This window comes from Oryctolagus cuniculus, chromosome 13 (assembly GCF_051225735.1).
Source record: "Oryctolagus cuniculus isolate XC-2025 breed Fujian yellow rabbit chromosome 13, ASM5122573v1, whole genome shotgun sequence".
Taxonomy (NCBI): domain Eukaryota; kingdom Metazoa; phylum Chordata; class Mammalia; order Lagomorpha; family Leporidae; genus Oryctolagus; species Oryctolagus cuniculus.
In genome coordinates, this window is record NC_142879.1 from 22106533 (window position 1) to 22176845 (window position 70313).

The 70313-nt window shown below is 49.8% G+C and overlaps 3 protein-coding genes and 1 long non-coding RNA gene across 4 annotated transcripts in view; 1 reads left to right on the forward strand and 3 right to left on the reverse strand.

Moving 5' to 3' along the window:
* FCAMR (Fc alpha and mu receptor) overlaps positions 1-3634 on the reverse strand; it is a 14078-nt gene extending 10444 nt beyond the window's left edge. Inside the window, exons 1-2 of the mRNA XM_008268491.5 lie at positions 3185-3634; positions 565-625 (exon numbers count right to left, since the gene is read on the reverse strand). Coding sequence (XP_008266713.4) covers positions 565-625; positions 3185-3223 — 100 coding nt within the window. The 5' untranslated portion in view covers positions 3224-3634. The remainder of the gene's footprint in view (positions 1-564; positions 626-3184) is intronic.
* Positions 3635-16716: 13082 nt separating this feature from the next.
* C13H1orf116 (chromosome 13 C1orf116 homolog) lies at positions 16717-52739 on the reverse strand. Its single transcript, XM_051821289.3, has 4 exons — positions 52591-52739; positions 47455-47610; positions 44940-45117; positions 16717-43747 (listed from the first exon to the last, which is right to left on the reverse strand). The coding sequence occupies exons 2-4, from the start codon at positions 47527-47529 to the stop codon at positions 42246-42248; spliced, it is 1755 nt and encodes a 584-aa protein (XP_051677249.3). The 5' UTR covers positions 47530-47610; positions 52591-52739; the 3' UTR covers positions 16717-42245.
* Positions 52740-52900: 161 nt separating this feature from the next.
* LOC149122516 (uncharacterized) lies at positions 52901-58702 on the forward strand. Its single transcript, XR_016218847.1, has 3 exons — positions 52901-53154; positions 55811-56002; positions 58479-58702. It is a non-coding gene; the product is annotated as an uncharacterized LOC149122516 (long non-coding RNA).
* A 7604-nt stretch (positions 58703-66306) lies between these two features.
* The window catches only part of YOD1 (YOD1 deubiquitinase), a 7038-nt gene continuing 3031 nt past the window's right edge, over positions 66307-70313 (reverse strand). The window contains exon 2 of the mRNA XM_002717546.6: positions 66307-70313. This exon is cut by the window's right edge and continues 1678 nt beyond it. The gene's annotated coding sequence lies outside the window, so the exon portion shown is untranslated.

Sequence of the window (70313 nt, forward strand, 5' to 3'; positions counted from 1 at the left end):
GTGGGGCCATTGTCCCCTGAGTCTGATCCGCACCCCACCAGCCAGCCAGGACATTTAGGGCAGAGCCCCTGTCTTCCCTGTGTCTGTTGCCATGGCCTGACCTGTGGCGCACCTGTCATAAGTGAGCGACTGCAACTTTTGCTTATGCACAAGTTTCCATGTACACTTGGAGCTCTTCATGTCCCTAGTGCCAAGTGTTTGCAGACGTCTCAGTGGGAATGGAGCTCTGATCCCGCTGCTCTCTGCACACTCTGGAAACCTTATCTAGAAAATGCATGTCCTCAACTTAAATGGAGGAGAGCAGAGGCACGGAGAACCGCGAAACTGAATATTCTAGAAATCGTCAGATCAGACATGCTTCCTTCTGTGTGAGCTCTTACTGCCTTCATTCCTCCAGGGCCCAGATGTGACCACTGTGTAAGGCCTGGGAGCCCAGGAGAGGACGCCACGGCAGTGCTCACACTGTGCAGAACGCCACGGCAGTGGCTGCCAAGAGTCTCTGGAGCCTGGAAGTCTCGTGTCTGATTTTGCAAGCTCTGAATCTGGGCTTTGTTTGGGACTCACCTTGTAGCAGGTACAGAATGAGGAGGAGGGGCTTTTTCCATCCTGCTCTCCGGTTGGCAACCTGCAAAGAACACTAGAGATGAGCAGAGGCCTGAGAGCAGGCGAGTGCGAAGCTGGGGCGGGCGGCGGTGGGACCTGGGGCCCGCACCTGCTCACTCTGAGAGCCCAGTGCACTCGGTTCAGGGGCCGGGCTGGGAGGGTCTGAGAGCGAGACCAGAGCTCCCTGCCTGAGAAAGCAGCACCCCGTCCTCACACCCCTGAGCGTGCACACTGGGCCTGGCTCACGGCCACCAGGCTTCAAATTTCCCTTGCGCTTGAGGTTTCTGTGTGTACAGCAGGTGAAAGCCCCTCCGTGGGCTTGCAGGGCAGGCACCCACTGGCTCTCAATTTGCGGAGTGGAGCGACCACACCTTTGAAGTTCAAACCTCAGTGGGCGCTGTGGGACCTTGGAGAAGTTACCTTGTTTCCTCTCCAGGGGAGGGAGAGAGCTGGGTTTGTTTGTGCCAGCTGGCAGAGCTGGGTAGTGAAGAGGCGTCTCCTGCCCCTTCCCTCCCCACCCCTTCCTCTTTGCAGAGGGGAATCGGTTCCTTGGCGGGGAGCTTTCTCTCTCACAGCTCCTGTGTCCCCCATCAGTTACAAGGAGTGCAAGATTAACTCTCAGGCTGGGCAGCCATCTTCCTGCCCTGCGGGCCACTTCTGCTGCTTCTCACAGCTTCTAGAAAGCTCTGTGTGCTCCAGTCCACACTGGCCCTGGTCTGTCCCTGCGGCCCAGGGACCTGTTCGGGGGCAGAATTTGTGCCTCCCTCTCCCCCCGCAGGATCTCGCACACTATGAGTGTGCAATGCACGCAAGAACCCCCTGCGTTTTCAGTGAGCTCACTGCTGGTCACTCCACAATGGCCTCTTCCACTGGCTGATTAAGGAACTGCGATTGTACATTACCCTTCTCTTGTGTTCCCCGTAGCATAGTCACGGACACTTTTTGTTTGATTAAAAATCTGCTTTTGATTCTGTTTACTGCCTGGAGTAACCTGTAGCTAACCAGTTCCAGTTCCTTTTGCTACCCTAATTAGGAGGATACTTCCGAAAGTTCATGGGGGAAAAAATGTAACCAGAAGATATGCTTACTTGGGTGCAAAAAACAGCTGGCGATGCACGAGTAGTTTTTCATAACATGCACTTTCCACAGCTTTTTGAAGGCTCCTTATATGTGTGGACTTTGAATTTTTTTTGCACCAAAATAAATTTATCTTTTAATTCAATTTTCCAGCAACTTTCTGAAGTCACTGATATTACCAACAGGCCGCTCACAGGCGATGGTTTGGCCCCTGGGCAAGGAAACCCCTTGTCCTTGAACTAGATTAAGCCACTCACCAGTCTGGGCTGTAGGCTGTGCAGGAGGGAAGCCAGAAGGGGAGAGAGGAATGGGGAAAGAAGGGAGAAGGAAGAGAGAGCAGAGGGGAGAGAACAGTGAGGGGTGCATGGGTTGGCCTTGCAGCCACGAGTTGCCAGCTCCGCCTGGCACTGCCCAGCCACCTCCACTAAGGCCCCTGGCTGCCCAGTCCAGCTAGCGCCCCAGGAGGGGTCAGCTTGGGAAAAGCCCACCAGCTCCCAGCGGCCCTGACCGCCCTCTATCTCGACACCGCCATGGCTGCCTCAGTCCTTCCCCTGACGCCAGAGCTCCTGGCTTCCTGCTGCCGCCTGGAAGCCCTCCCAGGGTGTGCCTCACCTAATCCACAATTCGATCGATGTTCCCCGAGTTCAAGCTAATGCTGGGGCCGGCAGCTAGGTTCCCCCGGGCTAATTTTCCCCCAGCGCCAACTGTTGACGCAGCACACGTCGGGGTCAAAGTCTCCAGGCCACACCATCCCGCTTCCCTGAAGCCCAATGGTGCAGCAATCTCTTGGCTTCGGGAGCAAAAACGGCCTCCAAGAGGCAATGAGGAAGCTCGGAGTGTGAGATAAAATGTCTCCAGAGAAATTATCAGCCTTGATTGGAGTTGGACGGATAACATTCAACGGCATGCCTCCAAATGCCCGCGCTGACAGTGACCTTCAGAAATCCTTTATCTGGGGGGCCAGGGAGTCCCAGTTCAGTAGCTGGGACCACAGACCTCCATTGCCGTGCACTGCATCTTAAGGGCTGAGGCCACCCTGGGGGGACCCTGTTGGCCCTCCGGTCATGCAGGGAGGTGTGTGTTCAGTCCAGGCTGTTGCATGGCTTCCCACCCGTGTCCCTTGTGCCCCTCGGAGCTCCACTCCCCTCCCACCTCCCTGACCGCTCTTCCCCATTCTTTGAGCAGCAGACCAAAAGGAGACGGTGTGGTGTAGAGTGGAGAGCCCCAAGTCGGGCTCTGTGGTCCTGGCCACCCTCCCTTCCTCTCCACTGCAAAGGAAGCCCTTGGCCTGAGTGAGCGCCATGTTTCTTCTCTCTAATGTCTGTTCGCTCTCGGTTTCGTAGAGCTCCTAAGGACCTGTGCATTCCTGCGCAGGTGAGAGGGGCCTGAACTCCGTTATCCTTTCCTGGCTCGCTGGGAATGAGCTCCCGAGCTCTGGGAAGGGCCCAGGGCATGCCTGGCTGCTGCTGCAAACCCACCTTCAGGAAGAAAAGCTTCATCTCACCTTGGGCTCTCTGGACTTTGGTGGGGCTTCTCCATCCATCCCGCTGGGAATGAGAGCCTGCTGGACTTTTCTTTTTACCCCTCGGGGAGGCTGGTATTTGAATGTCTTTTAGTTGCTCTTCGTTAAATCCAGAGAGGAGGAGGTGGTGTGGCGTGTTGGAAAGCAGCTGGAGCGGAGGCTGGGAGGCGCAGGTGCAAGGTGTAGCTCTGCTACTCACCTCCCTGCTACTTGCACCAAGTCCCTTCTGTCTGGGTCTTAGGACCTACAGGAGGGAGCCAGTCTTGGGCCCCTGTTGCTCTCACCGTCACTGTCACTGTCACTGTCACTTACTCTTGCAGCACTTCCCCAGGGATGGCAACAGTAGTTCCAAGGAAAACACACCAACCCCCATGCCGTCTCCTCTCCCGTCTCCTCCAGAACAGGGTCCAGGACTTTTAAAGATGCCCCAGCTTTGCTGGCCCCTCCAGGCACCGTCCAGATGGTGATGCAACAGCTTGGGCAGCAGAGAAGGAAAACTTCAAAATTCAGGAGAGGAATTCCCCTGCCACCCGCCTGGCAGCCGGTGCCCTGCGGCTGACCTGGCCCCTCCACCTCGCATAGAGAAGCATTTTGGGCAGCTTGGGCCCCGACTCCAGTTCGACGGCGGCGAGACCCAATGGTTGCTAACTCTCGGCCCATCCAGAGCGCCCTGCAGTGTCTCCATGCAAGGAGAACGCCAACAAGGGTGGCACGACACGCAGAAAACCCCCCTGTATTCCCTTGTGGAAAGTCATTTCTGGGTGGGTTTTCTTTCCTTGGAAAAGCTATCACCTTCCTACCTCTGCTGACCTTGGCCTGACTTTGAGAGGGCCGGCACAGCCCACGCCTTCAATAACTAAGGGGCTAAGGGAGTGGGGGTGCTGCAGGCTGCAGTCTGATCAGGGCCCCTAGTAGATATTATGGCACTTTTGGGCCAATCAGAGGGGGCACCACTTCCTGCAGAACAAATTCTGTTGGCTGGTTTTTGTGCAGTTTGAACAACCGCAGATGGCAGCGTATATGTTGGATGCAGCCCCTGTGCAGGTTTTCAGACAAGCTGGGGGAGGAACTGAGTCCCTGAAAGCAGTAGGAGAGGAAGAGAGACAACTCGATGGCAGGCGTGGAGTATGGCTGGGGCAGGCACTCTTGTGCTACATGTGTGCTGGCGGCCACGTGCACAGCTCTAAGTGCCACCACCCCAGGACTTGGTCAGGGACTCTGGTCCTGGCCTCCAGCCCCTCACCCCCTCCCATGTAGGGTAGAAGACTTCTACAATGTGAATGGCATCCCCTTAGATGTGGCACCTTGATCAGTGCACAACCTGAAGCACTGCACAGGGTGGTCCTGCCTTCAGAAGTGGACCTCAGAATGGAATGATCTGGCCATGGGTGGTGGATGGGTGCCTGATGCCTGGCTGGCTTCTCCTCTGCCAGCTCCTCGGGAGGCGGGGTAGCATCATGTTTCATTGTATGCACTCTGGAGTCAGACTCCCCTGCTCCCCCACCAAGTTCTTATCCCAGTTTTACTTTTAATTGGGAAAATAGTAGGGGCAAGGTTACTTATTATCCCTAAACTCTGTTTTCCTAATCTGTTAAACAGGAAATAATAGCACCTACCTCATAAAGTTATTATGTGGACTACATGTGATAATTCATGTAACTTCAAGTCCCCAGCATGCAGGAAACACGCAGGAAACATTAGCTGATTGTACAGAAGCGCCCTTACAGACACACGGAGCCAGGCCCTGGAACCGTCACACACTCAGCAAGCGTCCTTAGAGGGCTTCATTTCTTCAGAGACCTACTACTCTCTACCTCCCTTCCTTCTTTTCTTTCTTCCTCCCTCCATTTTTTATTTTTAAAGATTCATTCATTTACTTGAAAGGCAAAGCAACAGAGAAAGACAGAGAGATAGAATCTTCCATCTGCTGGTTCACTTCCTAAATGGCTGCCACAGCCGAGTCTGGACCAGACCAAAACCCAGTGCCAATAACTCCATCCGGGTCTCCCACATAGGTGGCAGTGGCCCAAGCAGTTGGGCCGTCTGCTGCTGTTGTCCCAGGCACATCAGCAGGGACCCCACCCGGGTTGGGAATGGGGCACTTGGGACTCAAACCAGCGCTCTGCCATGGGACACCGGCGACTCAAGAGGCAATCCCTCTGTCTCCCTCTTTCTTTCCTGCCTCCCCCGACCCTTCCTTCCTCTTTTTCTTTTCATAATGTTGACATTTGAAAGATTAAAAGCAGAACAATTTGTATAATGTCATTTCTGGATTACATTTGTTTTTAGGGCCAGATGTGTTCATTTTCCATAATTGTATAGAAGAGGCCACCTTTTGGCCTCTTTGAGAGTCTTTCTCTACTTCTGAAGACTTTGATTGCTGAGGACCTAAGAGTGCGATGAGCTGCCACACACTGGGTAGTTTCCGGAGCACTGACTCCCAGCCACAGTCCCGCAAGCTTGAAGCTTTCTGGGGAGAGAGGGTTGCATGCTGATTGCTTGTCTTGGGGATGTAACTGACTTTTCTCGTCCGGCACAAAGTTCCACAGGTTGTGACACTGTGACCTTCCAACTTCAGGATCCTCACTCCAGAATCAAGACAAGTAGTATTTTGGCCAAATGTCCACTCGAGGAAGAACTTTATCCACACCCCACCCCTACCTTGCTTCCAGTGCCCTTACCCCAGTTTTCACAAGGGATGTTTTTGCTAAACACATACATGAGAGTAACAGTAAGCAAAACAGAAAGGTAACCAAAGCAAGGAAGGCTATTCATGCAATAAAGCAATCCAGATTGATAGCCTCTTCTGCAAAACATGATCCCTAACGCATGAAGAGGAACAATGGCCAGAGCAGCTCCTGCACCCACGGGGCTCCCCCAACTCTCCCCTTCCTTGGTAGCCAAGCCTTGCATTTCTCTGCATGGCGGTCAAGCTTCCTGCTCACCATACCCACTGTGCAAGCTTTTTTTTTTTTTTTAATCTTTGTTAGATGCTGGATTGGCACAAGTTCCCCTCCTGCTCAGGTCACAGCATTAAATATTCAGAAAAACGTTGTCTAAAAACACCTGCATTGCTACCAATCCTTGATCACTTGGAAATTCATAAAGGAAGGTGAACTATGAGACTTGTCACTTCTCCAAATGACAACGGAAGAAAGTGTTTGCATAGCACAAATAATCATTTTATCACAGCAGTTAGCAGGCTTTTATAACCGAAGCCATCATTTAGCTGATAGCGAAGCCTGTGATCCAGTGACACTCAGCTCTCAACCTGGCAGGCGCTCCAAAGGCAGTTAGAGCGATGATGACTGTTTAAGTTCATGCTCAGGCTGCTGGTGCAAGCAGAGCGAGGACTCCCAGGCCTTCATTTCAGACGAGGCAACAGTGCCTACTAGCTTAGCTGCAGCTCATGCCAAGCTGCTGGTGTGGATAGTAGTGGGAAAACATGCCTGAAGCTCTGAGCGCGATCTTCTGGAGCAACGAGCCTGGAGACTGAAACGAATGTGTTTCCTACTGGTTGGGGTTACTTGGTTCAGAGTCTGTTTGCCATGAACATGACCCTGTGATAATAAATCACTGACCGTTATTGGATGGAAAGTCCCAATAGTTACTGTCCCACCACAGAGAATGTTCTGGAAGAATGGTGCTGTATGAGGGTTCTCGTCATGGTGCTGCTGCTGGCTGGGTGGGTATTTGGTGGCCTTGGTGGGTGGGAGACCCGCTGTTTGTTGGGCCCACACGTAGCCTCCATCCCTCTCTCTCTCATCCTTCTCTGGGTGTTCATTGTGCCAGCACCAAGATGGCCGATGACTGAACTAGGCTGATGTCAGTGGCCTAGCCGTTCTGTCTGCTTGCTAGGGTAGTGTTTTTTCCATGGTGGATTCCCTCTGGTGGGCGTTTGCCTCTGTTGCAAAGATCTCACACTTCATGCCCACTCCCTTGTCCATCCACGCATCTCAACCTGTGGGGAGCAACCCGGACTAGACTGAGTTACTGGAATTAAAACTTATTCTATGCATCTGCTCTCCCACAATATGGCGCTGGGAGAGAAGTAAACAGCTTCCGCACAGCTGCCTCCAGTTCAACCAATTAACTGTAGGACTTGCTCCTGATTGGAGAGCAGCGTACTCGGCGTGTGGGCAGCCGAGTTGGGATTGGCGGAGGAGGACTATAAAGGGGGAGAGAGACGGCATGCACCAGGAACATCTATGGGGAACATCTAAGGGGAACATCTGGCTGAGGGAACACCTGTGCAGCCCCCGAGAAGAGCCGGCCGGCAGTGTGCCGCTCCCCTGCGGAAGTGGGGAAAGCGGCCAGGGGGAACCGCCCTTCCACGGAGGTGGAAGGGATAGTAGCCAACCCGGGAAGAACCAGCAGCAAACCCGGGGAGGGCCGAGCAGACGAAAGAACAGCGCAGGGTCCTGTGTCGTTCCTCCACGAAGACGGGGAGCGACATAATGGTGCCGTGACTCGGATATGAAGCCTAGGCAGGGCTTAGTGTCGTTCCTCCACGAAGAGGGGGAGCGACATCAACCCTGATCTTTCAATTGTTCTCCGTTCAGACCTCTGGATGTATTCCAGCATCAGGTCATTTTCCTTTTGGTGCAAAGCAGGTGACCAGTGCACTCTTCAGAACTCTGACCACTGGAAGGAATTTCTCTTGCCACTATTTTTCAATGCCCACCTTGTATTACACTGACTGTTCCCTTTCAACTTGAAGCCATATACCAAACCAACCCATCTGCAAACCAAGAGTGTTTTTCCCCCTCCTCTGCCATTTGCTTACAAGGTGTGCTTCCATGTAGTGCTTTGGGTGCAGTCGTAGGCATTGGTCTAAAGATCTGGACTTGCTTGTGCCCCTGGGTCCTTGTGCTTGGCCCACATGCACCACGTAGAACTGATGATAAATTGCTACTTGGCTTGCCTGACCCTATGGCTTGGTGGTTGCAATAGCTCTCAGCTCATGATGGGCAGTTCCAGGTGCAAACTCATCTGGAGTCCTGTGTTCAGGACCTGTGTCTCTGCCTGGCAGGAATCACACCAGGAGTTGTTTTTCAAAAGGAATGTGAGTTTCTGCAGCAGATGGTGTGGCCTTGAGAGGAGCCATGGGGCCCGTGTGACTGGGCTGCGAGTCCCTCCCCAGGCTCGCCTAGCTCCGCACGGCAGCTTCTCTCACACCTGTACCTCTACCGGCCCGCAGCAGGGCTGCGCCCGTCTCAGTCTGGACCTGCTTCGGGGCTTTTGCCTGCTCTGCTGGCACTGACAGGTGGGAGCCTTTGATGCCAGAACAGAATTCCCGGGTGTGGAATACGCTGCCCGCAGAATCAAAGGGGTCCATCAGATGTCTTGATTCCTTCACTGTGGTGTGGGAGGTGAGACATGGCTTGTCTTTCACTTGGGATGAGATTCCCTGGACCCCTAAAATTTGCCCCAACAGGCAGTTCCCCTAACCTACGTAGGGTTTGCCTTCCTCCCTCTGAGCCACTTGTGTCCCACCAAGACCTCCTGTAAGCCAGCCTCTTCTTGCCCATGGAGCCTGATTAGCAGAATATCGTCCCACAATGGATCAAGGTGACATTCTTTAGGATGTCTAAATGATCCAGATTCTTTGGGACTAAAATGGGCAGAGGACAGGGACATTAACATGCCCTGGAAGAAAGCCAAAGATGTATGTTGCTGTTCATCCATATGGATGCACATGATTTAATGATCTGTAGTAATATCCAGCATTACCCACCATGCGGTACTATTGTGTATTTACTCTCTTGGCTGGGGTGGGGCTGTTTCAAGGGCTTCACCTGGCCCTATTATGATAGCTCTTTTTTTTTTTTTTTTTTTGACAGGCAGAGTGGACAGTGAGAGAGAGAGAGAGAGAGAGAGAAAGGTCTTCCTTTGCCGTTGGTTCACCCTCCAATGGCCGCCAGAGCCAGCACACTGCGACCAGCGCACCACGATGATCCGATGGCAGGAGCCAGGTACTTATCCTGGTCTCCCATGCAGGTGCAGGGCCCAAGCACCTGGGCCATCCTCCACTGCACTCCTGGGCCACAGCAGAGAGCTGGCCTGGAAGAGGGGCAACCGGGACAGAATTTAGCGCCCCGACTGGGACTAGAACCTGGTGAGCCGGTGCTGCAAGACGGAGGATTAGCCTAGTGAGCTACGGCTCCGGCCATGATAGCTCTTAATCCACAGGTCTCATACCCATTGACCCAATCAATATAGCATTCCCAATTACACGTGCGGAGGCTGGAGAAGTTACCACCGGGTATAAGGGTCTAGAGTCCCTTTCTTCCATGATCAAACCCAGCACACACCCTCCAGGGTTGAGTGATGACTTGGCCCTAATGATCACCCTAGTTACCAAGAGCAGAGATGGTGGGAAGAGTCCTCTGGATTGTCTTCAAGCAAGGTGGACAGCAGGGATTGGGGAGGGAGACAGTAGTTAGCTCTTAATCGGGAGCAGCGGCAATGCTCTACAGGCTTGGAGGGTTTCAGGCCTTGGCTAGGCCTTTATTTATTACCTGGCTCTCCTCTGACCCACTGATCAGAACTGGGGCCATAATGGTGCTTTGGTAACATCTCAAGTTGGATCCTGTGTCCAGTGGTCCTTAGGATATTTGGGATTCCCCTTTCCATGGCACACATCTACATAAGGGACAGTAGGTCCCTTGGCAAAGAACTTACAGGATCGTTACTTGTACATTTGCTGGAGTTGCAGTTCTTTCTCCCAGGGACTTGGCCAAGTCCGAGTCTGAAAGCAGGCGCGGGTCCAGAAAGCAGCTAATGGATCATGGCATTTTATTGGGGCCACTGCCCTCGGCCTCCTTATCGCCCATTCTTGCCTTCAATGGTACAAGCTAAGGAACACCTTTGCTGGTTGAGTATCTGTTTTGTCACTAAGGGACACCGTGTTCTTTTTAATCATCCCCATAACTTCCCGGGGGTCAGATTTCTTTGGCTGTTACTCCAACCCCATTGTTCTTTGGCTTCTGTAGGCAAGTACTGCCACCTAGCTTCTTTGGTTATTGGTATCCTTGAGTCAAATTTTCTACCTACTTCTCCCACCAGCTCTGGCTTGTTGAGAGAGCTCCAGCTGATCCTGGCAGTAATGTCGGCGTCCTTCTTGGTAACCCATTTCTTTTGGGTCTTCTCATGGAGTGGAACCGCCAGGTAGGTCTTCAGATGGAGGATAGACCCACAGTAGCATGCTTACTTCCCTCAGCTATTCATTTCTTCCTCCAGTGGCACTGGTGTTTCAACTCCATCTAGCCTGAGCCATCACATTTTTTATGCTTCTGGGAGCCATCTGAATAGCAAAGCCACATCTCCTCTGGGGTCCTTGCCACAGTTCCAACCCTGTCTCTGTGGAGAGTGGTACCCCTCCTGATTTAAGCAGATTTGACTTCTATTTTTTTATTTTTATTTTTTATTTGACAGGTAGAGTTATAGACAGTAAGAGAGAGACAGAGAGAAAGGTCTTCCTTCTGTTTTTTCACTCCCCTAATGGCCGCTATGGCCGACGCTGCCCCAATCGGAAGCCAGGAGCCAGGTACTTCCTCCCAGTCTCCCATGTGGGTGCAGGGACCCAAGCACTTGGGCCATCCTCCACTGCACTCCCGGGCCACAGCAGAGAGCTGGACTGGAAGAGGAGCAACCGGGACAGAATCTGGCGCCCTGACCGGGACTAGAACCCGGTGTGCCGGCGCCGCAGGTGGAGGATTAGCCAAGTGAGCCACGGCGCTGGCCACAGACTTGACTTCTAAATAAATGATGTTTCTTTGACTATAGCCTTTGAGGTCTACACTGGCAGAATTACTTAGTTTGGGAAACAAGTTATCTTCAGAGAGCATGACCCTTCCTTCGTTTACCTGGCTTTTCTTCTTTTACTACCCAGATGTGAAATGAATATGAAAACTCAAATATATATACAGTACTTTCATATTTTAAAAAATTAAAGGGGCTGGTGCTGTGGTGTAGCGGGTAAAGCCCCTGCCTACAGTGCCGGTATCCCAGTGGGCGCCGGCTCAAATGCTGGCTGCTCCACTTCCGATCTAGCTCTCTGCTACGGCCTGTGAAAGCAGTGGAAGATGGCCCAAGTGCTTGGGCCCTGCACCTGTGTGGGAGACCTGGATGAAGCTCCTGGCTCCTGGCTTCAGATCGGCACAGCTCCGGCCATTGCAGCCACCTGGGGAGTGAACCAGCAGATGGAAGAACTCTCTCTCCTCTCTCCTTCTCTCTGTGTGTAGCTCGGACTTTCAAATAAATAAATCTTGTTAAAAAAAAAAAAATTAAGACCTCCAAGGAGGGAGGGAATTCAACAGGCTGGAGAAGTTGGGAAGGGTTTTTATAGAATCACAAAATCATAAAATCATAAAATGGGCAGTCTTAGTTAGAAGCGGTCTAATTCAAATCTCTACTCAATGCACAATGTCTTTGGAGATTTCTTTAAAATGTGGCCATTCAGCCCCAGCGGGGTGATCTCCAGTGACAGGGGACTCATTCACAGTGAATTCCATTTTCAAATATTTCCTTTATTAAAAATTCATTTTATTTCCTTTTTAAAAGATTTTTTTACTCATTTATTTTTTAATATTTTTTTACTAATTTATTTGAGTAAATACAGAGACAGAGAAAGGTACTATATCTGTTGGTTCACTCCCCAAATGGCTGCAATGGCCAGCGCTCAGCAGATCTGAAGCCAAGAGTCAGGAGCTTCTTCCAGGTCTCCCGTGTAGGTGCAGGGCCCAAGCACTTGGGCCATCTTCCACTGCTTTCCCAGGCCATCGCAGAGAGCTGGATGCCTAGTCCACTACACCACAGTGCCGGCTCCTCAGATTGACACAGAGAAGAGAGACAGAGGGAGACCTTCCACCCACTGGTTCACTTCCCAGATGGTCACAACATCTGGGGCTGGGCGGGACCGAAGCCGGGAACCTTCCTCTGAGCCCCCTACACCGTAGCAGAGACCGAAGCGCTTGGGCCATCTTCTGCTGCTTGCTCAGGAGCATTAGCAGGGGCTGGATCAGAACTGGAACAGCTGGGAAATGAACCGGCACCCATATGGGATGCCAGAGTGGCAGGCCAGCAGCTCTACCCACTGTGCCACAATGCCAGCCTCTCAAGAATAATTTTATATGGTATGCATGAGCATGTGTGTGGGAGTATCTTTTTAAAAAGTTATTTATTGTGGCCAGTGCTGAGGTGTAGCGGGTTAAGCTGCCATCTGCAATGCCAGGATCCCATATGGGCACCGGTTCAAGTCCCAGCTGCTCCACTTCCGATCCCGCTCTCTGCTAGGGCCTGGGAAAGTAGTGGAAGATGGTCCAAGTTATTGGGCCCCTGCATCCACGTGGGAGACCCTGCACCCATGTGGCTCCTAGCTTCAGATCGGCCCAGCTCTGGTTGTTGCAGCCATTTGGGGAGTGAATGAGCAGATGGAAGACCTCTTTGTCTCTCCCTCTCTCTGTCTGTAACTCTGCCTCTCAAGTAAATGAATAAATCTTTAAAAAGATCAAAATAACTTTTTTAAAAAGTTATTTATTTATTTATTCACAAGGGAGAGAGAGAGAGAGAGAGAGATCGCTCTCATGTGCTGAATCACTCAGCAGATGTTTGCAAGGGGCTTAGGCTAGGCAGGAGGTTGTGGCGCCCGCCCTGTAGCAGGGGATGGACAAGGTGACCCGTTATAGTCCTTGAATTCTAAGATGCCCTCTTTCCCTCAGTCTGGTGCAATATTTTGAACCCTGCCCTGGGCTAATTCATGGGCCACCTTCGCTGCCACAGATACTGGAAGAGACTTTAGCTATAGTGCTTTCCCTTTCTCTCTCTTTTTAAAAACATTTTACTTATTTATTTGAAAGTCAGAGTTGCAGAGAGAGAGAGAGGGAGGGAGAGACAGAGAGAGAAAGATCTTCCATCTGCTGGTTCACTCCCAAGATGGCCACAATGGCTGGGGCTAGGCCAAGCCGAAGCCAGGAGCCAGGAGCTTCTTCCGGGTCTCCCATATGAGTGGCAGGGGCCCAATCACTTGGGACATCTGCTGCTGCTCCTCCCAGGCCATTAGCAGGGAGCCAGATCAGAAGTGGCACCCATTTGGAATGCCAGTGTCACAGGCTACATCACAATGCCGGCCCCTCTCCTTTTTTAATTTACTTGGAAACAAGTCTTTTACTTTATTATTGTTACTGTTGCTGTTATTTGAAAGGCAGAAGGGACAAGCAGACAGGCAAATGACAGAGAAACCATCCAGTGGTTCCCTCCCCAAATGTCCACGATAATCAGAACTGCACCAGGCTAAAGCCGGGAGCGGGGAATTCAATCCAGTTCCTCCATGCGAGAGGCAGGGACCCGATTACTTGAGCCATTACCAGCCGCCTCCCAGGGTCCACATTAAATCCGGAACAGAGAGTCAGGACTTGACCCCAACACTCAGTGTTATCTAAGCCAACCCCCGGCCCTGCAGTACTTTTTCTACTGTGGGCAGCTGCTGCCACCTGGTGCCCAAAAGACTCCATGGCTGGAGCGCTCGTGGAGTTGTCTCGGACCGGGATACTTGTGAGAGTTGAAGGAAGCACCTCTAATGGTTGGTACAAAAATCAGGGCTGCCGCAGGCAAAGTGTGGTAGGCCCGAGCCGGTGTGAGGGCAGAGGATGGCGTGGTGGTGTGTGTGTGTGTGGGGGGTTCCCTAGCGGCCACTCCCCCACACCTGCTGCCATCCTGGAGCTTCCTATCCGACCTGCGCTGGACTTCACAGACCTCACACAAGGTTAGCAACACGAAGAATAGAGAATCCCAACCATGCCTACTGCTTTAAAAAAGGTGTGTTTGTTTACTTCACAGGCAGAAAGACAGGGAGAGAGATTTGGTTCACTCGGCAGATGGCCGCCCCAGCCAGCAGTGCAGAACACCGCCCGGGTCTCCCACGTGGGAGTACCTGAGCCATTTCCCAGCGCCTCCCAGGCGCATGCAGTTCAGCAGGGAGCTGAACTGGAGCGGAGGAGCCAGGACTGGAAGCACACCCAGAGAGGGCCCGGCAGTGGCCCAAGCGGCCGCCTGACCTGCTACGCCACAGCACTGACGGCCACCGTGACCTTAGAAATGAAAGGAGGCCTCTTCCTCCACTGCCTATGGGCGCACACGCCTCAGACGTACTTGCAGTTCTATACTGACTTTGAAGATGCTGTCTGATCAATAAAGGAACAAAAAACTTTGAATGATCTGTGGGTGTATGTGTGAGAGTTTGTGTGTATTGTGTGTGTATTGTGTGTGTGTATACTATGTATGTATGTGTGGGTGTATGTATTGTGTATGTATTGTGTGTGTTGTGAGAGTGTGTATGTATGTGTGAATGTGTGTGCTTGTGTTTGGTGGTGGTGACCCACATGGGAGACCTGACTGGGGCTCCAGGTGTCTGCCCTCAGCCTGGCCAAGTCCCGGCTACCGCAGCCGTTTGGGCAGTGAACCAGCAGACGGAAGATCTCTCTCTCTCTCTCTCTCTCTCTCTCTCTCTCTCTCTCTCCCTCTCTCTCTCTCTTTCTTTCTTTCTTTCTTTCTTTCTTTCTTTCTTTCTTTCTTTCTTTCTTTTTTTTGACAGGCAGAGTGGACAGTGAGAGAGAGAGAGAGACAGACAGAAAAGTCTTCTTTACCGTTGGTTCACCCTCCAATGGCCGCCGCAGCTGGCGCGCTGCAGCCAGCGTATCATGCTGATCCGATGGCAGGAGCCAGGGGCTTCTCCTGGTCTCCCATGGGGTGCAGGGCCCAAGCACTTGGGCCATCCTCCACTGCACTCCCTGGCCACAGCAGAGAGCTGGCCTGGAAAAGGGGCAACTGGGACAGAATCTGGCGCCCCGACCAGGACTAGAACCCGGTGTGCCGGCGCGGCAGGTGGAGGATTAGCCTATTGAGCCGCGGCACCGGCCCACTCTGCCTTTCAAACACATCTTTTAATTGATTAATTGAACAATTAAAGAAAATTGAATCATTTTTTAAAACTAACAGAAAATAGGAATGCGTATGTACCATATCCCTGAAGGAATACATTTCTCAGCTGTAAAATCATAGAAGGAAAAGAGCAAAAGAGAAACTCAAGTATTGCTTAAAATCCTCCTTCTACACCACAACAATATCAATAAAGAAACAAGGGTGCAAAAAGACTTGGAAAATATTTCCAGCACATGTGAGAAGCAAAAGGAATAGTATGTATTCTACGAGGGTTCTTAAAAAATTCATGGAAAATGTGTCATGAAAAAGCTATGCATGGATTTCAAATTTTTAATACCAAAATAAATTGATCCTTTAATTCCGTTTTCCATAACCTTTTAAAATACCCTTATATAACAGAAATCTTTATTATTGCAGAATAATAAATGGTTGCTTTACAGAAGCGATTTTTCCGTGTAACCTAGAAATCTTACTCTTTAGGGCTTATGCTAAGGAAATCATTTAATTCAATGTTCTTGCTCCCCTTCTATGAGGAGAGAATGCCTGGGAAGCATGCCCATTAAGACCTGTCTGCATCAAAACCACGTTCTAAAGGTGGCTATGCAGTGACAGGAGCAAATAGCTCTTTAAAAACTAGATTTTCAGGGGTCGGCACTGTGGCAAAGCAGGCTAAGCCTCTGCTTGTGGCTCTGGCATCCCATATGGGCACTGGTTTGTGTCCTGGCTGCTCCTCTTCCGATCCAGCTCTCTGCTATGGCCTGGGAAAGCAATGGAGTTGGCCCAAGTGCTTGGGCCCCTGCACCCACCTGGGAGACCTGGAAGAAGCTCCTGGCTCCTGGTTGCAGCCATTTGGGGAATGAACCAGCGGATGGAAGACCTTTCTGTCTCTCTGTAGCTCTACCTGTCAAATAAATAACTAAAATATCTTTTAAAAACTTAGATTTTCCTTGTGGAAACAATAACACAGCTTCAGCTGTATGTTAAAGACACAATAAATCCAGAGAAGAAAATTAAAATTCGCCCACATAGCACCAAATAAAGATATTCAATTTTTAAAAAAGATTTATTTATTTGAAAGGCAGAGTCACAGGAAGGCAGACACACACACACACACACACACACACACACACAGAAAGAGAGAGAGGTCTTCCATCCTCTGGTTCACTCCCCAAATGGCCACAACGGCCGAAGCTACATGGATCTGAAGCCAGGAGCCAGGAGCTTCTTTCAGTCTCCCACATGGGTACAGGGGTTCAAGGACTTGGGCCATCTTCCACTGCTTTCCCAGGCCACAGCAGAGAGCTGGATCAGAAGTGGAGCAGCTGGGACTCAAACCAGTGCCCATATGAGATACTGGCACTGCAAGTGACGGCTTCATCTGCTACAACACAGCGCTGGCCCCAATATATTCAATTTTAATATCTCTCATAAATATTTTCCCACAAAGTTAGGCCGACCTGTAAATACACAGTTTCATTTGCTAACATATCAAGACTTATTTGTTGATATTATTAATCCTCCTTAACCTCACCTCAGATACTTACAAAGCATTATATCCATAGAGAGACTGTGTGTATTTAACCTGTCCCTTTATTGGTCCACGGCCAACAGGACATTCTATTTCCATAACATAAATAACGTCTCAGTGGATATTCTCATTCATTCGCCTTTGCACACCTTCCAACGATTTTGCCGAATGCACCTGGAAAAGTTGCCACCCCAGATGGACAGTCCCCTCAGGCCGTCTCAGAGTGGGGGACCTCCGGTCTTGGCGGTGACGACGGCCTCTTCTCGTTGAAAGACGTCCGGATGTCCTCCGTGAGGAGTGACTTCCAGGGACCACTGGTCGTGTGGACGTGTTCCTCTGTTGCTCGCCCTTTTGGGTTTCCCCGCCCTGTTTCCGGTAACACCAGATTCGGTTAGCCAGGTCAGCCGGATCACCACGACGCGAGAGAGCAGTGATCCCACAGTGACCTGAGAGGCGGATCTGCGCACTGAGGGGCTTCTCCTGCTGAGGGTGTGAGAGAGGGGGTGGGGGGTGGAGATGGGGTGGGGGAGGCAGAGCACTGGGCTGGCCCGGCCCCCGCTACCCCAGGGCAGGAGGCCGGTGGTGCTCGCTCCCTGTTAGCTCTGCTGAGATGGGCTTCGGGTGAGCGCCTGGACTGTGTGTGTTCCCTGCATGGGGGCGACATCTGACTCCCACCCATGAAGTCGGGGCAGAGGCGAGGCAGGCTGGCTGGCTGCTCTGGATCTAACCCGGGAGAGTTACCGCCCTGAGGTTGGTCTGCACCTCAGACTCCGCCCAGGCAATGGGTGGTCCTGTGGACCAGGGGTGGAGTGGCCTCACCTGGAGGAGAAACAAGTTGAAGCCATTGAAAACCCCATGGAAAAGAACCTCTGACATAGGCAGAATAATCCCACCCCGCCCCTGCCCTCCAGGGCCCAGGCATGTTCACATCCTCCCCCCCAGGACCTGTGAACATCTCCCCTTAACTGGCGAATGGGACTTAGCAGAAGTGACCAAGGTAAGGATCTTGTGATGTGAAGATTACCCTGGCTCATCCAGGGGGCCCTAATGTCTCCAGGGTCCTAGTGAGATGGAAGAGAGGACAGGAGGGCCAGGGACAAAGGTGATTTCCCTAAAACAGTATTTTCTCATATTATTCTATTGTGTGTGATAAAATGTATAATTCATACCCCTGCTATCCTATTGTAATTACAAGGATTTTCTCTTGTTTTCTAATTTTTCCTTTTAAAACACACAATATGCCATTCTTGACTCATGATACTGATGCCTTCCAAGGATATTAATTGTAGATTAAAAAATTATTCATACAGGATTCATTCTTCTAATCCCTGTGTGGTGTCCATTTCCTCCATGTTTCCCTCGTCCTATTTGCTTTACTTTGCTCACCAACTCTCCTTTTGGAAGCTTTCCTGCAATGTCTGGTGGTCCCTGCATGTGTGCACACGTGAGTGTTAACACGGAGGCACAGAAACATTGATTGCACCCAGTTCTCGCAGTGGACTCGCTCCTCAGTGTAGGCTGCCCGTTCACCCCCAGTTCTCGCGGTGGCCGATGTGTCTCGGTCTTGAATTTTTCCGTCATAAATCCCCTCCGTAGAAAGCTGTTTCCTCCCCCTCCTGGGATGGAAGGGAGTCTTTTCACTGCACAGCCTTGCAGTCAATGGTCCCATTCTTCGTCTGCACCTCGCCCCCACCCACGGAGGGTCACATTCCTCTGATTCCTGCGCCTCTCTTGGCCCCTGCAGCCCAAAGCTGGCTTCTCCCAGGCCCGCCTTCTCTGCAGGCTTGGGCTCCCCTGTTCTCTGTCCCGTTGACCCAGCTGCCCCCACCGCTTGCTTTTCAGCTCTCCGCCATCTCCCACATCCCTCATCTGCTGTCTTCTCCTTTTCCTGCGATCTTGTGGATTTTTAAAAAAATATATAAACTCTTTGTCGTCTTGATGAGGTCTGGGGACAAAGTAGAGACAAAATACTGTCATCCACCGCGTTTAAGCCAAGCTCAGTGTTAATACTACCCTGCTCTGCCTGGAGCAGGGGTCCAGAACTCTTGCCTCCAGGCCAGCCATCATCCTTGCCGCCTGTAGGGGGCGCTGTTAGGCTGCAGGAGTCAGATTTCCTAACACGGAGTAGGCGGTGTCCCAAGTCGCAGGATTCCGGACAAATGGTGCTTAGCTGACACTGTTTGTAATTTGTTTTATAATTTGGTGAATAAGTTAATTCACCTCCAATTATTTCCTTCATCTCGGTAAGACTAACCTTTGTTGTGTGAGTCGTTGGGAAGAATTAGGAATACACTCGGGGTATGTTGAAAGTATTGGCCAATGAGTCACTTGCATTTAAACCTACACTGATGAGAAGTTAAATTCCACTTCCTGCTCCAATCATCCAGGGTAATCTAATCTACAAGCAAGTTAGTAACTGGAGAATTAGTTCGGTAAGGTTGCGGGAATGCGTGGACTCACAATGGGAAAGTCTAGAAGTCCCCAGTCCGGGTGTCAGCACCCCCACCCCTCTGAAGCTGCTGCGGAGGGCTCTGCTCTGGGCTTTTCTTGGAGCTTCTGTCGTCAGTCGGCGCGTGGCAGCTTAGCACCAGTCTTTGCCTGTGTGCACATCTGTCTCCTCACCAGGAGCTCTTTTCAGGGGTCACGGGTTGGGGCTGTGTCAGCAGAGGGCCCTCCCCACTCCAGCATGGCCTCATCTTAACGACAACTGCGTCTGCAGAGACCCACTCCTGCTCAAGGCACGAGGGTTAGGATTTCAATATGTGACCTTCAGGGGTGCACAATTCAGCCCAAAACAGAAGGCAACATGGGGGCTCGTAAAGGAACATCCAGCTAAGGGAAAAACGCATGCACTGGAGCCTGACTCTTTGGGTTGCAATGCCAGCTCTGCCTTGTTACAGGACTTGAAGCAAGTTGCCTAACTTCTCTGAACCTGCGTTGTCTCACTTACTCAATGGGAAAAATGCTATTCATCTTGAAAGATGGTCTTGAGGATTAACAAAAACAATGAATGAAGGAATGAATGAATGAGAACATTCCATCCTGCACAGCCCTTAGCAACCAATCACTGTGCAACAATTGTTGCCGTCATTAGTTTTCGGTGTGACTTTGGGAGGGTACCTGAGTGTCTCTCCCCTGTGTAGTTAATGTTCATCGGGACTCTCCAAGTATTTATGATTATGCACGTCACCAGCTAATCTGAGAATGCGTGCACCCCATGTGTGTGCCTACACACACACACACACACACACACACACACTTCCTACCTTATTAATTTAGTGTGTGCATTAAAATACACACATACAAAAGGAACAAAAGAAATGCGATCATTTTCTCCCATTGCCTCCATGGCTCCTCCCGTGAATTCCTGGGGGGGGGGGCTAACTCTGGAGACCACTCTTGCTGAAGTGAGGCCAGAGCCCGTCTCTGTGACCCCTGCTCTTCTTAGAAGGCAACCTATGAGTGGCTGCTAAGTTAGCTCCCTGCAGTCCCTCCAGTCTCTGCTCCATGGGGACCAACGCAGGCAGTCTGGGGCCACGTGCTCTGGGTGAGGTGATAAACTCACAGCCCCCACTTCCAATGCATGACACTTGAGAGGGCAGGAGTCTGACCTGGATCGCGTTTCCCCAAAGTCTCCAGGGTGCTGTTGGGTCCTTGAGTCCTCCTTTTGCTGAGCATTCTCTCCCTGGAGCCCTGAACTCCCTGCCCTGGCGGGGGTGGTGGGCTCATGAGACCTACTGCGCAGCTGTCATGTGGGTGTCGCTGTTTCCCTGGGTGACAGCCACTGTTTCCTGGGTCCCATGTTTTCCTCTTTCTCTTATCAGCTGGTGCACACTGTTAATAACTGACCAGCTAAAGGAAGTTTGATAGGTAAACTTCTCCAGTTTTTGCACTCTTTAAACCATCTCTCTCTCTCTTTTAAAACCCTCTCTCTAAAACTATCACTGTACAACTAACAAGATTGCTCTAATAGAAGTATGTTAAAAACTACAATGAACTAAAGAAAACACACTCTTTTAAAGAAGTAACCTCCATAAATCAGTTTTCAAAGAATCAGCATCAAACAGGCCATACTACCTCATCACAAAAGAATTATATTTCAAAGTCAACAACAAGAACATACCTGCTGTTGGAGATTTTAAGAGACCTTTAAATATCTCAGAGGTTAAAATAGAAATTCACAATGTGGAGAAGAAAAGTATTTAAATTTAATAATAAAAATACTAAATTTCAAAAGTGAAGTGGAAATTCGAGGGGGAATGGGTAAGCTTCAGTTGCTTGCATTAGAAGAGGATTCAGTTTGACTAAAAATCCAGATAGAGACGTTGGAGAAGGAACCACCGAAGAAATCCGAGGGAGGGAGGGAGGAGGATGAAAATGTAAGAAAAGAGCAACACTGATGACATTGAAAACATAAAATAGACCCAGGAAAGCCAACATCACTACAAAGCTTTGACCAGATCCTTCCAACATTGTGAGGAGTGAAAAGGGAGCTGATTGCAAGATCACAAAACAGCACGACATGTCAGGACTAACCCGACGCCCTGGAAGTTGGGTTCTTGGGTTTGAAATGAGCACACTCCCGGGGGAAACTCGTGACAGTTCCCTACACAATATAGAGGCCCGAATGGTTCTACTGACAGAAACTGGGTCATAAAGAAAACTCTGACCCCAACAATGCTACAAGTGAGCTCTCCCATGCATTCAGGAAACAGGCAGACAGCCCAAACTTAATCAGACTCTCTGGAAGACAATATTCCCAAATTAGTTTCATGAGACCAATGGAACCTGGATCCCCAAACTGTGTGAAGACAATACAGAAAGGAAAAATGACAGGTAAGTCTCATTAATACAGGTGAAAAAATTAAATAAAATGTTTCAAGCATAATATGGCTATTTTAAAAAAAATAGTATATGGGTTTATTTCAGGAAGCTATATTGGGAAACATATTAACATAATGTGTACCCTCAAGAGATCTGAAGAGATGATCATCTTGTTGAGTCTAAAAAAAGCATCAGATGACATCAGCATTTATTCATTGTTAATAAAAAACAACATTTTAGTAAACTAGACATAAAAATTCATTTCCTTTACTTGATCAAGGAAACCTATTAAAAATATCTACAGTGCTACCACCACAAATCATGATGGAACATTAAAAACTTTTTAAAAAGCTTTATTTATTTATTTGAAAGAGTTGCAGAGAGGGAGAGGCAGAGGCAAAGGGAGACGGGGAGAGAGAGAGAGAGAGAGAGAGGTCTTCCATCCCCTGATGCTAATCCCAGCCTCTGGTTAACACAGCCCCTGCGTGGCAGTGGTGATGGCTCCAATAGTTGGGTCACTGCCACCCATGGGAGAGATCAGGATGGGGTTCCTGGCTCCTGACTTCAGCCTGACCCAGACCTGACTACTGTGGCCATTTGGGGAGTGAAGCAACAGATAGAAGAACTCTCTCTCTTTCTCTTTCTCTCTCTCTCTCTCCCTGTCTCTGTCACTCTGCCTTTCAAATAAATAAACAATTTTTAAAAAATGATAAATTGGGGCCGGCACTGTGGTGTAGCGAGTTAAGCTGCCACCTGTAGTGCTGGCAGCCCATGTGGGTGTTGGTTGAGTCCCAGCTGCTCCACTTCCGATCCAGCTCTTTGCTGTGGCCTGAGAAAGCAGCAGGGGATGGCCCAAGTCTTTGGGCCCCTGCAATCTCGTGGGAGGCCTGGAAGAAGCTCCTGGCTCCTGGCTTCAGCCTGGCCCAGCCCTGGTCATGTTGGTCATTTGGGGAGTGAACCAGTGCATGGAATATATCTCTGTGTCTCTCGCCTGTCTTTCTCTGTAACTCTGCCTTTCAAATAAACGAGTAACTCTTTTTTTTCATAATATGCATTTTCCATAAACTTTTTGCATACCCTTGGAAGTGGATGCATATCAAGAAAACCAAAGGAAAACTAAACAGAGCATTTGGGATAGTGAGTCCCTTGGGAGGAGTGAGATGTGACCAGTGAGGCCCCCTGCGGCGGGGGGGGGGGAATCCCACAGCTGTCGGGGAAACTGGCAACTTGCTCTCGTTCAAGCTTGGTCAGGGGGTACACGGGGGTTCACCGTCTGACTTTACTGTGCGAATTATCCATCAAAGTGAGTTTCATCTCTGTCCTCTGTCTATCTGGATCCACACATATTCATTTGTGCATATGTTTCCTAACTTCTAAAATCGAGTTCCCCCTGGGGGCTGGTACTGTGGCGTAGTAAGTTAAGCCCCACCTGTGGCTGTATGGGCACCAGTTGGAATCCCAGCTGCTCCACTTCCGATCCAGCTCCCTGCTAGAGCACCTGAGAAGGCAGAGAAGGATGTTCCAGGTGCTTGGGCCCCTGCAGCTGGAGACCCCTGAGCAGGAGACTCAGAAGAAGCTCCTGACTTCAGATCAGCCCAACTCTGGCTGTTGAGGCCATTTGGGGAGGGGTGAACCAGCAGATGCAAGATCTCCCCCTGTGTCTGTAACTCTGCCTCTCAAATAAATAAATAAGAATTGAGCCCCCCCATCTTTAAAAAAAGATTTATTTATTTGTTTGGAAGGCAGAATTATAGAGAAGGAGAGGCAGAGGCAGAGAGAGAGGGAGAGAGAGAGAGGGAGAGAGAGATTGATCCTCCATCTTCCAGGTCACTCCCTAAATAGACGCAAAGGTCAGGGCTGGGCCAGATGGAAGCTAACAGCCAGGAGCTTCTTCCGGGTCTCCCATGTGGGTGCAGGGGCCCAAGCACTTGAACCATTCTCTGCTGCTTTTTCAGGCACATTAGCAGGGAGCTGGATCAGAGCAACCGGCCCCAGGGCCTCTCTTTCTAATTCCCTTTCCTTCGGGTGTCCTGATCTCTGCTTCAGCAGTCATCCCCCCACCCCCTCTTGATTCCCCCAGTGCTGGTGGCTGCTTCCTGTCTGGCCGCCCCTCTACTGCTCTCTCCTGGCTTGGGCGCTGTCGCAGCTCAACTCTTCATTATCATTAGAGAAACCTTTCAGTGTATTCCAACTCCTGATGTTTAGTTCCTGCCCTATTCTTAATGGATACAATAATCCCTGAGATTTATTGACTAACTTTACTTAGTACTTTAAAAATTCCCCGTTCATACCTAAATTATGCATTTATTTACAATTTTCTCCCTCTCTCTCCCTGAGGAAGGATTTTAAGATATCTGGTGATCCTGGTTGTCTATCCATAGGTTAAAACATCAGACTGGGAGCTCCAGTTACACGTATGTGCTCTGCTTCGGGCTAATGGGGTGAATCTTAGAGATTCATTCCTTTGACTAAAGCTCATGGCCTTTCTTACAGTCAGGGAACACTTCAAGGAAAACCCTCGGGGAGAACCAGCAGTTACACTGGGAGACACCCAAGGCCATTTTAGGAAGGCCTGTTCTCTGGGATCGCTCAGTTTCTCAGGGAGTCAGTCCTTGACTGTTTTGCGGAAGTGTGTGTTTGGGGGGGGGGTCTTTGTTTCTGGTTTCTGTTTCATAGCCTGGGGAGGCTGGCACGTGGTCCCATGCATTTTGAACAAGGAGCTGTGGGAAGCAGGTGCTACTCTGGGTGCAGCAGTTGAGCGAATCCCTGTTTTCAAGTCCATGTCGCATTGGGATCCTCATTGCTCCCAGGCATTGCCGGGGCCACATCCCCGAGGTCCCACGGAAAATGGTGGCGCCCCCTGCTCAGCCCCACGCGCCGGCCCAGGTCTCCAGTTCTTGCATCATTAGTGCTGCCCCCTGTTCCCTTTTGAGTATCTGAAGGCATCTCCTACCCTCTGTTGCTCAGAGCTGACACCTTTTAATCCTTTGTTAGTATTTAAAGGGCTCCTTGAAGGGAGAGGAGAAATGTACAGAGGCAGTTTGTCATTTGTCATCGGGAGTCAGGTTACGTTTAAAATTGTGATAAAAAGTACGAATGCTTGTTGAACACTAAGAGTTCAGCACTGTCCTAAGAACTCCGCGTAGTGCTTTGCTCATCAAGAGCTTCTCCCTTTTCCTATTGTACAGATGAGAAGACTGAGGGCCAGACACGGTGAATAGCTCTTCTGAGCTTTCAGGGATAAGCAAGTGCTGGACCAGGATGTGAGTGCTGTCAGTCCGGATCCAGGAGCCATGTCCCTAAGCTTTATGTGACATATGCAGGACAACCATCCAATCCTAAGGGCCTGTGACCAGTGGCGGTAGGTGAAAGAGTGCAAAATCTGTTCCAAACCAAGAGCGAGAATCAGCTAGAATGAAAAACTAAAGAGCAGCCGTGCCGTCGGCGGAGCTTGGAGGACAGACACAGGTGGAACCAGCTGGGAAGTTAATGGGAGCCTTGCTCCTCCCCCAACCCCGCAGCAGCCAGGAAGTGTCAGACAGGCTCTGTGAATGACAGCTGTCACCAAGGATGCTCCCAGAGTCACTTAGCTCACATGGGTCTCATTATTGGGGACAATCAAACTGCAACCTGACAGCGTCCAACCCTGGGTGATGTCCGCACAGCCTAATCCTGTGTCAGAGGCAGCGAGCCCCACAGCGGGTCCCCACTTCCCTACGGCTCTCCTGAGCGCCCCACAACAGGAACCCAGCCCCTTCCTCTCCTACCTCTCTGTAGAGGAAATACGGCCACAACCAGAGACAAAGAAAGAGAAGCAGACCCCTCCTCCCAACACGGACCTTGAAAAGTGGCTGCTCACAATTCACTAGTGAAGCAGCTCTGATCTCGTCTAGGGAGGGAAGAAGTCCTAAGTTCTGCTTCTGTAAACTCCAGTCATAAATCTGTCCTAATAAATCTTCCCTTGGTATCTCTCCTACAAACATACCAGGCCCACCGACCATTGGAAATGTGGTCCTAAGTCACATAGACTGCAATTTAAACCCACAGTACTGTACCAGCTAAGGTCTGATGCTGATGAACCTATAAATAGTGTAAGAAACTTGGGATTGTCGCTCAGTTCTCAGGAAATGATTCCAGCTGAGCCCGCTGGTGTAATAAACGGCTTGATCCTCCACTGGCTCTGGTGCCTGTTTGAACAAAGGGAGTCTTCCCACCTCGGATTTCTGTAACCTCTCGGGGAGCATGCTTCTGCGTTCTCCCGCCCTGCACCAAGTCAGTGAACGTGGTGCTGGTGCACCACAGGTCAGCGCCCTTGGTCCCGGTTGGTTGGGCTTTAATGTAAGTATGCGTGTCCTTAGTTCAGACGCCTGACTCCAACAGATATGGAAAACCCCAATGGAAGCCTTACGGGGAAGAGGAGTCCCTGGGGAGAAAGGAGGTTGGACCCTGGAAGGTGCAAGCGCTGCTTTGCATTTTGTCCTCTCGTTGACCTTCCCACCATCCTTTTGCCTGTCTCTGGGCACGGAGTCTTCTCCATGGCCTGTGCCGGGCTGGTGACTACTTCCACCCACCCCCAAGGAAGTGTCTGCTGCTTTAGTCAACAGACCTTCAGGATATGTGCGTCTTCGCGGAGAGAGAGGGTGGTGTCGTGTCCCTAGCCTGGTGCAGTATAACTCTGCGAAGGCTTGATCCTCCATCGCAGCCTGGACTACATCAGGATTGGGGACCGGAGGGAAGACTGAGGGTGGAAATCTCAGCCCAGCCTGTGGGAGCACTGTTTTCTGGGCTGTAGCTAAAGGAGTCTCAGTGCTCTGACAGCCAGTGATGAGTCCAAGTGAACACAGGCTTTTATGGGTAGCATTATCACGGATAGTGTGATGAATCTTCCATTCAATAGGTTTTATTTATTTATTTACTTGAAAGACAGAATTACATAGAGAGAAGCGGGGGGTGGGGGGGCAGGGAGAGAGAACAAATCTTCTATCTGTTGGTTCACTCCTCAAATGACCACAATGATCAGGGCTGGACCAGGCCAAAGCCAGGAGCCAGGAGCTTCTTCCGGGTCTCCCACGTGGGTGCAGGGGCCCAAGCACTTGGGCCATCATTCATTGCTTTCCCAGGTGCACTAGCAGGGAGCTGGATGGGAAGTGGAGCAGCCGGGACACAAGCCAGTGCCCATACGGGATGCTGGCATTGCAGGTGGTGGCTTAACCTGCTGCACCGCAATGCCAGCCCCAAGGTACTGCATTTTTAACTTTCCTACAAGCCTCCACCTTGGTCTCCTTTCTTCCTTGGCAGCTGCACCCAGCAGGGGTGGTCGTTCCCCATTTCAGTTGGGAAGCTGTGTGGCTTGCGCTGGTGACCAAGCAGGAGTCTGAACCAGTCTCCTGTGGTGCCTCCCGCAGGAAGGGAAGAGCATTGAGCACTGAGCACTGGGGGGCTCTGTTCGATCCTGAATGTGTGGGAAGCTGCAACCACTGGGTCTTCGTGGGTAGAACTAGAGGAACTGGAAACAGAGTCCCATTTCCACATCTGGAACCCACAGCCTACCTATGAGCCCCACCTCTGGGAGCCACCCAGTCCAACCGAGCGAATGCAGCAATGCCCTGGGCCCCGGTTACGTAAGCAGAGGCTGACCTGCTGCCAGCCACCTGGGCAGGAAGGGGTGGAGGAGGGCCCCGTCTCCGCCTGGCCTCCCCAGGGTGAGTGTGGGCCCAAGAATGCGGAGAGGCCACTCCGAGCCAGCCTGGCCAGGCGGGTCTTTGCCTTGGAGCCAGTGCTGAACAGACAAGTTCAAACCAGTTTGCGGCTTAGCTGGCATCTGAGAGCAAGGGGGAGGTTGTGGGGTTTTTCCTGTCCGCACCCCCAAGCAAGCTATCCCACTGAGAAGGAAGAGCAGGAGACAGTGGGTCGGCCGAGGGTGCTCAGGCCGGGAGGCTGCTTCAGTGGCTCTGAGCTGGTCCTGGAAGTCGGCTTCAGGCCCCAGACGCCTCGGGCCCTTCGCTGGGACAGCATCAAGCATTAGTTCTCTGTAACTCCGTTCTGTTCCCCTCCTGAATCCACCCTTGCTCATCCACCCTTTCTTCTACAGCAGGCAGTGGGAGCTTTCAAAACCACAGGTAGCGTCGCGTCACTTCCCTGGCCTAAGACCCCAGAACCACCCACCTTTGCCCCACACTGTGCCTAGAATTCAAATTCCTCAGCCTGGCCGGCAAGGTTCTGCGTGCCATGGTGCAGCCCACCTTGAGCCTCTCCAGCCCCCTGTCCTCACTGCTTGCCCAGCGAAGCTCAAGTTCCTGTTTTCTCGCCTTGGGACATTTGCTCCTGCTGTGTCCACTGCTTGGAATTCCCATCGGCCCCCGCCAAGCCCTCTCTGCTCTCTATGCCTACTCGTTATTCAGATCCATCAGGTGTGAGCTCAGATCTCCTTCAGCAAATCACCCCGACCCTGCCCCCCCCACGTTAGGTCCCCTCTGTGCCCTCAGGGTGCCCGTCCGTCCCCTTCATTGCACCCAGCACAAGTGTGATGAACAACCAGTGTGTCCATGGAGTGGCTGTCTCATCCTTTGCTGGACTAAGTAATCCCTGGGGACAAACACACTTCAGCTCTGCCCACTACAGTACATTCAGTACTGTGAATGAGTGAGTCCCTTAGATTCATAAATATCTGTCGAGGCCCTAATACTCAGATTTAGCAAAAACTTGCTGGGCACCTACTCTGTGTGTCCCTTCATACAAACTCTTAATTGGTGCATGGGATCTCCAAAAACTTCATAAAAAAGTTTGGAGTTCCAGGGCTAAACCAATCAAGTTGACATGACAAGGTTTAGATAAATCCACGTGTGTCAGAAAGCACAAGCCTGGCGTGTAGTGGGTGCTCCATAAATAGCTGTTCAATGGACAAATGCAATAACACAACAAACTTCTGATGAAGACGGTAAATGTTTCCTTTTACAGACCAGAAGCACAAGATGTCTCAGGTTTCAGAGTCAGTAAGGGCTGGACCCTGGCTGTGGACCCAGGCCTGGTTCTAGTCTCAGGAAGAGCCCTTGGTCTGCCTTGCAGAAACAGGCAGTACAGTTCTTAGGAAAAAGAAAGACACACGAGAAATGACCTGAAGACAGAGCTGCTTCTGACTTCATAATGCAGACAGTAAGTGGAATGGGCACTGATGCAGACAGGAGATGGAATTGGAAATGCAAGGAGGGGAGACGCAGGGAGCAGGTAGGGAAGCCACCAGAGGGGCAGAGCAGGAAAGGACACACCGAGAGAGCGAGACAGCAGACACAAGGGCCGCGCCCAGGGCCGCCCACCACCAGGCCATGCAGGAGGAGGAGAAGCCTGCAGACGAGAGCAGGTGCAGGAGCTGAGGGCTCTGGAAGCCAGACAGAGAAGCGAATGGACCTGGAGATCAAGGGAGCAGCAGGGTGCGAACGGAGTCTGGGGGAGATCATCTGGGAGTGTTGGAGGATGAACTGCAGGGGAGAGGAGAGAAGAAGGGAAGGTGGGTGGGGCAGACTGGAGGAAGAGGAAAGATGGAGAGAGAGAGAGAGAGAGAGCACTACAGCATTTGTAGGGCACCCATCAGGCCCTTCTTGAAATCTCATGGAACCTTCTCAACAGCACTGAAAGGTGTGAACCAGTATCGCTGTTCTTGCACATAAAGAAGCTGGAGGCCGGCGCCGCGGCTCACTAGGCTAATCCTCCGCCTTGCGGCGCTGGCACACCGGGTTCTAGTCCCAGTCGGGGCACTGGATTCTGTCCCAGTTGCCCCTCTTCCAGGCCAGCTCTCTGCTGTGGCCCAGGAGTGCAGTGGAGGATGGCCCAAGTACCTGGGCCCTGCACCCCATGGGAGACCAGGAGAAGCACCTGGCTCCTGCCATTGGATCAGCGCGCCAGCAGCGGCGGCCACTGGAGGGTGAACCAAAAAAAGGAAGACCTTTCTCTCTGTCTCTCTCTCTCACTGTCCACTCTGCCTGTCAAAAACTAAATAAAAATAAAAATAAATAAATAAATAAAAAGAAGCTGAAGTGCAAAGAGCTGAAGCAACTCATCCATGGCTTCTTCCCGAAGAAACCAGAACTCACGCCTGGCTGTGTTGTCCAGACCCAGCAACCTTTCCTCTGTATTGTAAGGTACACATGACACAGAGCCCAGGTAGGTGTTGCGGCGGCAGTGGAGTCAGAGGTGGTGATTCTCTGCGACCCGGCTTGATGGCAGGTATGCTGAGCTGGGCCCTGCGCTGCCCACTGCAGCACCGAGGTGGGGAGCAGTGAAGCTCAGGTCTGGACAAGTGTCCGGGGCAGCCACGTGGAGAGCCGGCTCCAGGGTGGTCCCAGGAGCTGCACTGAGAGCCGAGGAGACGGCACAGCCATGGGTTTGGAGAGCTGAGTTCTGGCCCTGGAAACACCACTTTGGGACTTGAGATCAGTCAACCTCTTGGAGCCACAGCTTCCTTGTTCTGTAAAATAAAACCTTAAATTGCACCTTCCTCATCGCCCATGTTTTGACACCCAAACGAGATGGTTGACTCTGCTTTATTTTCCAGAAGATTCTGGTGGAAGGGATGGCTGCTGGTATTGGAGAGGGATGGTGATGATCTGGCCAGCCCAGGGCAGGGAGCCATGGCCTCACCGGCACTGGATGGACACTGGTGTGAGCTGCACCTCTCCCCCTCTCCCTGGCCTTGACCACTTCTGAGCAATTCCTTGTTCAGTTATTGAGTCCCAGTGTGCCGAGCAATTCTTGCTGCAACTCTGAATGCTTTGCCTTTGGCTTTGCCTCCGCTGATTATCGTAAGAGGCAGTCAGACACACCCAGTGTGTGTTTGAGAAAAAGCGAGTTACCTATAGCCAAGTAGCGAGCCACATCAAGTGCTGCCCCCATTTCCCTCAGCCCATCTCCCTCCCCATCAGTTCGCCATCTGTGGCACACCTGTGCTGTAAACTGGACGTGTGGATCATCACATTCAGTGGTGGAAAGAAGGGAGAGGCACGGACCTGCCTATCAGGCTTCCTCGCTGGCCAGCTTCCAGAAGCGACGCATCTCCTGTGCTGTGGCAGACGAGCATCTGCGACAAGCCGGCTGCCTCCGTGACTTGAGAATGCATTGTGAGGACAGGGAGGAGGGTCCTTCACCAAATTTGTGGAGGGGTGGAATTAAAAGTCCATTTTGGTACAAAAATGTGAAATCCATGCAGCAGTTTTTCATAGCATACTTTTCCCATAAATTTTTGAAGACCCCCCCATATGCATGGATTTGAAAAGTTTTTGAACACAAATAAACGTATCTTTTAACCTCATTTTTCCACGAACTTTTTTGAACTTCCCTCCTATTTTCATTTATTTGTGCCAAAGCCTTTAAAGAAAAGTGAAAGTCCCATTACATTGTTTCAGTCTGTGTGCGGTGGTCACAAAACAAATTGGTTACAAAATGTTGGGCTGGGGCCAGTGCAAGGGTTTAAGCCATTGTCTGTAGAACTGGCATCCCATATGGCCTCCTGTTGGAGTCCTGGCTCCTCCACTTCCAAGCAGGCTCCCTACTAATGGCCTGGGAAAGCAGTGGAAGCTGGTCCAAGTGCTTGGACCCCTGCACCCACGTAGGGGACCCGGAGGAAGCTTCCAGTGGAAGGATCTTCTAATGGATGGAAGATCTCTCTTTCTGTCTCTCCATCTCTCTCTCTCTCTCTGTAACTCAGCCTTTCAAATCAATCAATCAGTCATCTCTGGTTCTATGCTCCCAGTAGCCTAAGGCTACAGTGCTCCAGGTGTCTTGGGGACCTGTGTCTGTGCACCCAGGTCAGCTGGGGACTCTCACACTGTCTTCTGCTGCACATCTGCTTGGCTCTGGGCACTTCAGAGTTGCCATGAGTCCCTCTGCAGACGAAGGCCAGAGAGGCCAGTGTGGGGAGGCCTAGGCTTCAGGGGAGCAGAGGAGGCAGAGAGGGGTCACACCGAGGGCTGATGGCAAGCTGAGGGGAGCAGTAGCACCCTCAGAAAGTCAGGCTGTCAGGAAGGGCAAAGGGCCATGGCCCTGTCTCCAAGAGGAGCGCTTCTCATTTTATTGAAAATGAAACTCACCCTAGGGAAAGGATCCAAAGCCCTTGACTCCTTCCCAGCATTGTAGCCCGGCTGTGATGGTCACTTTGGTACTTTCTCTGCCCCCTGAGGATGGGGGTTGGGAGAGAAGAGCTGGTTCTCCCAGGGACGACCAGGTGTTCAGACAAGTGGCTTGGGAGTAAAGCCACTCCTTGCCCTTACACGCCAGGAATTCACCCATGTATTCACTCAACACACACTTACTAAACTCCCACAAGGTGCCAGACATGGTGCTAGAAGCTTGGGGAGCAGAGGGTAGTGAACCCAGCTCCCCAAGTCCCCTGAGCCACAGCCATAGCAGTGGCACCTGCAGGCCTGCCGGCCGGCTCTACCAACAGCTACACTCAATGGAGGGTCTGTGCCCCAGACTCCCCCACTTCATGGCTCCTCTTCCTTTTCTTGCTTGTGGGCTTTGCCTTCCATATAAAGGCCTACAAAAACTTCTGGAAACTGTTTCAGCTTTGGCTCAGCCGAACCAAAAAGGGCACAGGTGGAATCTACACCTGGCATGAGCCCCTGGAGGGCAGTGGGTTGGGACCAGGCCGGGGGTGACGGTGGTGCTCACAGCACACCAGCAGAGGTGTGGCTAAGCTTGGCACGGAGCTGGGACTGCTGCTCCCTTGCTGGCCTGTGGTCTGTCTTTCCCTACCCATTCTGGGTCTCCCTCCAGTGTTTCACGGTTGCCCAGTGCCTACAAATCAGTTTTTACTCTGTGTCCCACTGGTACTAAATGTCCCACCTTAGCACTGTTTATCTGTCACATTGTGTAACTTACGTCAATGTTGGTTCGCTTATCTGGAAAAGTGGATGGAGATAACCTATGAAGTCTGGAGCAGCCCAGAGGGTGGGAGCTGGGCTTGACTTCAGGCTGAGTGGTCACCGAGGACCCTTGGGCTCTCTTGGCTTCCAGTGAGGCTGCTCCTGTCCCAGGCAACACAAGGCTCTCTCCTTCCAAGGGGACGGGCCTGTCTCCTGATGGCTGCTGACACCCGGCTGGGTCCACCACCTCCCCTGCCTCTCTTCTCCCCTTACATCCATCCTCCTACAAGAAACGCACTACACCCCTCCTTGCACACATCAGGGCCCAGGAAGCCCCCTGCCTTCTTCGGAATGTGCTAGAAGCCTAGGGAGACAAAGCGGCACCCCCTTCCGGCTCGGGGAGGGCTGAGAGCCCAGCCTTCCAAGGAGGCCCCTCCCAATCCCATCCACCCTCACCTCACTTGCCCCCAGACTGGCTTGCTCCCTGGGCCAGGCAAGGGAATGACAAGAATCCCGCCTCCTTGTCCAGCTGGTTCCTCCACTTCCTTCTCTCCTCCCTGGGCCTCCAGTCTCACTGCTCCCTCTGACCTGGCTGCATCCTAATTCCCTGCATCTGGAGAGGAGCCTGGGCACGGGGCAGCCCTGGAGCATGCAAGAGGCTGCTGCTGCCGCCGAAGGGGCAGAGCCGGGGGCCCATTCGCATGCTCCCACAGGGAGCCACTCAGAAACGCTGAGACTTTTCCATGCTCCGCCTACCAGATTTTGGCCCCCAACTATCCCTCTCCACCTCTCTTGGTAAAACCCACACTGCCCAAACTATGGCTGCTGATCTAGAACACAGTTTCCCCTCTTCTGTTCTTGGGGTGGGCTTGTGGTGCAGTGGTTAGACTGCCCACTGCGGGGCTTGCATCCTAGGGAGCGCCTGGGTCGGCGATCTGGTTCCGCTTGCAATTCCAGCTTCCCGCTGGTGCATGCCCCGGCTCCCATTGGTGAGAAGTGATCACTCGGAGGGGAAGAATCCATGAAGGAAAGACCTCCGCCTGGGCCCAAATAGAGGCCCTCCATGCCAGCACCCCACTCAGATCCCCCCTCCATAGCCACGTATTCTACTAGACGCAAAACCCCACCGTGTCCCCGGCATCTCATGGGCACTCCTTCTGCCTCTTGCCGTAATTGAGACGCAGTGCTCAGACCTCCCAGCGCCCTACATCGTGGGGCTGGGCTGACCCTGGGAGGCAGCATGAACGCTGTCCTCACCCCAGACCTTTTCTGCCCCATCAGTGTAGTATTGCTCCTCTGTGCGGCGTCTCCTTTTGGGCATCCATCCGGCACTGAGGGCTCTGCGGATACCAGAGGGATGCTGAAGGGGTGATTTCGGGTGCTGGGAGCCGGCAACATGGCAGCAAGAGCTGTGCGTTTAGGTTAATCATGTAGAACACGGGGCAAGTGGTCGGAACCCTTGTCCTCTGCGGGGGATGTTTTAGGTGGTCCCTGTGGGATGGTGAGTGAGGGCCTCCGTCCCAGGACTGGGGTGGAGACAACCCTGTGTTCTCTCATCCCTGACTGGGTCCCCTTCTTTCCCTGCACCTGGTCTTTTCTAGAGGACACACAGATGATGCCTGGCCTCACTGGGGCCTTGCGTGCCGCCACACGTTCTCTTCTGTCATCATCATGCTAAATTAACTTCATCTCCCACAATGGCTCTCTGTACCTTCTCCTCCTTGTCATGCTCCGTACTACAGCCCCACTTCCTCGCTCTCAATGGGTCACATTGACTCCAAATTAAAAGGGAAAATAAAACCCATCACAAGGGAACTCGCTCCCTCTCTCATTTCCCTCACAAAAAACGTTGTGGGATGAGCATTTAGCCTAGTAGCTAAGACTTCCGCATCCCACATCAGAGTATGTCAAAGTTCGACCAGCTTCCTCCTGATGCGGACCACGGGACATAGCAGTGATGGCTCAGATAGCTGCATTCCTGCCACCTACAGGGGAGACACGGATTGAGTGCCCACGCTTGGTTTCGGGTTGGCCCAGCCTTGGCCATTGTGGGTATTCGGAGAGTGAACCAGTGAACTCTCTCCCTCTGTCTCCTTCTCTGCCTCAAATAAATAAATAAATAAAATCTTTTAATTTTTTTAAATAAAGCAAATGAGAAAAAGTGCCCTCCTGGACCGTTGATGACGTTTTGTCAGTTTCCCAAGCTTTATCCCCCTCTTCGTCACTAAGCTTCAACTTCGGTGCACTGTCTCCACTTCCATGATCTGCATGGGCTGCTAAAGTTAGGCTCCCACACTCAGCGCTCCACTGCAATCGTTTTGCTGCAACTGTGAGTAGGCTCTTCATTTCTAAATCCTGTGGGAATGGTGTGGCGTTCGTCGTGTTCGATGGGCTGGGGGCATTTCCTGCTGCCGACCACATCTCGTGTGAGGAGCCCCCTCCCCGTTAGCTTTCTCAAGATCCGTCTCTCTCTCCTGTGTTTCGCAGGACGCTTTTCTTATATTCACTAAATCAATATTTACTGAGTGCTTTCTGTGTGCCAAGAATTCTTCTACAAGATGGACAAAGTCCTTGCTTTCATGGAGTTTACCTTTTGGTTGAAAGAACAGGAAGCAAATCAAATAAACCAACAAACCACTAAATAAGAGAAGATTAGGTGGCGGTGAGTGCTACACAGAGAACTAAAGTGGCACCATCGAAGAAAAGGTGGGGCGTCACCTTTGGAATGAGCGTTCAGCAAAGCTCTCCCTAAACATGTGAACTTAACCCGAGACTTGAAGACAGAAAGGAACAAACTATGCAAAGATGAGAGGACGAGAATTCAGCAGAAGAAACGGCCAGTGCGGAGTCTCTTCTGGGGCAAAGCTGATGCAGGAGAACTTGTGGACAGCTCTGAGAAGGCAGAGCTGGACAGAACCTTGGGGTGCAGGAGGACAAGGTGGCCAAGGAGACCGAGCAGGAGCACAGAACTCCCAGGAAAGAAGGGAGCTGCCAGCTGTGCCAAATGCTGCCCAGAGATCAACTGATGAGAGTCAGGAGCGCTATTGGGTCAGCCAACATGGCGCCATTGGTGACTTCAACAAGTGCAGTGTTGAGAGCAGGCTGGGGACAGAAGCCATCTGAAGGAGGAGGAAGAGTGAGGTCAAGATTAGAAAGGAGAGTTCGGGACTATTTTAAAGAATATTTCCAGAGGGGCAGCAGAGAGGGTCTGGACTGTAAGGCAGTGCCATCCAATACCATAGCCATTACTCAGAAATTTAAGTTTAAATGAATTAAAATGAAAGAAAATTTAAAAACTTAGTTCCTCTGTCATGCTTGCCACACTTCAAGGGTTTAATAGTCTTGTGTGACAAGTGGCTAATCAACCAGGCAGAATAGATATAGCACATCTTTATCACTGTAGAAACATCTGTTGGACAACCCTGCCTTAGAGGATGTGGGGTTAAGAAGGGTTTGGCTTGGTTGGTTTGGTTTGGTAGCCATTAGTGTGATAGTACTAGACCCAGCAAGGATCAAATGGAAACTGCATGGTCCTCACTTTCCTCCTCCCTTCAGGTGTCAGTGTGCCCAGAGATCCACCCAGGACACCTGCTCTTCTCATTCTACTGAACCTTCCTCGACAACCTCCGCCGTGCTCAAGGTCCATTGTCATCTGTATTTGGTGGTTCCAGTTACGCCTCCCTCCTGAGCTGCAGCCCCACCGTCTATCTCTCTGGGGCCATGTCAGCCTAGAAGTCCCACTGCAACCCCAAATTCATTATGTCCAAATTGGAATCTTCCCTTCCCCTTGGTCCTACTCCTATAGCACCTCTGTGAATTCATCCACTGGTTCAGGCCAGCAATGGGGCATCATTTGAACTCCTCTTTCTCCTTTATTCTTTGTATCTGTTAAGTCGCTAGGTGCTGGTCAGCTTTGTAAACATTTTTAGAATTGATTCCAATGCCCAGTCATCACTTATTTATCTAAACTCTCACTCAGATACTTGGACTATTGGGTACATTGTGGATCAGTGAGTGGAATACTCAAACATACTCCTTCTCCCAGGCTGGCTTTTAGTAGAGAGGATAGGAAAGTCCCTTTAGTTGGAGATGGCCTGTGACATAGTCCCGGCCAATGAGACCTAAAAGAGTCTGTTGAAGAGTTTCTGGGAAAGATTTTGCTCTCTGATTAAAAGGAACAGATAACAGCTGCTGCCACTTTTTCTTTCCCATCTTCATCCTCTGAATATCAACCCCATAACCAGGGGCACCACCTGGCAATCACTGAGGGAAAGACAGAGAAGTCCATTGCTGCCAGCCCTGAGCAGTGCCGAGAGCCACCCAGCCTCCGATTTCTCATATGGAAGAAACACGTGCCCCCTTCTTTCATGGGAGCCGCTGGGGATTCTGTTACTTGGAGCTGTTTTCCTGGCTTCATTATCACTGTCATAAGGCCAGAGCGTCTGTAAAACGCGAATTTGATGACGCCGCGTCACTACTTTAGACTCCTCTTTGCTCTCCATGGCCAACAGGATAAAGCTGAGACTTCTTTGCATGGCACCCAAGCCCTCCAGCAATCCCAACTGTGGGTGTCTCTGGCTCATCCTTTGGCACTGCCTGTCCCAGACGGTTCTCCAAATATAACCTACTCTTCCACAGTTTCTTGGCACATCCTGTTTCCTCCTCCATCTGGAACACCTTTTCTCCCAGTTGTCCCACTTCCTCCCTTACAGCTCCATACTCTAGGGTTCTGTATCCTTCCTGTCTTTGTTGTAGTCACATTTCATTGTCTCTTCCTCATGCTAGACTGGGGGCTCCTCTCCGATCTGGAGCAGCCTTGTTTGTTTGTGTTTTCTCAATATTGTACAGACAGCTAGAACTCAGGACCCTGGTTTTGAAATGAGTGAGTGAAAAAATGAGCTCCCTGATCCAAGAGCCTGACTCTTCTGTTCTATTTCTTACAGCTCCAGAAACTCTTTGACACTTGCTTTCTTCATTTATAAAACAAAGGTAATTCTACCTTTATTGAGACCACAGGATTGTTTGAGATGTCAATCTTTCTGTATTATCTATCTACCTACCTATCATCTTTGGATATCTCCACCTATGAGCATATTTTCTCTTTAGATGGTAAGCTGAGTTAGAAAACCCAAACATTTTCTTAAAGTTCTTAGGTCCTAAGGGGTATAGTTTACCTTAGACTATACTGGGATACTTTTTGTCACGGTGTTGATTTTTAAAAAAAGAAAGATTTATTTCTTTGAAAGGCAGAGCTACAGAGGTGGGTAGGGGAGAAGAAGAAAGAGATTGCCCATCTGTTTGTTTACTCTTCAAATGACCACCCCAGCCAGGCCTGGGCCAGGCTGAACCCAGGAGCCAGGAGTTTCATCTGGGTCTTCCATGTGAATGGCAGGGGCTCAAGCGCTTGGCCCGTCCTCTGCTGCTTTCCCAGGTGCAACGGCAGGGAGCTGGATCGGAAATCGAGCAGCTGGGACTCAAACCAGTGCTCATAGGGGATGCTGGCATTGCAGACGGTGGCTTAACTGGCTACACCCAGCGCTGGCCCCAGGATGTTGGTTTTCTTAATTCACTTGTTTGGACTTACAGAAACATTTGTGTCAGGCTCATACATCTGGGGGACAGCCGGGTCCCAGGCCCCAGCTTGTGAGTGACATGAAGTGACTGCTGGAGTGCACTTGGTCCAGAACTCTGCCACGATGCCACCCTGTGTCACACCGTTCAGCACTCGGGACTCACCGCAGGCGGTGCGGGATGATTCAGCTAGGTAATCAGTGAGAGAGATGACATCCTGGGATTGAATGCCATCTGTTTTGATCTCACCCGTGTGTCACGAGTTGTTGGTACTATGATGGCTATGGTGACCCCTGCAATTCACAGGGTCCATCTATCAGAAGGCCTTGGGAGAGCTCATCCAATCTACCTCCTGCCTCCTGATAACTAATGACTGACTCATTTCAGAAAGATACCTACCTTTTATCTAAAAAAAAAAAAAAAGTGTTCCCTCTAGTTTCTATAGCTTCCTGATTATAGCCAGGGCTTCCTCTTGCTACAATAATTTGCTTTTTCCCTCCAAGCGGAAAGTAGATAACTACAGAACAGCATACACTCCCTAAAGCACACGGCGGAAGGGAGTCATAGGAAGCAAGAAGTAAACTGTGTGACTGTGGGCAGCGAGAGGCTGACAGCAGAGGAGGCTGGATCTGACTACACAGAAGCCGGAAAGAGCTGGTTCAGTTCACACCAAGACACAAGCAGCATGGTGATGCCTTTTTTTTTTTTTTTTTTTTTTTTTTTGAAATTCTAGGAATCATGGCCTGAGTGAAGCTGAGTCACCTGGGTGTGGCAAAGCCTAGCTGTGACTTTGGACTTGGACCTGCAGCAAGGCCTTGTCTATTTCCTCTCAGAACTGAGCCGGGTGAGCTCCTGGAGGACCTGAAACAGAATTCCACCATTTATCCAGTAGCTGCACTGTGCCAAGCACTGAGACTGGCATAGTTCCTATCACTTACTCATCCCAACTGTCATGAATGGATGGGATTATTTGCATTTTGCACGTGAGAACACCAAGGTTCAGATGGTGCCTGATTGATCAGTGACAGAGGTTGAACTTGAACCCAGATGTATGTGCTCAGACTCACTCACACGGAGGTATCTGCATTCCTCCCAGGCTGAGACAGACACGGCTGTTCCTGCTCATCCCCTTGGTCCCAACCTCCTCCGGTCCATGAGATGACAGTATGAACCTTCTCCAGCCACACAGACAGTCGGAGGTCAGAGGAGGGCAGGGGTCGTCTCCCACACCCACACACCTGTAGATGCCTCAGGCTTCGCCTCCAGGTGATGCCCAGAGCAGCTACAGCTTCCTGCTCCCCAGCCTTTCACCTGCCCTTCCTTCCAGAAAACAAACGCCAAGGTTTGAGCACTTACCCACCCCCATGCTACAGGGTGGCCTCTGCCAGATCACACTTCCCAGTGTGCAAGGGGACACACAGAGGTGAGAGGGCCCACCCTGATTCTGTGTGAGAAGTCTCTGTGTAATCACAGGGCAGGATTCTCAGGGTGGCACATGGGTGGGAGGTGACTCAGAGGAGTAGCCATTCACGCGTGTTGAGTGCCAGACTCCAGCGTGCCAGCCCGGAGAGGGGCCAGCTCCTGCATTTAGTGGGTGGTGTGTGCTCCAAGCAGCAAGTCACTGGCAGGGTACACCAGAGATTCCAGGGCAACTAGAACTGTAGAGCTGTTGCTTTGGTTTTTGAAACCAGATGAATCGCCTTTACACATGTCCTCCCAAAATGCTTTGGGAGGGGATAAGAGAGACTCTGACGGCCCTCCTGCTCCATCAGGTCCATCTGAATGAGGCACAATCCTCTATGGATATGATGCTATGTGCGTAGAAACAGAAATAATCCTGGCTCATCGGACGTGGTGTCCACGCTGGGCCCCCCCGCCCCTCTCCAGTGAGGATGATTACCTTTGGATTTATTTTTTTTAATTTTTTAAAATTTGACATGTAGAGTTATAGACAGTGAGAGAGAGAGAGAGAGAGAGAGAGAGAGGCGCTCGCTGATCCAAAGCCAGGAGCCAGGTGCTTCTCCCTGATCTCCCATGCGGGTGCAGGGCCCAAACACTTGGGCCATCCTTCACTGCCCTCCCGGGCCACAGCAGAGAGCTGGACCGGAAGAGGAGCAACCAGAACTAGAACCCGGAGCCCATATGGGATGCCGGTGCTGCAGGTGGAGGATTAGCCAAGTGAGCCACAGCGCCAGCCCCTGGATTTATTTTTCTCTATTCTTGAATCCTAGGGCCTGGTGGCGGGGGGGCCTGGCTTCTTCAGATGACCAGGGAAGGGAAAATCGGAGACGTGCGGACACCAGTGGGTAAGGATGCACAGCGGACAGGTGCGGGCTTGTGGACCAGGCTGTCTTGTCTGGAGCGGGACTTAATTCCTGAGCAGCCCATGGCGGTCAGCTTTGTGTTGGTGGCAGCCCCAGATTCCCACCAGCGCTCACTTTATAGCTCTTGGTTCCCTACTAACCAGGGCAGTTAGTGACTAGGAAATAAAGCAATGTGACTTAAAATCCCCATGGGACACAGCTCAACTGAATTCAGCCTGTCACACCAGGACTTCAGAAGGTGGCCTTCTCCTTTTTTTTGGGGGGTGGGTATGTAAGATGGTCAGCTGTGGGAGTCCCCAGCAGCTGGGACCTACCAGGTCTTCAGCCAGGACCAGGAACGAGGCACCTGGCTTGTGGGTGTGAGTGTGTGCGCGACGGGTGTACACAGAAACTGCCACACCCACACCCCACATTCCACACCAGGGTGGGACCATTCCTTGGCCTTACCTTAACCTTCTCATCCTTCTCAGAGGCTTTGGCGGTGATTCTGTAAGGCCAGCAGCACTAAAAGGCACTTTGTAACAACATCCCCCTTATCTGCCCCTCGCATCGGGTCTCCTGGACTCCTGCAGGTCCTGGCCGTGAGTAAGGTTCACTTCCCACAGACGTGGGAGTCATGTCTAGCCACATCTAACCCCACGCTTGTCTTCACAGGCCCACGCCACCCAAAGCACCCTCCTCGGGCAGTGCCCATGTCGTACGACTTGGTCAGGAATTTGTAGGGAGGGGTGCTCCGGCCATGAACGAGTTACTCTATAGCTGCTATCCAAGGACAAAATGAACAAGCAGTGTGAAATATTACCCTGAACAGCATTTAATCTCCGGTCCTTCAGAAGGGAGTTTAGGATCTTGCAGGAACTCAGGTTTGAGTCTTTGATGGTGAGAAGCAACCCTTCGGGGGCTGTGCAGATGTCCGAGAGCACTGGTTAAGGGGTGGCAGCACCCCGAGTGTCCACGGGACGGGAGTCAGCAGCCCCAGCGTGCAGTCTCAGCTCCGGGACTAAGTGTCAGAGTGACTGTGGATGAGCCACTTCTCTTCCCCCATGGCGAAGCTTTTCCAAGACAGCTCCCGGCTCTGAGAGCAGGTGAACAGCAGGCAAAGGTCCTGGGCCGATTTCCCACCACTGGAGTAGAGGACATTTAAAAACGACCCGCAGTCACACGGACAAGATCTTAGGTATTTACAAAGTCTCCGGGCGGGGCTCTCTGTTCTGTGTTGACAGAGCCCCGGAGTTGGGGAGCAGGAGAGCAGGAAGAACAGGGATTTGAGAGTCTTGGACCACAGCACAGGGTATCGCGGAATGTATGGAGCCCAAGGACGGGGACTCTCCCTGGGGGAGGCACGGTGTGTGCGGCACTTACCGTGCCTTCTCAGACCAACAGGGGCTGTCTGCTGTCAGTCAACCAAGAGGCTTGGTTACAGCAGTGCGCCTCATCCTTGGGAGTGGTGATCCCGAGAAGGCAGTGGGTGAAGAGATAACAAAGCAGCTCCTCCTGGCACCGGGCCTTGTCCAGAGAGCCTGAGCCGAGAAAGGGTCTGGCAAGGCAAAGTCAGTCTCCATTTGCTGTAGGGGTTCTTCAGGCCCACATTTCATGGGCCCCTGGCCTTGCCAAATGTAGTGTTTTTTGCAGTCATTGGCATATCCACAATCTCACTTGACTTTGCTTCTGGCCACCCACCTCCATTGGTTCTGGCTGGGCTGAACTTGACCCAACGCAGAAAATCTCCAAGGAGAGCAGAACTCTGTATAAATAGCTACAGGGGTATATACAGCCTATCATACAATGTGAGTGTGTGTGCGTGAGCACAGGAACTTAGTGAACAAGCACCCCCAGTGCAGCATATGCTCAGACTCAAATCTCTCCCTCGTCATCACTCGGAGGAGGAGCCCACGCCTGGCCAAGCCTGTGTGTGAGCTGTCCATGGCTCCGAAGGAGAGCCTGGAGTCTCTTCTCGCGCAGAGGGGCACGGCTAGGGCTGGCAGCCCTGGCTTCTGCACCTACTCCTTCAACAGTCCCAGCTTCTTCAAAGCCTCCCTTCTGTGCTCATCCTGGAGGCCCTTTGGGGAGATCTTGACGCTAATGCACGGAGGCCGGGGAAGCTTGTCCCGGCTCTGGCCTTGGTAGGAGAGGTGCCTCGCGCTCTGCTCCTGCTCCAGGTCGGCCAGCTTGCCCACCTGGATTCCTGCAAAGTCCCTCCCGGTGCCCAAGGAGGCGGGGCGTGGCCGGGAATTGCGCAGGACGCTGGGTGAGATCTTGTCCATCAAGGAGCCCTTTCCCAGAGAAGTGCTGGTTTGGGGGCTGGGGTCTTTCTCAGCTGACAGGTAGCTGCTCAGCCCCACCCCGGAGCGCTCCAGAGTATTGGACTTGAAGTTCATCTGTCTCAGCCCCGGGATGCTGCTGTCCTGGAGAGTTAGCCCTGAATCTGGCTTGGGCTGAGTCAGAGGACTGTTTGCCCTCGAGGCCTTTGGGATAGGAATCGGCATGGACTTGGCAGCTGCCACCTTCCCTGGAGGGGTTTCCTGGGCAGGTGTCCAAGCCTTGCTAGGAGAAGACCCCTGAGCTGGAGCCGGAGTCGGAGCCTTTGCTGGCACAGGTCCCCGAGACAGAGCCGGAACTGGAGCTGGAGCCGGAGCCTTCCCCGCAGCTGCTGAGACCTGAACTGGAGCCGCAGGCTGAGCAGGACCCGGGGCTGCGCCTGGGGCAGGGCCCTGAGCACGAGGCTCCCTGAGCCTGAAGGAGCTGGCGGGCTTGCTCAGGTGGAGGCCGGGCGCCTCTTGGTCCTGGGGCAGCCCCAGCTTCTCCAGCGCCTCTCTGCGTGCTTTTCTCTGCTCCTGCAGTGAAGAGGGGCCCAGGCCGGACTCCCCCGAGGCAGCCTCGGTGTGGCGAGACAGCCAGTTCTGGGGTTGGCTGTGGAAACTGCTCCGGCTGCTCTTCAAGACGATGTTAGGCGGCAGCTTCCGGGGCTTTGGGGCAGCCAGGGAAGCTGGCTGGGCGCCCGGATCGCTCGCTGATGCCAGGGGCTGGGGGTGCCCCACGGAGCCTCTCTCATTGGCTTTGTGGGACATGGCTTCTGAAGAAGTCTCCTCCGTCTTCCGGGCGTGGGGTGCTTGACTCTGCTCTCCTGGCCTCTTGGGCAGGTGGTCCTCCTCACGCTGTTCTGGCTGCGCGTCCCGGAAAGCTTCCGGTGGGGGGATGGGCGCCACGTCCAAATCAGGGGCAGCCTCCCGGGGGCCGGCAGGGCCTGGCCTGGGCTCACCGTTCAGCCGGCTGCCTGGCTGTTTAACTGCTGGGAGCCCTGCAGGTTCTCCGGGGGCGTGGCTGTTAGTCTGGCTGGTGCTTTCGCCGAGGTTCTGGTTTCTGCCAATGTGGATATTTCTGGGGAGGCTGTAGGAGCCAGACCTGAGGCCCAGACCTTGGGGCTCAGGAGGATGGAACGAGCTGGCCTGGGTCACTGTCCTTGGCTCTGGTCTTTGCTCAGCGATCGCCTCCTTTGGATTTCCTGCGCAGTTCAGGGTGAACAGGCGAAAGAGAGAGGACAGACAACAGGGGTGAGCACCTTGCTGCAGAGGAAAAAGCAAACACTCCCTGAACTCTGATCTCCAACCAATAGCAAATGGGTGTTATTTTGTTTGGTTTGGTTTGGTTTTCTTTGCTTTTAAAGGGGTAGCACTCTTACTGATGGAGCAGTGAGAACAGATTCGTTTCGACTAAGGATTCATTTTTCATGATGGTTGGGAAGACAGCAGCCCCCGACTGCTCCACACCCTTGACTCAGGGTCTCCCTGACCTTCTACAGACGCACTGGAGGTAGGGATGGCCTTGGACAGTTCGCTGTATCTGTCTCCAGCTCCCAGATGACTGAGCCTAATGGCAACTGGTGAACGAGTGATTTGCTCTTGACTTGACCAGGCTTCTGCCTTCTACTTTGTCTTTTCACGAGCACCTGGACAAGTCTGTAGCAGGTGCAGTGTCCCTGCACTAGGGAGTGACACAGCTTCTTTCTAGCAGGTTAGGCAGGTGCTTAGGCCCACTGAGCCAGGGAGTTGGCTTCAAGGAGCAGGGAGGCCCCATGGCCCCACTTCCTGCTCTATCTCAGGGAGAGTCTGATGCAGTGTCGATAAATATTTATTAAATGAGTGAATGATTGCAGCCCCGATACCAGTGGCTCTGTCTGTGGGAGTAAGCTGCTTCCCACACCCTGGCATGTGTGGCCCCATACACATGGCCACATGGTGTGCCATTCAGTTCCCTTCTACCAAAGCCGAACACCACTGACTCTCCACCCTCCCCAACAGGGCCCCGAGGTGCCACCCACTGGCGTTGGGGAGCCCTTCCCTCATCTTATCTCCTGGAGCCTTGTCCTCTGGGCCACCCAGATTAGCTCGCTGGACTGACTCGGTCTCTCTAGAGCAATCACCCAGGCCTGCCTGACTTCCTCGCTTACTTCTCTGTTCGTCTCTCCCGGGATTTTTCCATGAGAGAAAGGGAGCTGCTCAAACCCCTCTCCTTCCCCTGTCTCTGATGCGTCATGGACAGACAAGAAGCTGGCTGGTCAGCGCCCCCTCGCTGCCTCTCCCCCCGCAGGGACTTCATTTAGCCAGGAGAGTGCGGCTGCCCCTTCTGCTGTGACCCTGGGAGCAGCTGATCGTCTGGGTGTTTTGACAGGTGCTGTTGCAGACAGTCCGTCTTACCCTTGGGGGCAGGCTGGGTTTTGGGCGGCGCTCGGAAGCCGCGGGGCGTTGGGACCAGCTCAGACTCATCGGTGGACAGTCCGCTGTCACCCTCGGTGTCCAACGAGCCGATCGTCTCCTCCAGGAAGAGCAGACACGCCTTCTCTTCTGCTGACAGGAAGTCGTAGCTGCTGTCACTCTGTGGGGAGAAGGAGCTGTGAGAGGGAGGTCCCTCTGCAGAAACTGGCGGGGCCTGAGAACCACCCTGTGGTGGCGAGGAATGCTGGAGGGCGGGAAACTGTCCGCCCGCGACTCTGCCGACCTGCTGGAGCTGTGTCCGGAGGCTGCGGAGCCACAGAGAGCAGAGACTGCCAGAACTGGGGGCCCACCAGCACCCAGCCCTGCAGCCTAGGCAGGCAGGTGCAACAGTCTTCCCATTGCTGGCTCCTGGGCTTAGATCATCCGCAGTCCCAGGTTCACATTCCAGTTCCTTTGTGTGAACCTTGTCAAGTGTCTCACCCTGTGTGTCCCTGGGCTAGCTCCAGATCATAGAGGCGACAATTTGACATGAAACTTGCATGGTATTGCTTTTAACTTTACAAAGACCTTCTGCATACTTGATTTGGTATGTCAAGGTCAGTATAAGGACATGCAGATGCAGCCAAGTACTGGCTGCTAGGCCAATGCGAACAGCGGCTCCACTAGCCGCAGATACATCTGCTAAATAATTTATACTTGACTTTGAAATGCATTCCATGCAGGCTTTTTCTCCTTGTATGTTGACTTTCTTGATGGCATTTGGCTCTGGCTAACGTTCACATAACTCTGCATTTCTTTAGCAAATATTAACAGAAGGGGAAGGTGCAGGAACTGGGTGGTATGAGGGAGGGGAAAGCAACTTTGCATTAAGTATTAAGTCGATATTAAAGTAGGAAATTTCTATTATTAGAAAGCGCACAGGCTGTTTGGCAGATGATTCGGATGGTGCTGTCCATGCCTTCCCAGGTCAGGAAGATCGATGGCATTGTTGCTCTTCAAAGGAGGTTGGAGGAAAACCAGAGGGCAACTGGGAATGTAGGGAACTGGGCCTGAGCCTTCTCGATGTATCCTTTCTTCTTCCTATGATCTGGGACACCTCTGAGCTGTGCGTTCTCCAGGCCCACACGGCCAGGACATATTTTGCGACGGCCCTAAGTGCATCCTGGGGGGAGGGAGAGGGTTGTTGAGTAAGCCCTTCCGGTTGCCCCTGTCCCTTTTAGGCTCATCTGCCAGTTGCCTGATGGGGGTCTATATGTGAAGGGAAGCCCCAAAGCTAGCCCTTGGCAGCCGGAAGCCAACTCCAGGAGTTACTTGAGCAAAGATCTTTTTTTTACTTCCCTCTTCCTACTAAAATAGCCCTGCCACGCATAGGCCAACTCAGTTTCTCTTTTGTGGATGACTCACTTTGAAAACTCTTAACTGGTGGACGATGGCATGTGCCTATTCATACTGGCCACAGCCTAACAGGAACAGGAAGCTGTCTGGCTGGGTCCATCACCTAGGGTCAAAAGGAAATTATGCCTATATTGTCTATACTTTGGATCTGCGTATTTGTGTGTGTGTTGCTTTTTCCCCTCCACTTGTACATATCAAGCTCCAAAGGTAACAGTAAAGACCCCATTTCACTAGTCACTCTGCAGTGGAGTCATTACCCTTAACTTTTCAGACCCCTGCACAGGCTAGCAGGGAAGTATAGTTTCTCCACGGTTGTCATATGTGCGACAAGGCTGAGCAATGAGGATATGCTTTCATTCGGACGTAGGACTGATTTATTTTTTCACTCCAGGCTGAAAATAACCGAGACTGAAAATCATACCCAGAAAAATCATAAGTGATTCCACACCACTCACAAAGACACGCAGTGACTTGTAAGGCTGTTGGTGTCTGCTCCCTGCTGGGCTGCCTCCTTTTCCCAAAGAGACCTCATTTACCCCCTGGAAGAATCCTGTGAATTCGGGTGGACGTCATTCCCACTTTACAAACCGAGTAATTTGCTCCAGGTCAGAGAGCTTTCCTGAGTAGGCAACCCAGGTCTGTTTGATTTGAAAACTTAGCCTCTGCGTCTTTGTCCAACACTGAAGTGACACTGCTCCAGGCAGACAGCTCTGCACTCTGCTTTTCATCACAGCTCAGACCACGGCCCATTCTCCCCCTCGACCTCCAACCCCTGACCCAGTGAAGACTGGCGGTGGTGGTGGCGGTGGTGGTGGTGGGGGGAGTTGGAGGGCCTCCCTCATCCTGTGGCTCTCTGAGGTTACTGCACCCTATTCTTTACAGACCTAGGGGTGACTCAGAGGCAGGAAGCACCCACTGATTTTGTGATTCACTTGCTGACGAGGAAGATGAAAGAGAAGGTGCAGTGAGCGATGACGGATGGCAGAGCAGGGCGGGGTGGGGCGGGGCAGGTGTGCGGGCAGGTGTGCGGACAGCAGACAGGTTGCGGGAGGGAGAGTACGTACAGATCCAGAGCGGGTGGAGGGGTGGAGGTGGCGCTCACCATGCTGTCGCAGCTGCCGACGCAGGTCACGGGTTCCCAGCCAGGCCCTGCTGGCCACAGCTCCCTCTCGGGCATTGCCCGAAGCAAGGTGCAGGGGTGGCAAAAGGGGCTCCCAGAGGGGAAGCGAAGGGAAGTGAAGAATGTCCCAGGCTGGGCCTGAAAAGAGAAGATCAAAGCCACGAGTGAGCCAAAGCTTCTGCGAGGCTCTCGCCCAGGCCCTGGGGCAGCACCGCGGCATGGACACCAAGCAAGCAGAAAGCAGGGACTCCCACATGGGACTCCCACCCCCCGCTTGCACAGACGGACACATAGGCCAGATCACATGCACACAGAAGGATGCACTGAGGTGGTGCAGAGGCAGTGCGTCCAGAAAGCAGCTCCTGTCTCTTCTTGGGGTTGTGTTTCTCTCTGAAACAGGCAGCTTAATCTACGTTTGCATGGCCATAAACAATGAATGCTACAGGGCTTACTAGCTGGGGTGCTGGGTCTAGTTCCAACTCCCACTCCAGCCATTTATGGAATTGTCACTTAAGGCAAATTACTCTTTGGGTCTGTTTTCCCTCATTAAATAGGGAAATGAAGGAATCAAATGAGATGCTCTTTAGTCGGTAGTAAATTCTCAAACGTATAAAGAATAAGCCAATAACTACTTTTCTTGTGAGAAGAAAAAGATAGGATCCACGGAGGATCAGACTCCATTGCGGCAAAGGAAGCCAGAGTTTAGAAGAGAAGATTCTTGTGAAATGGAAGAGGACGAGAGCCCCTGGCAGTACCTACCTCATATAGCTGTGTGAGAATACAATATAATCAAACACTGCATGCAAAACACTTTGCTCAGTTCATGGCCCAGTGACCGTCAGCGGCTATCACAGTCAACATCATCAATCCCACCATCGCCCTAGCCTGGGAGGCCTGAGCAGGGCACCTGCAGTGTTTGGCACAAACCCAGTTTCCCTCTTGATACCTCTTCCTCACTTGTTGCACATGTTCCCAGTGAGGTTCGCTAGCCGAACGAGCGAGAGGACTGGCCTACGTGGCTCCCTCCCAGCTCCAGCTCCTTCGGGGAAGCAAGCAGAGCAAAGGAAGGCAGTGCCACCCTCCCTTTGAAAATCCCAAGGAATTCTCCGTTGGAGTTGGCCAAGCCAGGGGTGACTCTTCTATGGTAAAATGAAATTTTAAAAGAATTTGGATTAAAAGAAAGTCCCAAGGTCAAACAGAGACTTGCGGGAGAGCTAGACTTAAAAAAATGTTTGTCTAATTCCAAATACATTATTTCCCCTTACACCAAGCTACACTTTCTACTGTCTTTCTCTACCCTACCATTATTAGGCAGTATGTCGTAGAAAAGTGAGTTCTAGGGGCCGGCTCTGAGGTAGCAGGTAAAGTCACCCTCTGCAATGCTGGCATCCCATATGGATGGTGGTTCAAGTCCCGGCTGCTCCATTTCCAATCCAGCTTCCTGCTAGTGCACTGGGGAAAGCACCAGAAGATGGCCCAAGTCCTTGGGTCCCTGCACCCATGTGGGAGACCCAGAAGAAGCTCCTGGCTCCTGACCTGGCCCAGCCCTGGCTGTTGCAGCCATCTGGGGACTGAACCAGAGGATGGAAGACCTCTCTCTCTGTAACTCTGCCTTTCAAATTTATGGCCCTTTAAAAAAATGTGTTCCAGTTGTGATCTGAGGATGTGGGGTTTAGATGCCATGGGAGAGATCCTTTGGCCCCTGCAAGTAATTGCTTCCAGTGCCAGAGTCAGGTTTAGGTTGGGTGAGGTGAGTCAGCCACCCAATGCTACAGTGCTGGTGAGTACAAGGCCTCAAGGAGCAATGTTCTGCTTGGGAGGAGCCCTCAGCTGGGGCAGGACTGGGACAAGACATATGTGGTCCACCAGGGTCCAGAGTTTCTCAGGGGTCAAGGAGTTGGGACACAGACACCAGAGAGGCCAATGGTAAATCAACATTGGGTGAGGTGGCTTCGCAGAGTTTCTTCATGAGATTCGTTCCCTGACACCCAGAACCTCAAGAAACAGGAAGATGAGAAATCACGCGGATAAAGCTCAGTCATCTCAGCTATGCACTCCATGAATGACTGTTCAGGTTCAGGGAGTCATAACCCACTCCCAGCATTCTGTAGGGTTGAGGCCAATATAGCAAAGGTAATCCATCTCTCTTAAGCCTAAGTACACAGAAGGCACTCAAACAACGCTGGATAAATAAACTTGTCACTTGTTTGAGTGTCTACTGGATAGAACAGTTGGAAGCTTTTTCCTAAATATTTTATTTCCCCAAGAGTACATGGAATGTGGGCAATGCTTTCAGTTAAACTAATATTTATGAGTCCTTTACAGTAGGCACTGGCGGTACAAATCCACATATGAGGAAGACATCGTTTTCAAGAGGTCAGGGTAGGACCAAGGGTCTGGTTTTTGGGCCCAGTGTTCTTGTCTGCAGAATTGGGTGGTCAGTCTTTAAAGTGACTCACTGTAACTAACGGGATATTCTCTGCGCATGGGTGAGCAGATGCAGCCACTTGCTTTCAGACTAAATGACTGCCAAGTTCTCCTAAGTAGGCTTCAGACTTTGCAGGGTTTGCCTGGCTCTCTTCCACCCAGGGAAGTCTAGCACACTCTCCCTGCAGGACCTAGCATGGTCTGAAACAGCTGGAAAAGACAAGTGTGACAGCAGCAGAACTACTTGGCAAGAGCACAGCATGGCATGGCTCACGGAGTGCTCGTCAGATCCTCAGACTAAGCTGGAAGCACAGGCGGTGTGCGGCACTGGCCTCATTTTAGGAGGGAGGGAGCAGGGGCTTTTCCCCCTACCGCTTCCTAAGGGGTGTAGAGCGTGATCCATAGCTGCATACACAGGGCAGCCTGAGGGGCCTGGCCTCTCCAGGGGACATGTCAAGTTCTGAGCAGTTGCAAGAGAGGCACGAACCTGAAGAAGTGTCCCAAGTGTCACCGGTCATCCCTAACTAAATACTAGAATCCTGAAGATCACCCTTCCCCTTCCTCTTTGTACCTTGAGCCCTGCAAGCCACCTGCTTTAGCTTTACTCTTCCAGGCCAGTTTATTGCCCCAGCTACAGAGGGTATTTCCAGAATAAAGAAATGCCACCAAAGATCACGTCATTGGGCAAGGCCTAACCACTGCAGAGACGAATTTGAACTTGAACCAAAGCTGAGCAAGCCCCCGGGTGCCGGCACCTCACCTCCACACCTGGTTTTCACGGTAACAAAGTCTCCCCTTCTCCCCACCCTTCAGCAGCTTGGCTGGCCTCTTGTTGCATTTCCTCCCAGCAACTTTACAACCTTGAAACTTGGGGCTTATATCGAAACCTGAGGCTTTTCTCATCTGATAAGCAGCCCAGCCCCAGAAACAAGTAAGACACTCAAGGTGAGAATTTGGTATCTTTTCACCCTTGACCTCTTTTGGGGACTAATGAGGAGGAGGGAATGGGTTAAGAATACACACAGGCTACGGTCTGGGGTGCATTAAATATTAACTACTCCACTAAAACCAGTCAAGCCCTGGAAGAGAGTAAATAAGCAGCATGTGGATTCTGAAGTGGACGGCACGGGGAGCAGGCTTGAACCCCAATCCAGGTTGGCTGGAACAGACCAGGCCCTCCTTATCATCTTCCTCCAACCCCATGGCCTCCAGGAGCTCTGCTCTCTCCTCAAAGAGGTGTTCCAGATCTCTCAGATCCGATGCCTCTGCCTCTGCTGATATCCCGGCAAAGTGCCTCCGGCCAGAGAACATCCGACAAAAATGCTGGCAAGATCAAAATTTGCACTGTGGGCCTCTCGGCCTCTCCGTAAGCACACGGGCAAGTTCCTGTGCATGTTCAGGCAACGTCTGAATCTCTCTCTCACCTGGGGGTTTGAGGCAAGGCATGGATAGAAATACCCCCACCCCCCACCCCCACCCCCCGCGCAGAAGAGCTGTGAGACACGCTGCTGATGTTTTCCTGGGGACAAGTCCTCCATGAACGCCACACTGAGTGTGGCGGGCTGGTTCTGCAGGTGAGGCCACAGCCTAAAGCTCCAGGTGCCAGGACCAGAAACCGGCCCCGACTGAGTATGCCAGGCCCTGAGAGCCTTGCCCGGGGGTCCTCCCTGACCCCTCTTTGCAGCAGGAGGAAGAGAGGCAGCGACCTGGGCCGCAGTGCTGACCCTCCAGGACAGATCACGGAGCACTAATGGCCTCCATGGCCTCTACTTCTACATCCAGCATTCCACACCAGTTGCCAGCTGGCACACCTGAGGGAAAACACAGCAAACCCACCACCCCGTCTGGGTCTTCCCTTGGTGATCTCTGCCATGCTACCTTGGCCTGAGTCCCGCTTGGCGCTCTGACCGGACTTGACGTGCTGCCACAGAATATGAATGTGTCGAGGCTGGCACAGCTGAATAGCTTTCTGTTTGCTGGTCTCTGTCTCTCTTAGCAGGCACAGTCAGAAAATCAATGGAGTTGAACCCAAAGAAACTCCGCTGAGCAGCTGGATTCCCTGTGGATTTTCCAAACATGGGCTGGTAGCCTGAGTTGGAACTCTCCCAACATGGGCAAACCTTCTGTCCACTTACAAACTACCAGGTACAGCTCACACGTGGCACACCTGTCTGCAGAGAGCGCCATGATCAAACATATCCTGATCACACATACGCACACTGCGCCTTTTACTTAAATAAAGGCAGATGCTGGATGGATAAAGCCGAGGCAGAATTTCCCGTTTCAAATGCAACAGGAAACCAAGGCACTCGACTCACCTGGCCAATGATGTCTGATTTGGACTCCCTCTAACTAGTCCCCTTCCAACAATCACAACTCAGTTTCACCTGCTCAGAGATGGAAATTTCCCAAAGCAACCTGTTTACTTTTCTTGCTGATTGCGCGATCTGCTTACCCAACCTAAATTGGTAAGGGAACAAGATGCATCCCAGCCCTGGTGTCCACAAAAGGACTCATGTGGAGACGCTTCCAACCTGCTCTGAGCCCAGAATGGACTCCGAGAACTGAGGAGCAGAGGGGAGCGCCCCTAGCTGAGGACACCCCCTTCTCCCTGAAGCCCTGGAGCTCGGCGCCCCGCAAAGCCCTCCTCTTGCTGCAGAACAAGCACTAGTTGGTTAGTAATTAACTCACCTTCCGTGGGGTGGGGGCTGATGAGAGGAAAGGGCTACCCTTTGGCTTCAAAGGGCAGAGATGGAGAAAGAGACCAGTCTCCGGCCGCCTACTGTTTTCTTCTCCTTTTGACCTCCTTCTGACTTACCTAGACAGGTAAATGCTTCATAGGAGCTGCCTCGCCCCACCCTGCCACGGACTCTCAGCCAATCCCAGCTTCCTCTGCCTATTTCTCATTCCAGCTGTTTCTCCAGGGAGGGGGTGGGAGGGGCATGAGCAGGGCGGTGCTGCTCTCCCTTGGCCAATCATCTCCTGCCTTGCCTTCCCGTTCCCCCGCCCACAGCCCCTGCAGAGGCTCCCGGAGGAGAGCTGGAAGGAGGAGGAGCCGATCCGGGCTGAGGCTGGAAGAAAGGAGAGTTGGCAGGGAACCAGGAGGCGAAAGATACTTTTTCTTTAAACTCCTGATGTAAGGGAGCACCTGCAGTCCCCTTGGCGGTGAGCTTCTCCATGGGTCTGTGTGAAACGTGATTTCCCACCGATAACGGCCTTCCTCCACGGAGCCAAGCAGTCCTAGGAATTCTCCTGGTAAAGTCCTTTGTGACCGGTTTTGTTACAAGCCTTTCTAGCTATTCAGAATTACCCTCATCCCAAGGCTTTCCCAAGCAGCTCATAACCCGGCAACCCCCGGCGTGTCCACAGAGGGGGGCCTCTTAGAGCAAGGGAGGCTGCCAGGTGCTGCCCTCACCCCAGCACTTGCCCGCCACCTTCCCAGCCTCATTTTCTTCTGGGGGAAATGAATCCCTCTTGTTCTCCAAGAGGTGCCTGTGCTGATCAACAAGTGATTGGACAGTCTTGAAGGAGGGAACATGCGCTCTGGTATTTGGGTTTCTGGTCTCTTCTGGCTGCCCAGGGAAGCCTGCAATGAGTGCTAATAAAAACAAAATAACCAGTTTAGCAGCTCCTGTCTCCTTTCCTGGGCAGATTTTTGGCACCTGTGGGGAGCAATGAATAGATAGAAGAATCCACAGCTTTCAGGAAGATATGTTGCTCCGGGTGTGGGGGCCTCTCTTGCCGGATGTGAATTTCCTGGAAGCTGGTTTTTCCTGTGTGTAGATTATTCTCATACCCATCAACTTTCCAGGGATTTCATTTATTAGCATTAAAAGGGTAGGAAAACAATTTAAACCCATGCACATAACAACTGCCACCAGGTATTCAATTCTTGCTACGTGCTACCCATTGTGCTAAGCAGTTTCATGTATCATTTCATTTCCTCTGTGGTTCAACTTCAAAAGGGAGCTAATATTAATAGCTACATGCTTACTAGAGGCTGAATAGCTTGAGCAAGATCGAGTAACTAAGAAGTGGCAGAGCAGGGACTTATCAAAGTCTGCCATGCATCAGCTTGATCCCAAGCTGCCTTTGTTTTAGAAAAAAAATCCCAAGTGGGAAATACGAAATTCAAAGATAATTGGCAGGTCTCATTCTAATAATTAGATTCATCCTTTCCCACTTCTTGTCTGGCTTGTAGCTATTTTTTTTTTTTTAACAAGGGGACACATAGCTTTCCTCTTTTCTCTTTGTGTGGTCATAGTTGGGTAGGAAATAAGTGGTGCAGTGGTCCTGGGGCCAAGGTAAAGAAAAAGTGGGGCAGGACCCGTGAGCAGGAAGGAGGTTTGAGGAAGCCTGGGACAGCCCAGCATCGCAGCAGCAAATCCAGGTAACAGAGCTGAGCGAGCGCTCAGGGCTCAGCATTGTGTATGATGTCACAATACTAACGAAACAGGAAGGGCATCTCCAAGTGAGAAATCCAACGTAACTAGAGGTCCGCCCAGGGTCGGAGTCGTCACTGCAGTTGATCCAGCTTCACTGTGTGATTTGAACATTTGCTAAAAAATGAATGGACTTCAGAACACTAACCTCTCTAGTAGGCACAAGCTTTCTGTGGACAGTTTTCAGTTGATAAGAAAATTAGGATAATTAGGAGGGGGCCCTATCTTTTTCCAAGTTGAAGCAGACATAGACAAGGTCTTTCTCTTCCTCCTTTTCTGTCACCAGTCACGGAGGGGAGGGTGGTTGCTGCAGTGAGTCTTGTGGGTTCTTTTCCTCAGCTTAGTATAGAAATAAAAAGCCGGGAAACAATTTGCAAAGAAGCAGAAACTTTTGATTGGCAAGGGACAGAGAAGGCATCTGGTCCGAGAGGAGCCCAGGCGGGGTGCCCGAGGGGGACACCGGCTTTGAGGAAGTGTCCCAGGTTTTAAGGCATTACTCTCTGTTCATTGGGTCATTCTGTGGGGGTGCCCATTGGATGGGGGTTTCACATACTGTATGTTGATTGGCTTGGGGCTCATGGAGATAGCGGGGGTCTCCTGAAGACTGTCCGTCTCCTTAGGTGCTCAGACCCCCTCCTCTGCTAGCTCTAGGTGAAAGATTGCCCCCACCTTGAAGGTGTGATTTAAGGCCGCAAGGTCATACGAGATAGCCTGGGTCTTCTGGAGCCAGTCTGACTCCCCAGGGGCTCAGCCCCTTCTCCTGTGGGTGAAAGATTGCGGCCACCCTGAAGGTGTGATTTAAGGCCGCAAGGTCACAGATGCAGCACAAGAAGCTGTTAGTGGGGAGATGCCAGGTGGCCTAGAGACAGGCTCTGCAGCCCCAGCTGGCAGCCTGCTTGTGGAGGACGTTCTACCTGTGTCTGAAGAGGCCCACAGACTCCCAGCCCCACTGGCCGGCCTCATTTTCCTTGCGGCCTTTTCTTTTTGAAAGTTATGAAATATTTCAGTGCACAAGCATAATACCACTGTGTCCGACACCCAGTTTGGTAAATAAAATATCACCATTATAGTGGAAGTCACTAACAAGCTTCTACACCACCCCCCTTCAAAACCCACATCCTAGCTAAAGCAGTTATCCTGAATCGTGGCGGTTCCCATTTTCCATGTCCTTAAATGTTTCCTCGTGGAATTGATCTTGTTTTTGCTTTGCTTGGAGCAAACTAAGCCTGTAAGGTCCCATGAGAACTGGGGGAGGCGGCCTGCATGACATCCCTGGTTGATGTAGGCCATCGTTGATGGGGGAGTGTGTGACTCTGCTCTTTGCATACGAATTCCTGTTTGATGACCCAACTCTGCCATCTGTCCGGTGGCCGCCCAGCTCACCTGACTCACCTGCTCCCTGACTTTGCTAGCTGCTGTGGCACAGTCTCCTCCCTGACGGTCACAGGCTTGTTTGTTTCCTTTCTCAGTAGAACCTCCCTGCTGAGTCACCTCATTGCCCCGCCCAGGTGCTTGGCATGAACCTGCACGTGCCTGCAACTGATACCACTTCAAAACTGAAATGTGTCATCAATAGTCATTGGCCAATCTGTCTTCGCGGGGCCCCTTATTACATTGCAAACTAGCTGAGGACCTCCATTCTGGACACTTATTCATTCACAGTAAGTCACATCCAATCCGTGCCCTTCTTGGTTTCCTCTCCAGAGGGAAAATGATGTTACTTTGAACGGACACAATCACATCCCTAGGGACATCCTAGTGACTATGATTTTCATAGCACTATTTGTTGAAATAATAATATTTCTATTTGTGGCCTCCAAAATATTGGGGGAGGGACAATTTTATTTCTGTAGGGCCTATGGGGTGAAGAGACGATGGCTGGAGAGGAATTCAGATGAGGGTATTTCTAATCTGGCTTTAGACCATGGGATTGATAGGCCAGATCAAGTCATCAAATAGATCACCAAGTTCTTCCCAAAGTAATATTTTTGTTAAGTGTAAAATAATTAAGTGGGAACTAAAGGGTAGAATTAGGTAGATTTGGATGAAGAAATTCTGGAATTACTTAGTTGTTAAGTAGGTTCTGGGAGTAGCTTTTTCTGCTCCTTCCCTTTCTGCGACCTGTGTCCTTTGGCCCACCTACCATGGGAGTCTGGAGAATTCAATTGTCTTTTCCTTCCAGTGATAATGAAAGCTTGAAGGCTGAGATCACTTATTAACATCGGAGAGTTTAGTATGGAACATCAAACCTTAACACGTTCAAAAGTGAGCTCATGCTGTCCTTCCACACCCCTCAAGCCTGTCCTCTCTCCTCCATCCCCATCCCAATTAATCCCACCACAATATCCTTCCCAGCACTTACAGCAACCCCGGAGTGTGTCTGGGAGAGAGCTCCCAGGTCTGTCTCCAATGCTTCGTTCCCTCTACTCTCGTTTAGAACCTCACTGCAGTATTATGGACTGTTAGAGAGAGAGGACTTGTTACACATCTTCCAATAAGCAGGTGCACACCCAGGTTGTCATTTTTATCCTTAAGATACTTGATGGGTTTTCATGACACCCAAGATGAAATTGTAAGTCCCTATTATGATGTGAATAGGGCTGCATGAATGGGTTAAAGTTTTAAAAATTAAAAGGGAGGGATGGATGGATGGACTGAGCCTGGGCTGAAGCCAGTAGCAAGGAACACAATCCAGGTCTCTCATGTAGATGGCAGGAACCCAATTATTTGAGCCATCGTCACTCCTCCCCAGGGTATGCATTGGTAGAAATCTGGAGTTAGGACCTGGAGCTGGGAATTGAACCCAGGCACTGCTTTGTGGGATGTGCAGATCTTACTTGCTAGGCTAAACACCTGCTCCTACATTCGCAGTTTTTCCTGTGGCCACATCCAATTTTTCTGAAAACACATCCAATTCAGAAACCACCTGCTGTCCTGCTTCTGGGTCATGCTGTGTTTTTTCCTGAATCCCTTCCCACCCATCTCCTCTTGGCTTTGTCTTACCTTTCAAGGTTCCGCTCGGGTCCCATTTCTTTCAAAACAGTCTGTACGTGATATTTCACAGTAATCCTGCCACCACACACACATATGCCAAAACTTAAGATAAATTTTTTGGCAACTAAGTCCTTTACTTAAGAAACGTCTTTAAAAATCCATTCTTTGAGGGGCCAGTGCTGTGGCGTAGCAGGTAAAGCCACCGCCTGCGGTGCCGGCCTCCCATATGGGTGCCGGTTTGGGTTCTGGCTGCTCCACTTCCGATCTAGCTCTCTAGGAAAAGTGGTAGAAAATGGCCCAAGTCCTTGGGCCCCTGCGCTCACGTGGGAAACCCAGAAGAAGCTCCTGGCTCCTGGCTTCAGATGGCTTAGCTCCAGCCATTGCAGCCATCTGGGGAATGAACCAGAGGATGGAAGACCTCTCTCTCTCTCTCTCTCTCTCTCTCTCTCTATCTCTCTCTCTCTCTGCCACTCCTCTCTCTGTGTAACTCTGATTTTCAAATAAGTAAATAAATCTTTAAAAAAATCCATTCTTTGAATTTGTGTTGATGGGTAATCTACCTGCTATAATTCTACAATTTTGCTTTTTGGTTTTTGCCTCAAATCTTGTCCTTCATGTTTGGCATGCTATGCGTTATTTTTAGAAGATCTGGGTAGTGGCTCATTAGGATTGTTTTCAGAGGTTTTTGACATCTAATGTCATAATTATACCTGAGTGTAGGATACTGTTAAAGCCCCTGGTTGATGAGGCTTTCCACATTATAATTTAACACTTTTCTAGTAATGTGTTGACTGATTCCTTATCTTCCTTAAAATGTTTCTAACATTCTTCATGTTCTTTTATAATGGATATCTAAAAATTATTTAATGAATAAAAGAATCAGCTATAACAGTCTTTACAAAGAACTGTGGCTTATAGCAAATATTCAAATAATACAAAGGCCATAGAACATTATTGGGTCATAGTTGGATCTCCTAGCAGTTTATAAGAGCTCTAGATAGAACTACTTGTTGAAATAGACAGTTTAAGAACTTATTTTGGGGGCCGGTGCTGCGGTGTAGCAGGTAAAGTTGCCACCTGCAGTGCTGGCATCCCATATGGGTGCTGGCTGGTTCGAGTCCAACTGTTCCACTTCCAATCCAGCTCTCTGCTATGGCCTGAGAAAGCAGTAGAAGATGGCCCAAGCCCTTGGATCCCTGCATCCTTGTGGGAGACCCAGAGGAAGCTCCTGGCTCCTGGCTTCGGATCGGCACAGCTCCAGCCGTTGCCGCCATCTGGGGAGTGAGCCAATGGATGGAAGACTTCTCTCTCTCTTTCTCTGCCTCTGTAATTCTGCCTTTCAAATAAATAACTCAATCTTAAAAAAAAAGAACTTATTTTGCTTCCCAAATTTGTTATCTCTTGAAATACTTTTTACAGAATTTGCATAAAATATCCTATCAGTATGAACGTATTACTATTTATTTTACTTGCTATAAAAAGTCATCATTCACAGTAGACAAAGCTGTGGAACACAAATCATATGGCAACAGCTACAAGCAAGACAGACGTATGGGACTGTAACCACTTGTGTCTCCCCTGCTTGTGGCTTCATTCCAAGAAGTGTCTGCTTTCCTCCTCTACTGCCCATGTCAGCATCTCCTGCTCTTCACATGGTTTCACTGGACTCCTGCAAGCCACTAAGACCTCTTTGTCAATCATACAACAGGCAGATTGGTCCCACCATAAATTCATGCAAAACCTTCTCCAAAGGGCACTCTGTACTGCCAAGCAGTTGCTACACTTCTCTAGGAATATGGATTTCCCATTTCTGAGGGCACTCTTGGTGTCCTGTCCTCCAAATTTTCACCTCTCTTTAACTCTCTCCATTTTTCGATAATAACTTTGCTACAAAGTTTGAAAAATTCATTAAGAAAACAGTACCCCAGAAGTGGAACTCCATGCTTCCATCATTAGTTTATGCGTTTCCTTGCTTTTATATATATTTTTTCTTTTTCTTTGTTGGTACAACAAGGGAATGTTCTTCCTGGACCCTCCCGTCATCGCCATGTGCTCTGGATCTCACCTCACCAGCTCTCTCCTGGGAACAGTCTCTTCTACATCATCATTTAACCTTTCCACTCGATTCCCACCAGCATTCACACATGCTATGCTCAGGGCGGTGTCTCAGGAACCACAGTCCCGGGTTTGATTCCTTGGTTTCAACTTACTGGTTGTACGGATTGGCCAAGTTATTTCACCTTTTGAAACCTCCATTACCTTATTTATGAAACTGGGTCAATGATACTAATAGTAAATATTTAATACATGTATAGTACTTAGAAGATAGTGAAGACTCAATACACATGAATCACTGGCAATTTTTTTTTTTTTTAGATTTTTAAGAATTTATTTGAAAGGCAGAGTGTGAGAGAAAGAGAGAGGGGGAGAAACAACATGTGAGATGTCTTATCTGCTGGTTCACCCCTTGGATGGCTGCAATAGCTGGGGCTGGATCAGGCCAAAGCCAGGAGCCTGGAGTTTCTTCTGGGTCTCCCACGTGGGTGCAGGGGCCCAAGGACTTGGGCCATTCCCTTGCTGTTTGCCCAGGCCATTAGCAGGGAGCTGGATTGGAAATGGAGGAGCCAGGACTCAAAACGGTGCCCGTATGGGATGGTAGTCCTGCAGGTGATTTAACCCACTACGCTACAATGCTGGCCCCACCACTGGTAGTTTAAAGCTTAACAAAATTGTTTTTTTTCTCTCTTGAGCCCTTGTCTCCCTCTGGCTGTGTCTGATGCTCTTTGGCTCCCCTTCTCAGCTATGCTTTTTCTTCTTTTTAAATTAATTAATTTATTTGAGAGGCAGGTATTGTGTGTGTGTGTGTGTGTGGAGAGAGAGAGAGAGAGAGAGAGAGAGAGAGAGAGAGAGAGAGAGAGCTCTCCAATGTGTACTACCCGCACGCCCATAATGGCTGGTGCTGGGCCGAAGCTGAAGCTGGGAGCCAGGAACTCAGTCTGGGTCTCCCACATGGGTGACAAGAACCCAATTCCTGGGATCCCCACTGCCCCCCGGGGTCTGCATTAGCAAGAAGTGGAGCCAGAGCCAAACCCAGTACATGGGCATCTTAGCCAGTTTTAATCACTAGGCCAAACACCCGCCTCAGGCATACTTCTTAGGTGTCTACCTACATCAAATCCATTTCTTCACCTTCTACTCACACGTTTAATAATTTTATTAACTTTTGTCCCCACCAAAGTTATACAGTCAAATAGTTCTACAAGACTTGTTATAAAACAATGATACCTGATCACACATAAATGTACAATTTCTTGCTCTCCAAATTCTGGCATTTGGTACCATATAATATGTTTATATGCTATGTATTTTTTAAAAGATTTATTTATTTATTTGAAAGGCAGAGTTACACAGAGAGGGGAGAGGCAGAGAGAGAGAAGTCTTCCATCCGATGGTTCACACCCCACTTGGCCACAATGGCCGGAGCTGTGCTGATCTGAGGCCAGGAGCCAGGAGCTTCCTCTGGGTCTCCCATGCGGGTGCAGGGGCCCAAGGGCTTGGGCCATCTTCTACTGCTTTCCCAGGCCATAGCATAGAGCTGTATTAGAAGTGGAGCAGCCGGGTCTTGAACCAGCGCCCATATCGGATGCTGGCGCTCCAGGCCAAGGCGTTAACCCGCTGCACCACAGCACTAGCCCCTATATGCTATGTCTTAATATTTTTTTCCTGACTTTCAACTATACAAGATTAGGACTCTGCCTTTTTCATATATTGCTGTCTCTATCACATCTGTACCTATGGTCTGACCCACATGTGAGGGGTCTTCAAAAAGTTCATGGAAAGCAAGGATTTCACAAATTTTTTCAAAAAATTTTTAAATATTTATTTATTTATTTGAAAGGCAGAATTCAGAGAGGCAGAGGTAGAAAGAGAGGTCTTCCATCCGCTGGTTCATTCTCCAGATGGCCACAATAGCCGGAGCTGTGCCAATCTGAAGCCAGGAACCAGGAGTTTCTTCCTTGATCTCCCACACAGGTGCAGGGGCCCAAGGACTTGGGCCATCTTCCACTGCTTTCCCAGGCCATAGCAGAGCGCTGGATCAGAAGTGGAGCAGCCAGGACTCGAACTGGCACTCACATGAGATGCCAGCGCTGCAGGCAGTGGCTTTACCCACTACGCCACAGCGCCGGCCCCCAAAATATTTATCTCTTAATTCCACCTTTCCACAAACTTTCTAATGTACGATCATGAAGATTATATATTCAATAGACAATACAACTAATTATAACCAACAAGAAAGTACAGGGTATAGCAAAACATTTGTGGAAAAATGGAATTAAAAGGGGCCGGAGCTGTGGCACAGCGGGTTAAAGCCGCCGCCTGCAGTGCTGGCATCCCATATGGGCACCGGTTCTAGTCCCAGCTGTTCCTGTTCCAATCCAGCTCTCTGCTGTGGCCTGGGAAAGCAGAAGATGGCCTGACTCCTTGGGCCCCTGCATCCGCGTGGGAGAGCTGGAAGAAGCTCCTGGCTCCTGGCTTCAGATCAGCTCAGCTCTGGCTGTTGCGGTCATTTGGGGAGTGAACCAGCAGAATGGAAGATCTCTCTCTCTCTCTGCCTCTCCTTCTATCTCTGTGTAACTCTTTCAAATAAATAAAACAATTCTTTAAAAAAATGGAATTAAAAGATAAGTTTATTTTGGAGCAAAAAGTTTGAAGTCCATGAACAGTTTTTCTCATGAACTTTTTTTTTTTTTTTTTTTTTTTTTTTTTTTTTTTTTTTTTTTTGACAGGCAGAGTGGACAGTGAGAGAGAGAGACAGAGAGAGAAAGGTCTTCCTTTTGCCGCTGGTTCACCCTCCAATGGCCGCCACTGCAGCCGGCGCACCGCGCTGATCCTGGCAGGAGCCAGGAGCCAGGTGCTTTTTCCTGGTCTCCCATGGGGTGCAGGGCCCAAGCACCTGGGCCATCCTCCACTGCACTCCCTGGCCATAGCAGAGAGCTGGCCTGGAAGAGGGGCAACCGGGACAGAATCCGGCGCCCCAACCGGGACTAGAACCCGGTTTGCCGGCGCCGCAAGGTGGAGGATTAGCCTATTGAGCCACGGCGCCGGCTATCATGAACTTCTTAAAGACCCCCTCCTATACTGAGCATTTCCACTATGGGTCTCTAAATGCTATTGACAACTGAGCTTTGCAAAGCGGTTACTCTTACCTTGTTTTATTCCCATCTGTTATGTAAATCCCCTGCTAACACATTAGTATTCTATCAATGACATCCTGAAGAAATATTGGTATCTTCATTCACGTTCACATTAATAATATGCATTAATATAATACTACTAATATAATATTAATATATTGTTATTTATATTATCCCAGAGAATTCTGACCTGCTTCCATCTGGAAAAGTTGTTCTATGGGTTGCTTTATGACTTTCATTTTCATATCTGTCTTCATCATACTACTGAGGAAAGTCCTTCTACCTCTTTCTTTTTCTGGAGTCCCTGGCTCTCAAACCTTCCTCTTTGTTGCTAGCCTATTCCTTTGGCACAACACATTCTCCAGTGGTTTCCTGACAAGGCAGTGTGGGATCTTCAATGTCTGAAATCATTCTAGTCATGACTAGACTATAGTGTGCCTGGGCATGTTATTTTAGGTTGTCCAATAGTTTCTTTTTTTTTTTTTTTTAAAGATTTATTTATTTATTTGCAAGTCAGAGTTACACAGAGAGGGGAGAGGCAGAGAGAGAGAGAGATCTTCCATTTGATGGTTCACTCCCCACTTGGCCGCAACGGCCAGAGCTGTGCTGATCTGAAGCCAGGAGCCAGGAGCTTCTTCCGGGTCTCCCACGCGGGTGCAAGGGCCCAAGGACTTGGGCCATCTTCTACTGCTTCCCCAGGCCATAGCAGAGAGCTGGATTGGAAATGGAGCAGCCGGAACTCAAACCAGCTAGCGCCCATATAGGATGCCAGCGCTTCAGGCCAGGACGTTAACCTGCTGCACCACAGCGCCGGCCCCATCTGATAGTTTCTTGTGTTGTTGGAAAGCTCAAAGCATTTCTGATTCTAAATTGCAGGCCCTTCTCCTTGTACCGAGTATTCTGACATTTCAAAGATGATGGTGATGATGATGATGAAGTTCATGTGTGTTGCATGTTTAAAGAGTCTTCAAGTCTTTATTCAAATGTCTACTTTTATTCTGGCCAAAAGACTTTGGATTTCCATTTCAAGAGCTAAAAAAGGTATTTCTTTTTCTACTTTGGTTTCAAGAAATGCTAACATCACCAATTCTGGAACTTCTTTTGGGAAGAGGGTGCTCCATGGAGTCAACAGGATTGCTGAGTTAGAATTCAGCTTTTTTCTAATCAGCTAAGTTAGCTATCACAATTCAAAGTGTTGCTTAACTTTTATGTTTAAAAGACTTGAACAGTTTACTTCCTAGTACTACTCAAACTCTGGGGGAAGTAATTCACTGAGAGAGATTTATCAACCCCAAGGCAAAGCTGTTACGTCATAGTAGCAGGCTTGGGAATTTACTAGCTAAAAAGTTCTGTCCATGTTTAGGACAGACAACTCCGTGAAACAGCCCATATAGCACGCTCTAAAAAATGATTCTTACTCCATGATAAAGGACACATTTCTGTTTAATTCAATATAAATTTCTAGCAGGATAGAAATGAATTGTGCAGGAAATTTTCATGGTTACTTGAAAAAGTACCTTTTCCTTTTGGATAGTTCTATGTAAGTTCTGGCAATTCTTACTAACCACTCATGTCCTCTATTCTTAATGGAAAAACTGTTAACAATAATTTCAAACTTGATATTTCAGTTTCCAATATGCTTTTACAAATTTTATGGTAGCTGCTTCTTTTTAAGATTTTTATTACTTGTGAGGTAGAGTTACAGTGAGAGGGAGAGACAGAAAGGTTTCCACTGGTTCACTCCCCAAATGGCTGCAACTGCTGGAGCTGGGCCCATCTGAAGCCAGGAGCCAGGAGCTTCTTTTGGGTCTTCCACATGGGTTGCAGGAGCCCAAGTGCTTGGACCATCTTCTACTGCTTTCCCAGGTCATAGCAGAGAGCTGGATCAGAAGAGCAGCCGGGACTTGAACCTGTGTCCATATGGGATGGCGGAGAATTAACCTACACGCCACAGCGCCGCCCCACTCCTTTGATTCTTAAAAACAATGTGTTGCTGAGGTCTTCCATTTCCAGTGATGTTGGACTGGGTAACTGAGAAGATCCCTCCCGCTATTGAAGGTAGCCAAAAAGCAAGTGAAGGATTTGCAGAACTCCCAGGCCGGGATCAGGATGACAACCCAGGCCTGGTGTGCTGCGCCCAGCACCAGGGGCCGCCTTTCAGAACGGGTGGCTGAGATGCTTGACCTGTGCTTCTGACAGCGAAACAGAACAACGGGACGGCAGTCACAGTCCGGGTCCACCAACGGATGGACCCCAGTGACCCACACGCACTGCAGATCACAGCCTGAGAGCTGCACCCTGGCAGTCCGTGAGCATGGGCTCTGCCAACAGAGTGAAGTCTTCTCACACATTTCCCCAGATTTGAGGTGTCTACATGTCGATCTGCAAGCTCGTCTCGTTCCAGGTTTCAGTCATCTACCCTGCTTCACATACTGTTTTAACTGTAAAATCCACACACAAACCCTCTAACACTGTGGCTTCAGTTTCCAATCTTCGCAATCCACGCCATGTCACCCTGGTGGGATCAGAATTAAGTAGTATTGCTCCATCTTCATCAAGTCAGCTTGAAAGGCAGCTTTTCTTCACGCTGGACTTGGATTGTTTTAGACTTTACATTTATGGGCATTCAATGTCAAGGTTTTTGAACATGCTTTTTGAATTGTCACTGTACTAGTCTTTCCTGGACTTCCATTATCAATTCATTAACTATCTCTAAGTAGGCAGATGGAAATGAATTGCATGAGCCAAGGATACAAGACTGATATAAGTCATCAGACAGCTCTCCAAGCTAATGTGGTGAAAAGTGTGCTTCTCAAACCCTGTCATGTATCAGAATCATCTGGAGGGCTTGCTAACACTGATGGCTGGCTGTCTGCACTTCTGATTTGTGAAAATTTGCACTTCTAACATGTCCTCGGGTAATGCGATGACCAACTGCAAGACGCATTGCATTATGGGCCTTGTTAATTATTCAACAGGATCCTGTCACAAGCTCACGGTACTCTTTATAAGCCTTATGTTGGATTGATTGTTTGTCCTGGTGCACAAACTGACAGCAGTATTATGGTTATACTACCATAATCTTTAAGCTTTCAATGAGAAAGAAAATAGTAGTTTAATTAATCCTAATAAACAGTGTTGTTTCAAATAAATGTTTAAATGTTGACATCGACAAAGATTAAATAAACCTCAGGAATGTTGCTACTTTCAAACAGATCTAAGTTCACACAAATTTATCATAAACAGGAACACTCAGCCTTTCCACTTGGCCAATTGTTCAGCAACAGACACTGAAAGCTCACTTTCGGGGACCGATTTAGAAAAACCGTCTCAACGAGAGATTTCCAGTGCGCTCTGGTGTTAAAAGGAGGCAGGATGGTGTGTTTGGCCGAGGTGTCATGCTGCTGCTCGCGGTGCCTGGGTTCAATACCCAAGCCTGGCTCCTCACTCCTTCCTGCGAATGCAGAGCCTGGGAAGGAAGTGGCGACGGCTCAGGTGACTGGATCCCCGCCAGCCACGTGGAAGACCTGGGTTGAGTTCCTGGCTCCTGGCTTTGCAAGGCCCAGCTCAGCCCCTGCTGTTGCAGGCATTTGGAGAGTGAACCAGTGGATGGAAGTTCTCAAACAAATTTCAAAAAAGAAAGAAAACCTTTAGCTTCTAATTCATTAAGGGCAAGATTTGGCAGATTTTGGCATTTATTTTGATTACAGATAACTTGAGTGTAGTAGTTGTCCACTGGCCCTCTGCCCAGAACACAAAATATGCTCAAACAACAATGTATTCATTTGATTTATTCCTTTAAAACAAGTCATTTCATACAGCGTTTAGGTATTTAAAATCATACACCTTATAAATAAAATCAATGCATCTTCATGACAATAGCAAAATTACATAATAGTTGCACAAAATGAAATTAGACATCTTCCAGGTAGCAGCAGTGCATTAACTTTGAAAAAATGCTGGCAAATAGACAAAAGAACACTTTTTTTTTAAATAAGAAAACACTGTCAATTTTCTGTTAATAAAAATATATTTTTTAGGCCAAGAGAAACAACCTTGTTAATTTTTCCCTCCCTACCGCTTTTCTGAGTCGTTCTACAGCTCTCGATCTAGTTGATGGTCTCTTTGTGTGGTTTTCCTCCGGCTCCGGGAGCCCCTGCCTTGACCATGTCAATACAGCAGCTACGGGACAGTTGTGATTCTCTATCTCACTGGACAAGCTCTGCAGACTCTGTATTTTAAGCTGAATTCAAAAATTTTAAAGGAAAAAACCTACTTTGCTAAGTATATTATTTCCTGTAAACAGCTGGAGTCTTGAATGGCACCAATTAAAACTGGAAAATGACAAGAATTAGGTCCCCTGGTCCTTTAAGTAACTTATGGGCTATAATTAAACTACCTATCCTATTTCTGTTAAAAAGTCAAACTCATCTAATCTTAGTAGAAATTCTAAACACTTCTGCTTACCTACAATTTGATCAAGGCATATCTTCACTATACCTAAACTCCTACATGTAGGTACTTTTGAAAATCTAAGTATCAAGGGTATCATGGCAAAATGCTTATATTTATGGTTTTATACTTTAATGGCAAACTTTTACACCTATGGCCCTGCTACATTCTGTGCCCAAAAATGGAGGTGAAAGGGTTAAGGTGACAGAAAGGCATTGCTTGAAAGCCTAATTCATGACTAGGAACAATCTCTGGACAATGTCTCCTTTTTTAAATGGCATTCTATTCTTCTGCTTTCACCCTTCACTCTGAAATACCAGGGGAGGGTTCTCAGCATCCTTTAAATGCATATGAATCAGGACTGAAATCATGATCTCACAATTCAGTATCAACGTAACAATTTTTCTCAGTCACATATTCAAAGCACTGTCAATAAAATGCTAGCTACTTTTTGGAGAAGAAAAACAGAACACTTTCCCACAATCAGGGAAGTTTCACATTCTTTTTACATTGATTAAATGTGAAATATAATGCTTAATAAGAAAACATCTTTAATAAATTTAGCTTATTCAAATCAAATCAAGTATTTTACTTTAGACTTCACAATGATGTTACTTGAATATGACTTTCAAGGCCTGAATCAAAAATTAGGTTCCTTAAAGTAAATTTGCTTAGAAACAAACTAAGAAGCTTAAAAATCTAATCTTTTAGAAGTTGTCATCTTTGTGCAGAGGACAAATTTGAATACTGCACCACACAATGAATGATAATGGACAATCACACTGTAGTCATTAACATTTTAGTGTTAGGACACAGATCATGCTAAGAGTTACTGAAAATGAGTTCTGTGGTTATCAAAACATTAGAATGTTGAATGTTCCACTCGGTATACCTCCACAGATGACGAAGGTGGATTAGTAAGAGCTCATGGCCAACAGCTCAAGATTGTATCATGTCATCAACAAGATCCCTAGAGAGGGCTAGCATGTAAACTTTTATTTCATAGTTTTTAAAGTGCTGCAAATAATCAATGTGTGTCAACAGATGAAAGAATGTAAATGTTAAAATACGTGAATTTAGGAAGGCCACCTGATTTATCAAAAACAAAAAATAAAAAAACAAAAGCCACTCTGTTGCTTAGTATTACATACTCCTCCATTCTAATTTTTTCAAGACACACAAAACTATGTTTAGCTAGAGCAACTTGCAACACCCCGAAGGAATAAGCTAGATAAGCAAGTTTGGCATGGGCACTTAGGGGCATAAACTCACAGATAATGCAATGTTAATTCCTGTTTATGATTCTGCTGGGTCTTGAACTTCATGGAAATCAAGTGGCATGACTACATTAATTCTTAACAACAGACCAGCTGACCAGCAGCCAAGCTTCCAGGGTACCGCCATCTGACTACACCCACTTCTCTCTCACGGTGAACAAGAAATCAACGATGAACCATTAGCACGAGACGCACAACATACTGCTGTCTTCACATGGCTATCACATCACGAGGCCCCCACAGGGACACGAATTTGACCTGCAATCTGTCTAGGAATGCACTTTCATGACAATAAATCTAAGTCTGAATTCAAAGATAAGAGAATGGAAGACAGGTTGTGGTGCGGGGAACAGTTTCTATCTGTTTCTTCCACTACTGAAAATGGTCCATTTTAATTAAGGAAATTTTTTTTTTTTTTCTTTTGGTATGGCACCCAAAAACTGAAGGAATAGGAAGGGTTTCATGCTGCTCCAACACAAACTTTAAACAAAGGTTCTTTAACCCCACTTCAGGTATTAAATCCATAGACTTCCAAAAATCCTCGAGGTGGGAATGTATCCACTTTAATCTCTAACTCTGAGAGTTTAATAAGCATAGTAAAAAGACTCTAAATCCTGCCAGGACCACAGCTTCAGTGCAGCGTGAGCAGAAGTTTTAAAGTTCTCAATAATCAATCACACAGGCTGCACACCACGCTTCATCTTGAATTTTCCATGATTAGAACATTATTACAGTACCAACGACCAATTTCAGTAAATAATTTAAAAAGTCATTTTTTTAAAGTGACCTATCAGGGTTCACCTGGTGACTGGACAACCTAGTTGACCCAGACAAAGAAAGATTCCCCAAAAGAATACTTAACAATATGTGATCAAAACTCTTAAGACCCTGGGCGGGGGTTGGGGGTAGGGGCTGTCACTGCTGTCGAATATCCTTGCTCCATTTCTTTCCTTTGTACTTGTTGAATCAATCCATTGTAGGTAATATTTATTTTAAAGTGAGAAATTTATGTTGGGAAACATATCAAACCATGCCTGCAACATGATAAAATACTCAATAAATATTTGTTGCATGAACAAACTTCTAGGTCTAAAATTTCAGTAAGCAAATATCAAATGTAGCTCCTGAAACGGCAAAGAAAGGGAAGACAGCTTAATGAATAACGATGCAGAAAGCTCAATCAGATAAATGTCACCTGGTGGCATATTCATAAATTACATTTTTAAATTTCATCTTTTTTTGAGGAAAATAAAAATCATACAAAAATCATCTAGACCAGATGATAGGGACAGATCTTCAACCATATTCATTCACATGTAACATGATTGCCAAACATTATTGTAAGCTCACAAGCGCTATTTTTAAGGCTCAGAAAATAGAAAATGAAACACTTTTTAGTTATATTGACCATAATAACTTATAATACCTAAAACAGATATGCACTCAAGAGGTACTCCAGCAACCTCATTTCATGATTTGAATCTTCGTTGTGAATTGTTCCTTCAAGTATTTTCCCCTAAATTGTTCACATGGTCCTTAATTCTACACGGTCACTTTCACCGAGTGTAAATGCTAAAAGTAAAACTCAATTCTAAAAACATCTGCTGAGACTATATGCTGAAGAGATATTAAGTGCTTTAGAGTATACCATAGGTTTCCTAAGAGATACTTCATCAAAACTAACTTCACAACATTAAGCTTCTTCACATGGTGTGAGATAATACATAACAAACTCTAACTTAGCATCCCTGATCTTCATAGGAATTAAGAAAAGAGGTAGAAAATCTTATGTGGAAGATCTCGTAGTGCAGCCACGTGTCAGAGGGCATGCCTCGCGGACCGGGCCGCCAAGCAAATGGCTGCACATCTCGTAACTAGGAAGAAGCAGAAGTCAGAGAAAGCTGAATAAGGCAAGGGTTTTAAAACTTTCATGTTTTGGAAGAGAAACAAATTCATTTAACAGCATTATCTCAATTACTTTGAAAATGTTTCAAAGTACGAGATCACAGATTAAGCAAAGTGCTAATTTGCAGAAATATGGAATTATTCAAGAG

Bases quoted from the DNA above. Each gene is read 5' to 3' on its own strand.
- C13H1orf116 (XM_051821289.3), bottom strand. From the start codon at position 47,529: ATGCCCGAGAGGGAGCTGTGGCCAGCAGGGCCTGGCTGGGAACCCGTG. The intron at 45,118-47,454 runs GTGAGCGCCACC...TTCTCCCCACAG, and splicing joins TCGGCAGCTGCGACAGCATG to AGTGACAGCAGCTACGACTT. The intron at 43,748-44,939 runs GTAAGACGGACT...TGAACTGCGCAG, and splicing joins AACCCAGCCTGCCCCCAAGG to GAAATCCAAAGGAGGCGATC.